The sequence below is a fragment of the Wyeomyia smithii genome, chromosome 3 (assembly GCF_029784165.1).
Source record: "Wyeomyia smithii strain HCP4-BCI-WySm-NY-G18 chromosome 3, ASM2978416v1, whole genome shotgun sequence".
In the NCBI taxonomy this organism is placed as follows: Eukaryota; Metazoa; Arthropoda; class Insecta; order Diptera; family Culicidae; genus Wyeomyia; species Wyeomyia smithii.
Window position 1 is genome coordinate 84549071 of NC_073696.1, and position 67719 is coordinate 84616789.

The 67719-nt window shown below is 40.4% G+C and overlaps 13 protein-coding genes across 14 annotated transcripts; 5 read left to right on the forward strand and 8 right to left on the reverse strand.

Moving 5' to 3' along the window:
- Positions 1-637: 637 nt before the first annotated feature.
- On the forward strand, positions 638-5103 carry LOC129730611 (diphosphoinositol polyphosphate phosphohydrolase 1). Its single transcript, XM_055690075.1, has 4 exons — positions 638-1176; positions 2351-2674; positions 3009-3164; positions 3227-5103. The coding sequence occupies exons 2-4, from the start codon at positions 2576-2578 to the stop codon at positions 3599-3601; spliced, it is 630 nt and encodes a 209-aa protein (XP_055546050.1). The 5' UTR covers positions 638-1176; positions 2351-2575; the 3' UTR covers positions 3602-5103.
- Positions 5101-8412, reverse strand: LOC129730610 (tRNA (adenine(58)-N(1))-methyltransferase non-catalytic subunit TRM6). Of its 2 annotated transcripts, XM_055690073.1 has the most exons (3): positions 8261-8406; positions 8163-8183; positions 5101-6988 (listed from the first exon to the last, which is right to left on the reverse strand). In XM_055690073.1, the coding sequence occupies exon 3, from the start codon at positions 6979-6981 to the stop codon at positions 5674-5676; it is 1308 nt and encodes a 435-aa protein (XP_055546048.1). In that variant the 5' UTR covers positions 6982-6988; positions 8163-8183; positions 8261-8406; the 3' UTR covers positions 5101-5673. The 2 variants fall into 2 exon arrangements, with proteins under 2 accessions (XP_055546048.1, XP_055546047.1); XM_055690072.1 differs by lacking the exon at positions 8163-8183 and having other exon boundaries at positions 8261-8412.
- Positions 8413-10333: 1921 nt separating this feature from the next.
- On the forward strand, positions 10334-12723 carry LOC129731564 (tRNA pseudouridine synthase-like 1). Its single transcript, XM_055691662.1, has 5 exons — positions 10334-10837; positions 10914-11042; positions 11469-11777; positions 11839-12094; positions 12299-12723. The coding sequence occupies exons 1-5, from the start codon at positions 10662-10664 to the stop codon at positions 12536-12538; spliced, it is 1110 nt and encodes a 369-aa protein (XP_055547637.1). The 5' UTR covers positions 10334-10661; the 3' UTR covers positions 12539-12723.
- Positions 12724-13010: 287 nt separating this feature from the next.
- On the reverse strand, positions 13011-15009 carry LOC129731565 (E3 ubiquitin-protein ligase rnf146). The gene is made up of 3 exons (XM_055691663.1): positions 14715-15009; positions 14569-14657; positions 13011-14511 (listed from the first exon to the last, which is right to left on the reverse strand). The coding sequence occupies exons 1-3, from the start codon at positions 14869-14871 to the stop codon at positions 13693-13695; spliced, it is 1065 nt and encodes a 354-aa protein (XP_055547638.1). The 5' UTR covers positions 14872-15009; the 3' UTR covers positions 13011-13692.
- Positions 15010-18734: 3725 nt separating this feature from the next.
- Positions 18735-19512, reverse strand: LOC129731122 (type-1 angiotensin II receptor-associated protein-like). The gene is made up of 3 exons (XM_055690892.1): positions 19324-19512; positions 19116-19262; positions 18735-19054 (listed from the first exon to the last, which is right to left on the reverse strand). Exons 1-3 carry the CDS (start codon positions 19366-19368, stop codon positions 18797-18799), a joined length of 450 nt encoding a protein of 149 aa, XP_055546867.1. The 5' UTR covers positions 19369-19512; the 3' UTR covers positions 18735-18796.
- A 1209-nt stretch (positions 19513-20721) lies between these two features.
- LOC129731123 (PHD finger-like domain-containing protein 5A) lies at positions 20722-21378 on the forward strand. Its single transcript, XM_055690893.1, has 3 exons — positions 20722-20881; positions 20944-21134; positions 21196-21378. The coding sequence occupies exons 1-3, from the start codon at positions 20830-20832 to the stop codon at positions 21283-21285; spliced, it is 333 nt and encodes a 110-aa protein (XP_055546868.1). The 5' UTR covers positions 20722-20829; the 3' UTR covers positions 21286-21378.
- Positions 21379-21582: 204 nt separating this feature from the next.
- On the forward strand, positions 21583-22671 carry LOC129731121 (uncharacterized). Its single transcript, XM_055690891.1, has 4 exons — positions 21583-21744; positions 21810-21874; positions 22176-22395; positions 22458-22671. The coding sequence occupies exons 1-4, from the start codon at positions 21685-21687 to the stop codon at positions 22617-22619; spliced, it is 507 nt and encodes a 168-aa protein (XP_055546866.1). The 5' UTR covers positions 21583-21684; the 3' UTR covers positions 22620-22671.
- On the reverse strand, positions 22622-25954 carry LOC129731120 (leukotriene A-4 hydrolase). The gene is made up of 8 exons (XM_055690890.1): positions 25795-25954; positions 24974-25034; positions 24754-24869; positions 24369-24695; positions 24162-24313; positions 23670-24075; positions 23277-23608; positions 22622-23213 (listed from the first exon to the last, which is right to left on the reverse strand). The coding sequence occupies exons 2-8, from the start codon at positions 25014-25016 to the stop codon at positions 22754-22756; spliced, it is 1836 nt and encodes a 611-aa protein (XP_055546865.1). The 5' UTR covers positions 25017-25034; positions 25795-25954; the 3' UTR covers positions 22622-22753.
- Positions 25955-37354: 11400 nt separating this feature from the next.
- On the reverse strand, positions 37355-43693 carry LOC129728374 (uncharacterized). The gene has a single exon (XM_055686812.1). It carries the CDS (start codon positions 43691-43693, stop codon positions 37355-37357), a length of 6339 nt encoding a protein of 2112 aa, XP_055542787.1.
- A 1873-nt stretch (positions 43694-45566) lies between these two features.
- On the reverse strand, positions 45567-46481 carry LOC129728375 (uncharacterized). The gene has a single exon (XM_055686813.1). It carries the CDS (start codon positions 46479-46481, stop codon positions 45567-45569), a length of 915 nt encoding a protein of 304 aa, XP_055542788.1.
- Positions 46482-51112: 4631 nt separating this feature from the next.
- On the forward strand, positions 51113-52280 carry LOC129731220 (39S ribosomal protein L13, mitochondrial). The gene is made up of 4 exons (XM_055691051.1): positions 51113-51336; positions 51393-51516; positions 51766-51920; positions 52004-52280. Exons 1-4 carry the CDS (start codon positions 51313-51315, stop codon positions 52235-52237), a joined length of 537 nt encoding a protein of 178 aa, XP_055547026.1. The 5' UTR covers positions 51113-51312; the 3' UTR covers positions 52238-52280.
- Positions 51178-53149, reverse strand: LOC129731221 (selenoprotein H-like). Its single transcript, XM_055691052.1, has 2 exons — positions 52966-53149; positions 51178-52810 (listed from the first exon to the last, which is right to left on the reverse strand). The coding sequence occupies exons 1-2, from the start codon at positions 53005-53007 to the stop codon at positions 52475-52477; spliced, it is 378 nt and encodes a 125-aa protein (XP_055547027.1). The 5' UTR covers positions 53008-53149; the 3' UTR covers positions 51178-52474.
- Positions 53150-54143: 994 nt separating this feature from the next.
- LOC129731219 (TBC1 domain family member 20) lies at positions 54144-58497 on the reverse strand. The gene is made up of 7 exons (XM_055691050.1): positions 58042-58497; positions 57868-57987; positions 57048-57292; positions 56795-56988; positions 56515-56731; positions 56349-56458; positions 54144-56288 (listed from the first exon to the last, which is right to left on the reverse strand). The coding sequence occupies exons 1-7, from the start codon at positions 58316-58318 to the stop codon at positions 56072-56074; spliced, it is 1380 nt and encodes a 459-aa protein (XP_055547025.1). The 5' UTR covers positions 58319-58497; the 3' UTR covers positions 54144-56071.
- Between the last annotated feature and the right edge of the window lie 9222 nt (positions 58498-67719).

Here is a 67719-nt window from a genome sequence, read left to right on the forward strand (position 1 = left end):
AGGGGCAAGACACTGTTGATATATTGCGGAATAATTTCAATATTTCATATTACAAAGTATTTATCGTTGCATTTTTGGGCACCCCTTTATTTGTATCATAGCTCATTGACCAATTCTATACACCAGGTTCCCGTTATAACAGTTTAAATTGGTTCCCGAAACCAGTCCGCCATATAGTCTGGCGGAGTGGATTCGGGAACCAATTTAAACTGTTATAACGGGAACCAGTCAATGGAAATTCAATACGACTGGTTCTCGTTATAACAGTTGAAATTGGTTCCCGAATCCACTCCGCCAGACTAGTAAAACGAGTAAAACATACAGTGACAAAATAATAAAATAATAGAAACGGGTACATTTTTAGGACTCAATTTCGAAAAGATATCGAACAGTTTTAATTCATGATTTAAAAACCGAAAACCAACGACATAAAATTTTTGAAAATCACGTTTTTCTCAGAAACCGCAGCTCATTCAGATATTATAAACTGGTACATATAGCTAACAACCTACCCAACTTACCTACAAAGAGTCCTTATTGTACTGTGCGTTGCGAACTCCGACAATAGCACAATAACGGATATAATAATGTTGAAAATAATATTAACAGTGTATTTTCAAGCAGCTGTCAATGTCAACTGACGTCCTGTCGACGGCAAACGGAACGAATAAACGACGGAGAAACGGACGGTGTTTGTCTGCTCGATCATTTTGTGTGTGTGCTTTTCTTCATCGCCGCCGAAATAATTGCTAAATACTCGTTTCACTATTGATAGAAGTAAAAAGCACCTTTCCAGCAACAAATCTAGCTGCTTTGAAGTTGCAATAAGTGAATTTAGAAGCCAGTTTGCTCTCATCATCTGGGTGTTATTATTGGTTCATCTAGCTTCCGGAAGTGCGTTTTCCGGTGAAAGTTAGTGACGCTTAATCAGCACAACTTCCGCCAATTTCGCAATAGCATTCTTCTCAATTCCATTTTGGAGCGAGCCTAAATAATAGGAATCCTGTAGAAACACTCGAGACACGAGCGGAAAGGAGCAGTTCTCGGCCAGAGATAACCTTCAAGATGGATGCTTTGCCGGGACCTGCCTGTATTACTATTAACAAACCGAAAGCGGTCACACGTAGCTAGCTGCGCTGTTTACCTACCAAGTAGACGCAAAGTTTTGTCTAGGTGGTAAGTAAATACGAAACAGGGTGCTTAAAAATCAATTCTTGTTAATACCGGGTCAACAGGTGCAAATCAATGACTGATCGTGTACTGGCATAGCAAAATGTCGCTTTTATTTATCTTTCATTTTGGTGAAGTTAATCGAACGAAAAACAGCATCATTCAGACCTGTTTGTGTAGCAAATAGTGCATGATGTTCGAAGATACATGAACAAAAAAACAGTATCCTCAATAAGCATTACTCGAAATTTGTTGTATGAGGATAAAGCACTTTGTGATATATTTTGTTACAAAAGAGGCTTCACTGACATTCGTTAGAAATACCTATGTTGCATCACAAGCGAGAGGTGTGTTAAGAATAACCTTAAGATAAAGCAGCAAAAAGAAAAACAAGAAGATAGCTTTTACAGTAACGATTTTGCTGAGCTGTGAAAGCAAGGTGCAGAAATCAGCTGACGCTTTCACGTCGTGACGGACGATGCTTTTCAGAACAGCCGTCGATGTTGACTGAAATGATATATGTACTAGCTTACGAAAATAACCGGCAATGATTGTTTGTTTGTAGCCTTTAATCTTTTATCTTCAAAAAAAAAAGATAGTTGTGATGAAAACTATCGAACCGTTGTGCTTATTGTTAAAATTTTAATGTATATTTTGAAATTGCTCAGTTAATTTCAAAATTTCACGCTTTAAATATGCTACAGCAACTTTTAAAAGGTTGGGAAATTCTAATTTTTTTGGAAACATTTTCTATAATCATATATATGATTCAACTTTTTAAAATGCTCAACAACTGAGCAGTGATGCTCCCGAATATAATAGAGCTTAACAATGTCTGTTAGAATTTTAACAAAATCGTATCAGTTATTTTTGTAAAAAAATCTCATTCTTTTTTTCAATTTTGATCTACCAAAAAAAAGTTTGTTACTTTGCGTAAGATTTGTCCAGAAGCAATCTACACTAATCAATCATAAATACGTGTTCGTTATTCGATGAACGTTGTGGAATACAAATTTATGGGCATAACAATCATGCGGTTTGTTTGGTCCAAAACCTACGTACTAAACAAACAAAAATATGCTGAAATGTTATGAGTCAGCCTGATGACTAACTTTCATATTGTAAATATATCACAGAAGTTTAATAACCTTCATCTTGTCTCTACTGTTCTCTTTCGCAGTTTTTAGAGGAAGCCAAATAGTGCAAGTAATATTTTATAGTTTTGTGTTTTCCTATCAACGACAACGTTTTACACCTGTGAGTTAAATCACTGAACTCACCTAGAGATTCCAACCAATCCCAGTGAGGTTTGTGCACATTTCTGAAAGTGTTTAGTGACGGCGGCCACAGAGTAATTGAGCACGAATAATAACACCCCCTGCACTGTATTTTTAACACCGCCAAGATGGTGAAGGAAAAGCCGAATTCAACCAGAATCTACGATAAGGATGGCTATCGGCGCCGAGCTGCCTGCATCTGCGTACGATCTGAAGCGGAAGCTGAAGTAAGTGTCTGTGTCTTCTAAATCAAATATTTAATTTACTTGATGGGATGCATTAGTATTTCTCTTTATCCTAAAACCACCAACCCAATTATGCAACTGCTGCAACAATATAACTTTCATTTTGATTTTTTATCCACGTCGCATTCCATCAAAGATCGTTTGGAAGAAATGTTGAGAGCAAGAACATAAATAAGCTACATTTACATTTTATCAAGAAAAGAGTTCTCTCAACTAAGCCTTGAAAGAATATCAAATTTTGCCTTGAATGCTTTTAAACCTTCTTAATATGTTAGTGAACGATTCGAATAATTATATGAGAGTATCATCTTTGCAGGTTTTATTAGTAACATCGTCTCGCCGTCCTGAGTTGTGGATAGTACCGGGAGGAGGAGTTGAACCAGAGGAAGAATCATCATTGACAGCGACGCGCGAAGTTCTCGAGGAAGCAGGAGTTCTCGGCCAGCTGGGTAGATGTCTAGGAATTTTCGAAGTGAGTGCAATCTTGCGAACAAAACGGACTAATTTTGTAACCATAATCGCGTTGAATTACAGAATACTGAGCACATGCACCGGACCGAGGTCTTCGTCATGGTTGTTACTCAAGAGTTAGAAGAATGGGAAGACTCGAAAACGATCGGTCGTAAACGGCAATGGTTCTCGATTGAGGAAGCTCTCACGCAGCTGGCTCTCCACAAGCCAACCCAGCGCCATTATTTGCAGCAGCTGCGTTACTCGAAAAACAACTCATCATCGACCGAGAACTGCATACACGTGGTAAGTGATGAGGCAGACGACGAGCTTGAAGGAGAATCCACCGGTGTGGCGAAAGGAAATAGAACCCCACCAGCGTCGATCACAACAGAAGAAAGAATGGAAGAAACAGACGGCACGGATCATCCGGAAGTACCAACGGAAGAGAGCTCTTAGGTTGATTTGATAAGATCGCTTTGGATTCTGGTATGGCAATCTGCTATAAGAGAAAAATTTCCGCTTAATGTTGCCTTCACTTCCGCCCTCTTACAATACGGATCAAACGTCCCACACCATTGATAGCCATTTGAGATCACCATAGTTAAGTGCATCGTGTTGCGTTGAAAACCGCGTCCGTAGTCAAATAAAAAATCTTGAACTTTGATCAAGTTCTTTAACCGATTCAACCCTACCCAATAGTTTATCTAGGGATTTTGTTTAGCCACCGACAACCATGAGCTGCAATTCGTCAAGAAAATCTTCATCAACGGCGGACAATGCTAGTTTTGAATTTTGCTTCTACACAAACCTATGAATGGTGGCTCAACATTTCATTGAACATCAGCTTTATCAAAGAATCTGGACCATTAAATTATACAGTTTATTTTATGTCGCAGGAAAGAGGGAAAAGAGCTATTTCGGAAAGCTAAACTATTTTAAGTGAAATGATGTTTTCAAATCCCAGTCCGTACTCAGCCACACGATAAGTCATTTGATCTAATCGATCTGCAAAGTAGTGATGTAGGTATATATAACATTTCGCCGAAAGCCGTTCAATTGCTGGATATATAATGCGCTGCGGTGGCAATTTGATTTTCGATTATTTCCCTAAATTGTTATGTAACGAAAGAAAAAGATTAACAGTAATTGCTTTTCTGATAAGTTAGAATGTATTAATTAATTATCTATGTGGAAAATCTAACACACTGGGTTTCGCGAAATGTCATAAATACAAGCTATTAAACTATCTTGAAAAATACACTTGTATGTATTCAACAACCCACGATGAAGTCATATTACAAATAACCTAGAAAGAATAATAATACGATACTACCTAAAACTAATACGGAGGCAAGAATAAAGTTTAACGCTTTCTAATCAATTATGTGTACATTAGCTAAACCCGTAAGAATCAAACTAGATGAGCAGCTCGGTGGTAACTGACTAAACTGACACAGCGCCAGCCTGCCTGTTATACATATTTTTTCACAGCCAGAACTCAAGTTTTGCTGGATTACGATTAAACAGTAACTCTGTCCATGAATTTATATGCATTCATTCCCTCGTTTGCTGAGATTTTCTATCTTGACAGGACAGATTTTGAACAGCGGAAATGCAATTATTCGCTCCATGAGTTGGTTAATGTTCTACTCATCGCAAGGTTCAGCTTGGAATAGTTATCAAGTGGAAATGTTGAGATCAAAAAGTGATGCTACCAACTACAACGTAGAAAGCGGTCAAAATGTGCTAGAATAAACATATGAGTCGTGCAGGAAACAACGGAAAGTAATGAACATTAGAATTTCTAAATTTTACTTTGAATACTTATACGAATAATACATTATGATAATTTATATGACAGCGATAAGTGTAATTATTGTCAAAAAGGAAACTAGAGAGCAAAAGGAAATTCTTTAAGCAAGAAATGCATGAAATGTATTTGAATTTATTAAGAAAAAGTTTATTTTTTTATTTGTCCGATATAAGCTACCCGATCCGAGTCTAATCGTTGAAAGTTCGAATCTGTTATTAAATTGTCTGTTGGATCATACGCACCTAACAGTTATATCGTATCTATGAAATCTGTCGTTGATATAAGCGAAGCTCCATTGACGTGTAACGGAAGAGACGCAGCTTACGACCAGGTATTTGTCGTATTTGTATACAAGCGCTACGTGATTTTGCTGTATTTTAGTAGACTGATTATAACAAAATTGGGGTAAAATTTGTGTTTGGTTTACGAATAGCCGATTTGTTTCTAAAGCAGGTATTAGACGAAGCAAATATTTGCTATTTTTGGTACGATTTTTATTTGCACAAAATAAAATCTGTATTGAAAAATAGCAAATATTTGCTTCGTCTAATACCTGCTTAAGTCATATTTGTCACTCTGTCTCGTTATCTCATTAACTTTTTAAAAAAGATCAAGTGAAATCAGTGAATATTCGGAAATTGAATTTACTAAAATTTGCTTAGTAAGTTTAAAATCTGTTTCCATGTTTCATAAATTTAAAAAAAGTCTACATCAACTACCGAATAGTATATCCAGTGAGTAAATATCCACTATTTGCAGACATCGTAACATCAGGATGAGTACGATTGGGCAAAATTTGATAGGGTCTCATCCAGTTCGACGTAACTCTCAGATATGTTACGCTGGCACTAGCCTTCAACTCTGTATAACATTCGAGCATTATTTCCTTTACCGTGGAAAAAACAACGATCGGTCGGCTGGGTTTTACGAATGGCATTAACGATTTGATAATATTGTAAGGATGTTCTTTGGCAACAATAACCAGTGAGTCAAACTTTTCCTTCATCAATTCACAACCCGCAGCGTTCTCCAACTCCCACTGTTGTTTTCTAACCTCAGCGAGTTTGAGTTGTTTGGCTTCTGGACCATGATCTTCAGTTGAATCATTTTTTCGCTTTTCACCCGGTTCAGTTAATGAACTGTTTTCGCAATCGTTTTCTACTAATTTTATTTCAGTATTTTCTGTGAAAATACATCCATCATTATCCTTTCTAGTTTCTTGATAATAATGTCTAAGAACCGAATAAATGTTAACAGAAATACATCGGCTTAACTGTTCAGCAGGATATCCCATTGCCAATAAAGCTTGTTTTTGAGCTACGTTCCCTGGATGCAAATGGGCAAGCTTCGCTTCGGTGTTCACCCCAAGTGAGTTCAGAAATGCGGCTGGCAATAAACCATTGGTACCAGATTCGTACAAAAGAAAATTTCCTACACCGCAAATACCGCTGTACGAGATTATCTGCGACAATGTATCAAACCTGACGCCTAATATTTTATCTGCATCCAAACGCCAGTAAATATCTGCAATCAACCTAATAGTCGGTCGCTTAATTTGAACATACTCAAAGTATTTTTTCTCCTTTCGTTTCAAGTATTTCTCTTGGGAGTACTCTGTCTTCGCTGCGAAACTCTTCGAATTTTCCACCAATTTTCCGATTACCTCCGAAGAGGACTCACACTCCTCTCTCAGCTTAAGGATCTCCTCGGTCGTTAGATTTTGCGTGTTTCGATCGTCCACGATGTTTCGATTGTCCGTCCCACTTTCCTTAATGAGTAACTGTTTCAAATTTCGAATCTCCGAAGCCGTGGCGATCGGTTCCAGCACGTAAAAGCGTTTATTACGTCCCTCCTTTGGCAGCAGCTGGAACGTTGAATGGTAAGGATGATTCTCGGCACAGCGAAGTTCGATTTGGTCTTTCCCCAAATGAACAACAGTGTCCAAATTCGAAAACTTTTGTAGTTTAGTGTACTTTTGCCGTTTTATCACTAGATAATCGCCAACCTTAATGGTATCTGCCATGGTTTTCCTGAGAACAAAAAAACAATAACTAAATTTGACCGAGAATTGCAGGTACCAATCTGAAGATTCGGAATATTTTTATAATTTATATTTTTTGAAGTAGAATACTTCTCTCAGGAAGTTCGGCTATATAGGGATGTGAAATGAAAATCTAAAACTGAAAAAAGTGAGAAATACGTCCAATTGCAAATGCTAATAAATCGGTTAGTTTTCAATGGATTTCATTCGTTTTTGCAGCAATCGATTAGAAAATCTTCTAAGTTTCTTACCAAATGCATGAAATTGCAATTTTATTATTCGAACTATTGTACTATTGAAAATTCTTAAGCCTTGTCAAAACACAAAATTCGACCTCCGATTGGTCGTTATACGATTGCTTTCTTAAGCTCGATCGGCAGAGTTATGGACCTAGTAAATTGGGAATGCATCATTTGGCCTATATAAGAGCTTCATCAGATAATAAACAAACATTTCATCGGATATTAAATTGAACAACTGAAATTTGAAGAACACAAATGAATATTTGAAGAGTTAATATTTTCTCGTTTTGCGCTATAATCCAAAGTTAATTATCTTCATCTACATGCATACTCTGACTATTATTACGTGTTTGCGTCGCTTAGTGTTTGGCTACGGTTATGCAGAACGCAAATAACGGCACGATGCGATTCGGCAAGACGAAATGTGTTGAAATGTATAGCTCTACTTCGCCTTAAAAAGAGCTGTACATTTGACCACGGTAAGGCGAATCGCATCGCGTCGTCATTCGCGTTCTGCATAACCGTAGCCTTTGTTCCGTTCCCGTTTAATGATGTCGTATTAAATGTGCATATTACAATTCGGCAACACCTCAACTTCTCATTTGCACAAAATTTATAAATATTCAATGAACTTCATTCAAAATATCAAACAAAAAGAAATTACAATACTGCCATTGAACGGTCAACGTTTATATACTAGAAAAAATGACTGACACGCATGAAGCCGGGTTATCTTTCTTGTAAAAGTATTCTACTTCAACCTTGCGTCGTGGCTTTGCATACAACCTTCCTGTGATTTTTCATATTTGACCGGTCATTTATACATCTAATTTTTTTAGAATTATGAACAAAAAGTTAGATCCAATATTGTGTAGTTGTGAACAGCTATATATTCGGAAATACTACACAAAAACTGGTTACCGGTACAATATATTGCCAGCTCTTTGAGAAGAGATATGAAAGCAAAAAAAGATTTCCGTTCGATTTTTACAAACAATAAAACTACTGGTCCTACTTACTGAATGAGAAATTAGCCTGAAAAGAATACTTGATAATATCAAGCCACTACTACTTATTTCTCGTTATTAAAGGGAAATCGGTTTCCACGTGAAGAAGTAGCCGAATGATGCTGCGGCAACATTTAAGCATAAACATTGTTTTGATTACTTCATGCTTTCATGCTATATATACTCTGACATCAAGTTGACGTTTACCCTGCCAACACTGCTCAGGTAGACCCAATGACCTAACAGACTGGCATAAAACCACGCATACAAGTAGAAGCACTGAAGGGAACATTCGTTTATTACACAACGCGTTCAAGTGCGGATATTGGGTTGTTCAGCTACTGTCTATTTCATTGCTACTTAGACTTTCTACCTGCTATTCATAGACGTCAAAAATATTCACCCACCTATAGTTGTTCTACCACAATCACTTTGAGCTGATAAACAAAATCAAAACAAAACAATGTCCAATGTCCTTTAAACTTTCGCCTTTGAACCAGCAGAAAAATGATTCGTCACGGCTATTTACTGCTTTCCTGCCACTGCTCCTGCTGATGTTGCTGCAATCCAGGGTAGAGAGTAGTGTGAACTGGGTTTGGTGTGACAAAATTATTTTACTGTGAGTCTATTCCGAGGTAAAATGCGCAATATTCACGGATTCCTGATTTTTATATAGGTACAGTCAAGGATGGAAAAACTCGTATCGCATAACAATCATTTGGGTTTCATTTCTGAACGTGCTATTTATAAGCTTTCAATCCTAGCAAACCATCGCTATTGAAAGTTGCACATTCTCAAGCTTGCAAGAGACAACTTAGAGCAAAGAAATATATGGTAGCTTTCTTTGATGATTTTGTTTCAGTATTGCCTGCTTTTGGCGGAGCGAGCAACATATAGCAAGTGTTTCCCGAAAGAATCGTAAACGATTGCACTCAAGCGATCGCAATGATTCTTTCAAATGTTGGTTGCTTGTAGGCGTAATTCGGCTACTGCACGTCGTGCTTTCACCGTGATATACCACGATGATTCTTGGTGATTTCATGTATCAGATACTAATGCACCATGCTACAATTTCCGTAAGCATTGATGATACCTATTTGCTCCGGCAAGCAAACAATTGAACGCAATCTAACGTTCATTTGGATTCATAATTTTGTATCACTGGCGATAATATCTCAAAGCTTCTCGCGATAATGTTGAATGCAAGTGAACTTGAATACAATAAATACTATCGTGTTTGAATCATTCAGTCTCCTTCTATGGTATTCGGAACTCTTAAGCCTGTAGTACACTCACATACATAAGACATACGTAACACTGGCGTTTTTTCTGGTACACGTTGCCCCATAGTACTTCGTACCTCGCCTTGTCAAACTGCTCGATAAATAAAGAACAAAATGAATTTTCTTTTTCTCGGCCATATCGAGCCCCAAAGAAAATCCCATAAGGAACTGTCAAAAAGTTATTCACAAAATCAACGCAGCATTTTTCGAGTAGGAACGAGACAAATGCAGGGCTGCGCAGATACACTGCCTTCAAAAACAACTCAAACAGAGGTTTTTTTACAGAGGTTGTTACTTTCGAGTAGTTCATTTTGTACCAACTTTTTTGGAAGATTTCTTCCTGAGTTTTACGTATGTCTTATGTATGTGGTACACTCTTTGACCAAGCGTCAAATATTTGTCATTTTTCGAAAGATAAAAATTTGGTCAAAGATAATTAGTTGTCACTCTCCAATTTTAACATGGGGCAAACACGGGCAAACAACAACCATGATGTCAAATAAATTTGACCATCATGTCAGAAGGTCAAATATTTGACCATTGGTCAAAGAGTGTAATACAGGCTTTAAGCCTGTATTACAGGCTTTAAGCCTGTATTACACTCTTTGACCAAGCGTCAAATATTTGGCACTTTTTGACAGATAAAAATTTGCTAAAAGATAATTGTTTGTCACTCTCCAATTTTAACATGGGGCAAACACCAACCATATTGCCATATTTACTGCTTTTCTCTTTGCGTATCTCTTTATAACACAGTCTCTAGTTTTATGTTGCATGGTAAACACTTCCTTCTAATTTGTATCCGTTAGAGACTGTGTTATAAAGAGATACGCAAAGAGAAAAGCAGTAAATATGGCAACCCTTTGCTGATATTTTATTTTAAACATTTCTGGCAACCACATTTATTTTCGCATGACTTTTCATACGCACTAGAAAGTGTAATGAAATTTCGAAACTTTGTGAGGATATATTACTGAGTTTCAGTGCTTGTTCATACAATTATAATAATTTCCAATGCATCACTCATAACATGAGCATGACGAACACATTTTTCGTTGGAACCATAATTGCACGTGATTCACAGAATTTGAACTGATCGCAACACACATTCTGTACGAAAAGTAACACGCATGAGTTTGTTTACTTTGCACACTTGGAGCCTCGATTTGACGGTTCACTTTGAGTTTTCGACCTCACTGTTTGCGTATCTGTTCATAACACCGTCTGTAGTATCCGTGTTTCTAAATTTAAAAATACCAATGAATCGCTACCTTATTAATTTGTCTTACATCGGGACACAGTTCAGGTAAGCGAAAAAACGACTCCACTAGGCATACTACATGTTTAAAAGTCATATCCTCATATATTTTTTACATTGGCAGGGGGATTCAAAAAAATCTCGTAAAAGAAAATCCTTCCTTGGACGATCCTCATTCGGTAGAAGGTCTTTTAGAGATTGCACTGAAGAAGTTATGTCCAGTTAACGATTTTAAGATCAAATTATCAAGCAGGTAAGCGCCTAGAATATTAAACCCTATACTTGAACCAAAACCAGCAAAATTAAAAGATTGGTTTGAAATAGGCTGACTATACAAATCGATAATTTTAATACCTGTTCAATAGATGTGAAGTCATTTTAGTCTGTTTTCTTTAGACATATATGATAGTTATTGAGTTCCGTGAACTATTCAAGAAATACGATTCGAAGTCATATAAATATTCGAATTCGGTTTTACGTTCAAGCTAGCAGCCTAGTCTTAATTGACATTGTATGATGGGCTTTAATGTTCCCAGTTATCGTGAAACTGTGTTTTAGATGGATGTTCGTGAATGTTTCTGATCTTTCGATCAATATCCTGGCAAATTCTGTAGTTAGCAAATAACTATACACTTCTAACATGCAACTTTCTACATGCATAATGATTATTACTCTATAGGACAGATGCCGGCGTGCACGCTCTCCACAACACAGTCCATGTTGATCTAGAAAGACGCAACGGAAAACCTTATGAAGAGGATAAAGTCACCCGACGTTTAAACAGAGCATTCGGGTCACAAGAGCTTCCGATCCGAGTAATCAGCACTCAGCTGGTTCCCATGAGCTTTCACGCACGTCTTTGCGCCAAATCACGTACCTACCTCTACCGATTAGCTGTGTTAAGGCGAAAGTATTGCGAAGGTACCTCGATGCATGCCTTAACCCGGTTTATTCCCATTGAGGAACACGATCGGTGCTATTTTGTTGCGTAAATAAAGTAACCGACAGTTATTTGCTATGGTCAATTGAAATAACACCTTGAATTGCAGTAATCCCACATTCAATATCGAAAGGTTTCAACAAGCTGCCAGTTTGTTCGTAGGGTATCACGATTTTCGTACGTTCATGGCAGTATCCCGGGGTAATCCCAGACAACAGGACGCATCGTTCACCTTGAGAAGAATTCATGATATATCAGTTGTAAAGGGTGCACCTATGGTTTCGACATTCAACCGCGATTTGGCGGAACAGTATTACGATTACTGGGACATTCGGATAAAAGGACGTTCATTTTTATACAAACAGGTACATGGAATTAACGAATATCTAAATAGTACAAAGTCGAAAATGTGATTTTACATATAAAATGTTTTTTAGTTGCTTAAGAATTCATGTGAATCATGGTGATTTAATCTCAAGCATAAAAATTCGTCTACAAAAATGCTTTTATTTAAGAAATACAGAAAAGATAAAAAATGACCTACTATACGTAAATTGTTTGTCTTTTAGGTGCGACGTATGATAGGCACTTGGATTGCAGCTGCAGAAGGACGTATAACGGAAAGGGACGTGCAGCAAATGCTTACAGTACCCTCGGCGCATTCCTGGTGTGACCGAGCCGTAGTGGCTCCAGCTTACGGACTCTACCTTTGTCAGGTTGAATACGATTCGGTTGATTTAGCGTTTACCGCGCAGAATGAGTTTCCTCGAGCAGCTGAAGCTAAGCAAACAGGGACTACAACCAACTGAAACTACCGTGACCTACGCGGATGGGTCCCGAAAAATCTTCCGCGGTGAACTGGAACGCTCTGCCCCATCACGACTTGGATTCATTGTTGACAACAGCCCAGATCAGACACCTGCTTGCATTCTCCAGAATTTTCTCTATCTTGGATCACAGGATTGTGTTAGAAAAGAAGTTATCGAAAAATATGCCATAAGCCATATTCTTAGCGTTGGTGTTGAAACGCCTGCTTTGGAAGACCGCAACAAAATCGCTATTAAATATATAGAATGTTTAGATCTGCCTCAAACTAGCCTGCTTGCTGTATTAGAACAAGCAAACGAATTTATAGAAAGCTGTCGCTTAGCTGGTGGAAAAATTTTAGTTCATTGCAACGCGGGTGTTTCACGTTCAACTGCGGTTGTAATAGGATATCTGATAGTCCACCATAACTACAGATTCTTGCAAGCTTTCGGACACATTAAGAACAAACGGCCCTGCGTACAACCAAACGTTGGTTTTATTAAGCAGTTGAAAGAGCTGCAGTGACAAAAAATCGGATTGAAAGAACGAACATAGATTGAAGAGCAGTCGAATTATTGTAAAATTGTTTCTTATATATAAATATATAGCTCTTGAGTAGTAATATTTTTACTCCTCATGATATAGTTAGAGCGAGAAATTGCCCATCACATTTTTGCTATTGCCAAAACTGATGAAAATAGGTTTCTGTAATTCAGAGAATCTTTTTAGGATATTGAGGTATAGGCCCCTATTGCAGAAGACGAAGCGATCAACTCACCTCGCCCGCGAATGAAACTCATCTGGTGACAGCTGAGTGAGAGATGAGTAACTCGCCGCTCGCCTCGTCTCCTGTAATAGACGCCATATGCAGTTGCATTACCTCAAAGATGTAACATCTACTGTCTATTGTACATTATTCATCGTACAGAAAACTATTTCAATGTAATGTTTCCAGAATAATCGCGCTACTGTAATCTGATTTGACGAGCTAATACTAGAAAGAAAAAAATCGTATTGCCATTTCTTAGCAGGGAATTTAGCCTAGAATTCCATTTTAATTACGTGAATATTAATATTCCACTCAAAATAAAGTTTTTGAAACATTTCCGCACAACATGCAGACTACTTTCTAATATACTAGGTATATGCTAATTATTTAGAGTATAACATGATTGTTGTCCTCGTTATCATCATCGCTATCGCTTAACGGAAACAAATCGGTAGCAATGGGTCTCCTTACAGTAATCGGTTCCCGTGAACGATCATTCACTCGCGAATCTCCCAATGTCAACGAATTCAAGTTGTTGATTGCTTCACTCAACTCAACTTCGTGACTGTTGTTATGATCGATGTCACTGGCAATACTCGACACAGCATTTATCATGCCGATGGAATTATTTGTTCTGCTATTCGACTCGCTGCTGGAGCTGCCATCTAAATTAACACGACGAATTTGCTCTTCAGCTTCTTCCTCTACCGTTTCCTCAACTACGATATTTCGGTGCATTTGTAGTAAATTAGTTTCCGCCTGCAAATCGGCCGAACTTAAAGCACCATCCAAGTTTGAACTGGAAACTGCACCAGATGTAAGATCATTGGTTTCAAGTCGCAATCCAGCAACTCCCTTTTTCGGAATAGTCGTCAAATCACGCTTAACTCGTCTTATTCTGGACGGGTCGTTTTGTCTTATTTGACACTTGTGTTCGAAATCCACAATGTACAGAAAACCAGCAACCAAAATCTTGCAGAATCTTTCTTTCTTTTGATACGACTCTTCCAGTTCCTGGCTTGTTCTTTCATCATATTGCCACCAACCGTTGCGACCCTCATAGTACCACTGATATTCGGCGCCATCATCCGCCTTTGCTGCTTTCTCTACCTCTTTCAACCCGTTCACTAAATGCGGATGCTCCAAGTAACTTGGCGGAATATCACGACGGCACATTGCGCAGCGACGATTTTTGAATGCAACTCCCTACAACGAGGCAAAACAGTCTTAAAATATCGTTTCCAGACAAAACTTTACTAATACCTTAACACACAGAAAACAAAATACGTGTCCGCACGGGAGCCTCGCTGGGTGGATGCACGTTTGAAGACATACTGGACATTCTAGCTTAACTGAAAACAAAGGATAAAGTACTCCGTAAGCATAAATTCGATTATTGCTATGCTTACGAATATCCTGTTCTGATTTTTCCCCTTCTGGCAATTGATCTTGTTTATTGTCGTCGCCATTGACTGTGGTTGTTTCACTGACAAAGTGACTGATTTCACTGTTTGCCGATGTGGAAGAAGTGGCAGCAGGTGAATTATTTTGAAGTGACTCCGCCATACTTATTAAATGGTTTAAAAAAATATATTCACGTATCTTCCCAATTTTCACAGTTTTTCTGTAATATAACTGTGCAAATATTGAAACATAAACACTAAACACGAAGCAAGCAGATGGGTTTGACTTTTGTAGACTTTATAACTCTTATGCTTAGAGCATAAGCATAACCCTTTGTAACTCAGTATAACAGCTGTATAACGATTATCGTATACAGTGAATGAATTTTTCACAGAAGAAATGTTAAAATAACGTCGTAGCAAATATATCCAAATATATCAGAGTTTTTCTGTTTCGAAACACTATAATCAGAATTTATAAACCACGCAACATTCTAAGGTAATTGTTCGGAAGAATATATTGTTAGTTTCGGTATAATTATATCATTTTCTTACAGTTACCGCTTTGAGTGATTTCTCGTCGAGGCCTGACTCTTTTCCGCTATCAGCCTTTACGCAAAATTTCAGCTCAATCGGACTTTGGGAACACGTGCCTCAACGCGGTCGAAGTTTCACGAAAAATATCGGTGAAAAAACATGAAACATGAAATTGTCGATATTGAATTTCTTTTTATGCCAAATGTCTAAAGATTTTTCGAGAAATTCAACTTTCTGGAACTGAAAATTTTTGAGCTGGCGCCAATAAAACATATGAGAAAAAATTTACCTTCGAATTTTGCTTGAAAGTAGGGCTGAAAAGTTTCATCTCCTCGAAAAGAGTACCCATTCAAAATTTCAGCTCAATCGGACTTCGGGAACACGGGCCTCGAAGCGGTTAACTTTGATTCTTTCCCCAAATAAGAATGCTAACAATTATCAGTCTAGTTACCTCTATCAGTACGATAGGGTATTACCACAGACTAACAGAAGTAACACTGGAACCTAGCTCCATTGCCACAAAAAACGTTCATTTCAAATTTTCAATCGAATAACAGTCATCGCGCGAAATCGTCGTCTGGGGCGCTGTCATGCAATCTCATACATATTTTGTAGTTCCCCATTTGACACATGCAGTAACGCTGGCGCTGATGTCGAAATACATGACGCAGCGCGAACACGACAGCATATGATGCTAGTGTTACTAACGTAAAATACTGGAATCATCCAAACGATGATTTTCTTGAAAATTTGTTCGACGTGTTATGTCTGTTAGTCTGTGGTATTACATTTAGGTCTTTTTGGAAATAAACTAAAGTCGTTTTTTACGCGGGGTATACGTGCCGCGTAAAAGGAAACCGCGTAAATTCAGGAATCCGTGTAAAAAAAATCTGCGTGCAAAACGCGTAAATTCCGAATTCCGCCTAAAAAAACATGTAATTCCTGGAATCCGCTTATAAAACGCGAAAATTCGTAAAGCGTTAAGAAATTCTGGAATCTGCGGAAGAAAGAAATAAATCCCGAAATCCGCGTAAAAATAGCCGCTTAAAAAAACTGCGTAAGAGGTGACCACAGACTAACAGACATAACACGTCGAACAAATTTTCAATAAAATCATCGTTTGGATGATTCCAGTACTTTACGTTAGTAGCACTAGCACCATCTGCTGTCGTGTTCACGCTGCGTCATGTATTTCGACATCAGCGCCAGCGTTACTGCATGTGTCAAATGGGGAACTACAAAATATGTATGAGATTGCATGACAGTGCCCCAGACGACGTTTTCGCGGGATGACTGTTAGGCTACTGACATACTGAGGCGTCAAATTAAGCGAAGCGTTGAGCGTTTGAGAAGCGGAATAAGCAGAAGCGTTGAGTGAAGCTTTCTATGACATACTGGAGCGAGCGATGCAAATGAGTTGTGTTGTCATATTCCTAGATCCCAGCAGCGGTTTCGTTTAAAGGAAATATGAATTCTTCCATTGAAGATTTGTTTGCTGCTTCAAGCACAGTAAATCACGTTTTTAGTAAACATAGAGATTTTTTTATGAAGTAAAATAATATTTCTTAAGTCAGTTGCGCTACAGACGTAGTAAAAAATATAAGAAATTATTCTAAATTTTAAACCCGCTGACCCCAAGAAACGTTCAACTAGTTTATGATATCTGTTCAGTATGTTAGGCATGCAATATCAATCAAAAATACCAGTGTGATTTTCCTGACGACCTGAGAAATTTTCCCGATATTCTCTATATTTAAGACCAAAATAAAACGAATAAAAAGCACCTGGCGATATCAGGTTTAGTCTGAACATGGTATTACTGCACTAACATTTTTTATACATTTTAACATTTTGTTAACCTAAAATGTATTCTATTTGCTTTTTTTTTTTTCAATTACCAAACCAAAACAAAGCAAATGTGAAGCACCTCGCGATGAAGATTTTGTCTGAACAAGGTATTACCGCGTAAGTATACGCGCGTCAAAACACTACTCGTTCTGTTTCGCCGCCTCTACCGACGCGTCGTTGCCGCTTGAATATGACCGGTTTGAGCGTTTCATATAGACGTTCGAAGAAGTAGCTCGGACGCTTTTGCGACGCTTATTGCTTCGCTTCATTTGACGCCTCAGTATGTCAATAGCCTTATTCGATTGAAAATTTGAAATGAACGTTTTTTGTGGCGATGGAGCTAGGTTCCAGTGTTACGTCTGTTAATCTGTGAGGTGACCTTGCCAAGGTCACCTTAGTGTAGGAATACCATCCGTCCCGATTTAGCAGACATGTCCTAATTTCGAAGTCATATTTGGGCGTCCGCAATTTTTTTTATATTTTAGCATTTGTCCTGATTTTTTTAAGATACCTATTTAATTTTGTTGTGTGGCAATAAACAGAGTTTTTAAAAATTGCTTGCTTAAGTGTTTTCGATTCCAGGTAGCAACGCTCACTGCGATCGAATTTTTATCATTGGTTAAATCTCGGTAGAGTGATAAGAAGAACCTTTCACGCGTTGACCGTCGAAAGTTTAAAGCACTTTAAAGTATCTACTAATGCGCAACAATTCAAAGTGGTTTGACGGAAGTGGATCATCAAAGATACACTCATTTTTTTACTAGGTGTTTTTCTACACGGATTTTCGAATTACGGAGTTTTCACGCGGATTTTTAAATCAAATATTTTTTTAATTACGCGTTTTTATACACCGATTTTTGAATTAACGCGTTTTTCCACGAGGTACGTATCCCAGCGTAAAAAAAACTGAGTGTACGTTAAGTAAATAAAAGAGTATTATATTGTATTTTAAATGGTAAATCACATATTACGTGTTATATTTGCTCATACTTCGAAGAATAGAATGGCTCAGTCAAATTTGTGCCGAGAAGAGGTGTCCTGATTTATAACTTCGACCAAATGGTATCCCTACCTAGTGTATGTCAGAAACAAATAGTTCACCATGTTTTTGATATATAGCGTAAAACGAACAAGTCTCAAAAAGGCGTAAATGAAATATAAAATAAAATAAATTTATGTAATTTATAAACTTAGTTTTTTGTTAAAATATACATATAATTGTTTATAGAACATGTTTTTTATTGGTGCTCACACGTGTCATAATTTTTCTGTAAAACAATGACATGACTTAGTACTTTGCTTTGCAAATAATGCGTAAACGGTATGAAAACAATGCTTTTTCAACTGGTATTTTAACGTTAAAAGTGTCAAATTCTACGTAACGGTTGTACCGGTATACCGTTTTCGCGATTTTTTCGTATAAATTCGATTATATAACGATCGATCGAGTCAGCGGGTAATGGATTATCCGAGCTATTAAAAATTATTTAATCCAACGGAAAACAAATATTACGATTTCAATATGAACTAAAACATAAATATAATCGAGTTTGATAACAATTGGCGGAGTCTACTTAACTTTCGTAAAAGGGCAATTAGCCTTGACGTCACGAGCTGTTTTATTTAAGTAACAAGCATTGGTTTAGTTATTTTCTGGTACATTCTTTTATATTAATAGATTATAACGAGATACAAACTCCATATTATACATTTGGTGAAAACGGCTGATGCGGTCGGTCGATGTCCTCATAACTGGCAGGATTTTCACTAGACCGTCCAGTTGCAAAATTGATAGTGCCACCGCGATCGATGAGTTCTCTGTGCAGTAATAACAAAGAAAATGGCCTTATTGCCATGTTAAAAATGGCAAAAACTACTGAGAAAATTCCCCCATTGCTTGGGAAGTAAGCGATTATTGCAATCAGATCGAATACAAAACTTGTAGCGTTGATAGCCGATGCCTGCAAATGCGCAATGTAGTTTTAAATAGTGCAAAACAAATACCGTATGAATCAGCATTACAATAAACACCGCATCGATTGACTCCCGGCAATGAATTGACCAAAACAGTACAATAATAAAAATTTGGTTGTAGAATAAGTATGCCGATGGCAACCAATGACTTTGCAGGGCAAACGCAATGAGGGTGAAATGAATAAGGGCGATGAGCTGCAAAAGAATATTAATATTGGGTAAAATATATCTGAGTACGAGGAAGAATACAACTTACTTTAACACGTAATTGTGGCGTATTTAACGCATTTTGAATGTCCATTTCGAGATTCAATTGATTAACTCCGTTTAAAGCTATGAAGGCATTTATTTACAATTTGATTCACAGCTGCGACCTGTGATAAAGAAAAAATAAGCCAGAGAAGTTCTGTCGAGAGAACATAAAGAAGACTGACAAACAGAGTTGCCAATACAATTTTCGATTTAACTGGAAAAAGGCGGAAGAAAAAACTGGAAAAAAACTGGATTCCAAAATAAATGAAAAAAAAGCAAATAAGTGATTGTGAGAGTGCTTTTCTGTTATGGTTCAATGATAGTTTTTTATACAGCAACTAAAGAGATAACTCTTCGCAAAAAATACTCATTTTAATCAGAAGTGTTTTGTTTCGGGCTTACATTTTGTTAAAATTATGTACTGAAAAATTTCCTCTAACAGCAGCAAAATTCAAAATACGCAATCAATCTATCTCAAAATCAAAAAATAGAGCAGCATTTTCTTTCGTTACATCAGTGAAGTTGAACTTTTAATTATTTCTGACTTCGCTATCTTTTGGTATCTAATTCTTCTAACAATTTTTTAACTGCTCCGCAACAGAAAATAGATAGAATTTTTTTAAAATCTTTTTGTTTGGTTTCATCTCAACCATGTCGTGCAATCTTTAATTTGACTGTGCTTCGTGCGAGAAGATAGAATACTGAAAATGCTGTTAAGAATTGTTAAAATAATTTATCAATCTACAAAATTTACGTTTTAAAAATATTTCCGAAAATAAAACGGAGCTCAGCGAATAAAAAACTGGATAAAACTGGCAAATATCTGAAAAAACTGGAAGATTTTGGGAATAAACTGTTTGACTGGACCACTTGAAAAAAACTGGAGGAATCCAGTTTAAACTGGAACATTGGCAACTCTGCTGACAAATGCTGAACTAATCAGAGCTGCCAGATTGTTGAAATTCTTAGAGTTCACAGGTGTATCTATATACTACGTAACACAGAAATCTACTGTAATGGGCATGTCAGCTACCATACTTTTTATACAGTTCCTTTAGTCTAAATCGTCTAAATGACTCTGTTGGCGAAAACAACATAATCTCCAGTTTCTACGACAAAACTTTACACTCTCGTACTTCCAAACCATCGAGACAGAACCATCAGATGCGATAGCTCAGATTTTTAGTTCATATGCAGATTTTCATTAAGTTGCAGATTTTCCAAAGTTTTCCGCAGATCTTTGTCTCCCTTTGTGCAGATTTTCGAGTTTTTCTCAAAATGTGTACAGACTTTGCCTGCGTGAGCGAAATTTTTTCGAATCACGAATAGAGTTTTTCCAGATTTCAAGCAGATTTTTCCGGTTGTTTGAGCAGTTGAAGACATTTTTCAAAAACATCTGGCATCTCTGGTTTGACAGAAAATCAGTTTTTTTAGCTGTTGTTGGTTGTCGCTAAGGTTTTACAAGAAGGTCCGAAAAGTTTGCCGAGCTTCTTGCAAATACTAGTAAACAATGGCTAAGCATCATCCGGATTTGATATTTTGTCGTAAACAACCTGGAGTCGGTTAGTGCTCAACTATTAAACACTCGCAGATAAATAAGGCAGTTCTTTTTTATTTTTTACAGCCATCGGTCGATTGTGTGAGAAATGTGATGGAAAGTGCGTTATCTGTGATTCTTATGTGCGTCCCTGCACGCTGGTGCGAATCTGTGACGAATGTAATTACGGCTCTTATCAAGGCCGCTGTGTGATTTGCGGAGGGCCCGGCGTGTCGGATGCTTACTATTGCAAGGAATGCACTATCCAAGAGAAAGATGTATGTTATACATATTTGAATCGCGGATTGTATTGGGAAATGACATTTTTTTTTTCTGCAGAGAGATGGATGTCCAAAGATTGTTAATCTGGGAAGCTCTAAAACTGATCTGTTCTACGAGAGAAAGAAATATGGATTTAAGCAGAGATAAAATGGTTGGACCAACTACTACCTACAAATCGGAGCTCTTTAATTTTTTTTTTTGAAATTAGAATCTTCAAATATAAAGCTATATGAAATTGCAGTTGTTTCTAACATTTGGTATGTTTTAAATTGCACATTCTTTCCCATTAAGCTTCACTTTACTGGACAGCAACTGGTATGTGGCTTGGCGGGTCAACAACTGTTTCTGCAACCAATTACTTTCTTATCTTACGAGATACAACACATGCTATCAGTATATGGAATCACACTTTAAAGTGAAGAAGCGACCGAGTATCGAGTGTGGTGCACAAGAAACCAAACTCCCAGTATGAAGGAAACCATAGTCCTACGTAATACAAGCCATTGCTGAATTTTTCTTCTTTTCGCTTGAAAACGCATTTTAACCATGTTGAGTGGTGCCGGATTCATTCTATCTTCACCCGGAATTTTGAAATTAATTTCTTTGGTTTGACTTGTGTACCATTGTTCTAACAAAACATTCTCCTAATACAGGCCTTTGATGTATTTCAGCTGTGCATGATAATCGGAGGGTTGATTTTTGTTACGGCTGGAGACTGCAGAGAGTCGCAATTTTGGTAAGCTTTATGAACGAATGCTAAATCGGTTAAACGAATTCGAGACCTATGAATTATACGCGTAAAACAAGTGTGATTCAATAAATATTAGATAAAACGTCAATATTTCTACTATGGTTGAGGCTCATTCCTAAATTCGTATCGTAGAATTGATAGAATCAGATTCAATCGAGTCAGTAATATTTTGTTCAAGTATAACTTGTTCACTGTTGAAAGCCATTGAATTTAAGATAAATTAAACCGAAAATGAGTACCAACAGGTTGGTTTCAAGACTAGCTACAAGTTGTCATCTTGTTACAGGGCTGTCACATATATAATTTCTACAACAGTTAGCGCCGTTTTGTCTATGGTATCATACACAATTTATGCGTTGAAATTGATAAAATCACCAAACGCTCTGAAAGCACAGTATATCGCAGAGATAACGTTCGCATATGCCGCTTTTCTACTGCTGTTGATTGTCTCAACTATCATGATGACACAATGTACGAACAAATTTGCCATTGATTACGTACCTGGGGTAAGTTGTATCTTCACCTCAATTGTTACAAAACTAAACTACCGTCTATACTTTGTTAACAGCCACTGACGATTATTGGGGCAATACTGCTAGCAATAGGAGGAACGCAGCTTTTCTTGTATTGGCGCTCAAAGGAGAACATCGATGATATTCAGATGAATATTCCGCGACATTCGCAACCACGCAACAATCCGCATCTTTCGAGAAAATCAATTCTTATTTAACGTATGACGTACTTTTTTATTTAATGAAATAGTAATAAAAATGCAACAAAAACAAAGCAATTGTAATGTTTTCCTGCGGTGAACGGATGAGTGCTTTGAAAACTCATGAATCTCTTTATGATTTCCCGCGAAGGTTAAATATCCAAATCCTTAGATACTCCGTAAGCGCAAACGGACATCATCTGATCCTTAACCTTTTGGAAGTTTTCAACAGCAATAGGTTTGGCTTCCCGCCACCCAGCAAGTTCTTTATAGATTGGACGAACGAACTTCATGCGGAAATTGCTATTCAGGAAGCTTAAGATAGCATTCATTTTTTCCATCATCTTCGCACGAATATATAATCGAACAAGCCGAAATCGTATTTCTGCGTTTTTTGTTCCCTGAATACTGTAGGTTTTTTCTAAAAGGTCGATTTTCTCTGCATTCAGGTCCTTGATAGTTTTCTTGGCCAATAACTGAGCCAAAAATTCTATGATTTGTACAGTAGACAGCGACTCGGATAGTAATGTAGATGCTCGGATAACATCAAGTTCTTGTTCAGCCCACAAAAGGCAATGATTTTGGCAAGAAACTAGCAGGGTGCGATTGAAGCTAAAGTGTAAATGATAAAAACAGGAGTTAACTTAATAAACAAACATGTATTTTTAGACTTACTTCGGAATTACCGGAGGCATTCCTTCGCCGAAAAGCCACCGATCCCAATCAATCCGTCCCAGAAGCACATCGTTATTAGGATTCTCACGGAACCATTCATATAAGGCTTTCTTGAAGTCGTCGGTTAGTACAGACTGGAATTTAAATTTTTCCAAATAAGCACGGAAAAATGGCTCAAACTTTTCTGGTCCACCAAAAAGATCCTCCAGATAGCGTAGGAAAGTCGATCCTTTCATGTAAGGTACTGTGGAAAAAGCGTCATCCGGACTACATTCACTTAAATCGACCACCAGCTTGGTTAACTCCGGTGTATCGGCAAGTTGCGTTTTTATCTGTTACAAAAAAAAATATTTCAAGCAAGAACCTGTGTAATAATATTATAACATTATTTACGCAATCAGTTAGTTCACTCAGCCCATGTAACGCGTGAAAATCTCGCGCTGCATCTCCGAACAACCGTCCGACTATTTTCCCCTCAACAAACACAGTAAAACCTTCATTCAACCAGAAATGCTCAAAGTTTCTGTTGGTAACTAAATTGCCCGTCCAGCTATGAGCTATTTCATGCGCCACAACCGTGGCTAAAGATTTATCCCCGGCAAGCAAAGTTGGCGTCACAAACGTCAGACAAGGATTCTCCATTCCACCGAATGGAAAGCTTGGCGGCATCACCAACAAATCGTATCGACCCCACACGTAAGGACCGCATATTTCCTCCGCTTTAGCGATAAAATCAGCAGTCTGAGAGAACTCCTCAGCTGATTCATCAATTTGTTCCTGTTCCGCCCACACACTGGAGCTGGAAAATAATAATTTGAATCGATACATTATACAACCCAGAAATCTACATCCTCCATGACTAGGCTTGAGCAACTTCAAACTTACATAGGGCCGATTGGCTTTTCCACTAATGCCCCAACCACAATGGCTAAGAGATAGCTTGGAATGGCAATTTTTTGCTCAAATTTCGACAATCCAGGTTCAGATGATTTCCTAACAGCACTCATCAGACCAGTTACGTAAGACGGATGACGAAGCTGCAATTAAACGCTAAGTTAAGGAATGCTTCAATGTATAGATAAACTAGACTACCGTTGCATTGTATGTAAATTTCACAGCCGGTGTATCTTGACAAGGCACAATGGATCGAGCATGGATGGCTTGACACTGACTGAACAAATAAGGATATTGTTTGCCACAGGTTTGTTGAGCTGTAAGCCACTGTAGGGCGGATGCCTTCGGATCAGTTTCATACTTAACTGATATTGTTAGCTCACCGGTTGTCTTCGTGGGTAGATAAATGGTAAGTTTTGAACCAATATTTTCTATGTGCGCTCCAACATCCCAGTTCAGTTGAATCTCTCCAGCGGAGGATAAAGCAGCAACTGAGGTTATTTTAAGTTCGCTAGTGTCTAAAAACTAATCACACCACTCGTTATTATATTGAAAGTTGTTCAATAATACGAATATTCCGTACAATTTCTTCTACATTATTTCTCACGGTCCTGAAATGCAGTGTTGCGCTTCCCGACAGAGTTGATTTTTCAAAATTGACCGCCCAGTCAAGGTCCACATGATAAACAATGAGTTCATCTGTAACATTGGTAATTCATTAGTTAGTCATTTGCAAAACATTTATTTTAGAGTTTTGCATTTTTACGACCTAGTAACAAGAGATTTTTGAAAACAAAACTTACGTGAATTCGAATACGAGCTGGGATCCTGAGGGCTTAAACGCATCTTGGCTTACGTGGTTATCTGGAACAATTGAAGAAAAAACGACAACCACAAGTGATTTAAATAACATCATGGGGATACCGCATACCTAGATAACATACACTTAAATAATTTAACGGTCATTACAAGTGATAAGAAATGTGAGAACAATCAATTGGTTGCGGTGACACTAATTCCAGAGTGTCACCGATTTAGGGAATCATATGTATATTTGCAGAGCGTTATATAAAACAACACTCAGTATAAATATATTACAGACACAAAAATTGGTCTTTTTTTTGCTATATAAACAAGTGGCTAATAATCTCAGCTTAAATGTGATTTATGCTAATTCGTCCTATTAGTGATAAGTAACTCATCAATCATCGTATTCATTATAAAGAGAAAGCGTACCAATGCACTCATGTGACTAATAAGATGTACCTACATAAAACATTTTCATTGGATTTCATGTTTTAACACCTGCGTTATTTTTAATCAAGTTAGGCTTGTAACACAGACTTGTAACATAATAGGGGTCTTCACATCGAGCTCGTATACGAATACCCAGCCGTAAACTGTGCATCTTCCATTACTCGTCAATGGAGGTGAGTATTTTTACGGCTGAGTATTTGTTTACGAGCTCGACATGAATACCCATAATATAAACCTACAGAACTATGAATGACATCATTGAAAACCGTAGGCGTTCTGTTGACTCAGAATTCCAATCATGGGGTTAATCTATCCAACCCAAGTATTAAACACTATTTCGTACATAGAAACATTTGTCCGTTCCTACCTGATTATTCTTAAACGATAATCACTATCAAACAGCAAATTCTAACTAAGTTTTGCAAACAATGCAAAAATATTTAGCAACAGGTATTATAGTATATAGTATCTGCAGTAATCGCTGCAATGCAAACCCAACCGACGACGACGATCTAACCTAGTGATGGGAAACTTATCGATACTTATCGATAATATCGATAAATGCTTGACATCGATATTATCGTTAATTTTTTGACGTTAACGATAATTATCGATATTATAAGGGTGAGCACAGGGGGGATCTATCTGTCAAACATCGTGTAACCAACATATTCGGCAACATGGCGTTTGTTTTGGTTTTCGTTCTTTTTGTTAATGAAATTGATCGATGTGAAAAATTATAAAACCGGAACGTTTTTAAATCAAAACTCGTAAAACCGCGAAAAACTTTCATGAATGTGTTATGTAGTGATTTTTCCCCCATTATTGTTCATAGTTACAAACGTCATGGACCAACAAACGTCATGGACCAGAGTTGATCTGCGATAACGCACACATATATGAAATTTGACAGCAGTGAATCCCCTCTGGGTGAGCACAAGTCAGTGCGGCTGGTTACTGGAGGAGACCCAAAAGAAGGAGACCTCACTTACCCTTCCCCAGGAGTTGCTTTTGCCGCTGGGTATTTGTTGCTATTCGACAAGATTTAGCATTGTTGGGGGTGGTGTAAAGGTTCCCCCCGGATGTCACTGAGTTTCTGAGAAATAATGGTAACTAAAAAGGTATTTATAGTTTTTAGTTTCCTATGAACAGATGAATTCGACAACTCAGTACTGGAGAACTTTAAAAAAATATCCAAACTTTTCGCACCATCTCATAAAAAGCAATGACACGAAATTGTAATAAAATGCATTTTCTTTGGCTTGCCAACTCTTATAATATGATGGACATGCATAGCGGCAGTCTATTGGTAATTCTCTGATAATTGTTTAGTTTAACTTGTAACTGTTTAAGTTTAAAGTATCTGTTACCCAACAAACAATTTTTAGTTCAACTAAAAATCCAAATCAACGAAATTGTTGCGCCAAAAAAAGTATGCTGATTTATACAGGGGGTGGAAAAAATAATTGAGATAAAAAAAATTCTCTCGAATTTTAAATGGCCAGAACTTTACGAAAAATGAATCAATTTTGATAACCAGTTTCATTCCACTGGCAAACAGTATTATATTAGTATTACTTGGGAACTTGGTGTGACCATCCTACACCGAAAATGTTTCGGATTTCAAGAGTGTGTGTCAAAGTGTACATTTTTGCAACGCATAGAACGTTTTAGGCAACTAAATTGTCTATCTAAAATACTTCATTCAAAAAAATCTGAGATCACCGATATTTTCTAAAATCATTTTTTGTTTTTAAAATTATATTTTTTTCAGAGTAGGATCTTAAACTCATTTTTTTATATTTTTGAAGTAGGCTGACCAGATTTTCTCGGGATAAAAACGGGACAAACGGGTTCAAAAAACGGTACACATGTTAACATTTATTCTTGAAATTTTTTTCCAACCAAAGCATGCAAACAATTGGGACTGCTTCGATGAACTTACCCAACCTGAAGAGTGCAATTTTCAGCAATGAGTTCCTGAAATTTGTCACATGATGATCGAAATTTTGACTAACAATTATCATGGTCTCAACTTTCAATCTGACCTTTTTAAATGTTAATCCAGATAAATTTTCAAACGCAAGTTTGCAAAGTTGCTTGGTTTAATAAGACCTACACACCCACAATGTTCGATTGAATTCTGCTAGAGTGCTGCAAGCTCAAAGAAAATTAGTACCCAACAGGGAAAAAACCGCCAAAATCAACACCCATACTTAATAAATTCATACCTTGATGATTCCTTGGCGAATTTTCAATCTTTGGCTACCAATGAACCTGAAATAAATTCTGATTTATTGACAACATATAAACCTATGTGAAACAGAATGTCAGAAAAAGTTCTACGCGTTGCAAAAATTTACACTTTGGCACACACTCCGGAAATCTGAAACATTTCCAGTGACCCTTGGTCACGTCCAGTTCTCAAGTTATACTAGGAATCTAGGACAGTTTTCCAGTAAAATGAAACCTGTTTTGTCTGAATTGATTCATTTTTCGTGAAGTTTTGGCCATTTAAAAATTGATAGAATTTTGCCTGCTTCAATTATTTCTCTTATTACACAACCTTCAAAATGAACTTCGGCTTGAAACTACTCCGTAGAAAGCACTCCCGGCGTAAAACTCAAAGACTTTCCAAAACAAACTGTTTAACTCGTCCGGTAGTTTGAATTATCATTCGCAGTATCGTAAGATTTGTCATTCAAGGCCTTAACACAATGGATACGTTGCGGCTGCGTTTGCGGCAATTTGACAGTTAGCCCATACATTTACTGTCAAATTGACGCCAACGCAACGCAAACGTATCCATTCTGTTTGGGCCATTACTATAACCGCAATAACGTTTGCGGTAAAAAAATGGACAAAAAATTCCCGATTTCATGGGTTTCAAAATGGCGTCAAAAACAGACATCGTGCGGCACTTTGTGGACGCCGGGTATGCCGGTTCTGGCATCTACAACATTTTGACACTATTGGACAATGATCAGAGCATCGAAAGAAAACCCGGTTCTGGTCGGCCAACGACCCTGAGTGACAAGAAGCTTGCTGATAACCAAAAGGATGCTGAAGAGGAAGACCGAGGGAAAAGTGGCTAAATCGCTGCGTGCACTTGGCCGAGAGGTTGGTGCATGCTCTAAAACAGTGAAAAAGTATCTGGAGAACATGGACATGCATACAAGAAGCTGCAGTCCCGACCACTGGTCTCGGAGCTGCAGGCAATGACGCAGCGACAGCGGTTGAATAAGATGGTCAAGTCGATTTTCCCGGCGAATCGCTACGTGGCAGTGGTGATGAACGACTAGACCTGTCTCACCCTGGATGGCAACGACTAGCAGGGTTCTTCGTATTTTACCTCCCCCACGAAGGAAGTGAGCACCGAGGTAAAGTTTATTTCACAGACCAAGTTCCCCAAGAAGGTGCGGCTGTGGCTGACAATCAGCGAGAAAGGGATGTCAAAGTTACTCTTCTTTCGCTCCGGGCTGGCCGTGAACGGGGAAATTTATAGTACGAAGTGCCTGACAGACGTTGCGTCGTTCATCAAGAAATACCATAAGCGCGAAGAGACGGTGTTCTGGCCAGATTTGACGTCGGCCAACTACTCGAAGCGATCGTAGGAGGAGATGGAGCGGCTGAATATCGATGTGGTACCGAAGTCGGTGAATCCGCCCAATGTCCCCCACATGCTTCCCATCGAGAATTTCTGGGCAAACTTGAAGCGCAAGATCTATTCCAACAATTTTGTCGCGAAAACGGAGGAGGAATTAATAAAAAAAACGAAGAAAGAGCTTAAAAACATGGCTTCACGCATGTTTTCGTCCGCCATGGCAAATGTTACGGTTAACTGCCGGAAGGCCGCACGCAAGGACGTAATATTTTTTTGTGAGGAAGCTAACATGATAACCTTGCATGGGAAATTCATCCAACTCAATTATCTGTCATAGTTTCTTTTTCATCACCATCTGAAATAGTTTTTTTTTCATCATCTGAAAAAAAATTTTTTTACCGCAAACGTTAGCTGTCAAATTATCGATACTTATCGATAATATCGATAAAACCCCCGGAATTATCGATTGTTATCGATGTACGTTTTGGGCGATATTTCCCATCACTAATCTAACCATCTAACACAACATAATCTGACACACATGCACATTACACTGAAAAAACTGCGCACGCTCCATCCAAGTGTTTCATCAATTGGATATGAAAATAACTCCGTATTGTTCTTCGAAGAATTTTTTTTATCGAATTCAATCATTTTTCACTTTCGTTTCAAGTTGTCGCACACATCAACTTACATCCATGAGCCGCACTTCATTTACGTATGATTCCAACATCCCTTTCAAGTGAATTGCACTTGAATCTGCCCCACTGTTTCATCACAGTGACTATCATGTGCGAAACACTTTCGGTTGATTTGTTTTGTTTTTATGTGTCAAATGAAGTGCCGTTTGTGATGAAAAGTAGAAAAATGGCGACAGATGAAAAGTCAGCGAGTGTCATACGGCTTAGAAGCTCGACGATTTTCCGGACTAAATTTGTAAATGTTTGCAAGGTAAGTTATTTATGTCACGTAAAAGAATCCAATTCTAATCTTATTTCGTTCTTCTAGCACAAGATCACAGAGATTCTGATGAAAGCATCTTTACGCTAGAGGCAAGTATTTGTTTACTTAAACATTGATTAATACAATTAAATTAATTAAATTTTTTTGTTTGCTTTACAGGCTTCTTCAACAGAGAAGTAAATAAGATTTATTGATAAAAGAATTCACTTTTTATCAAAAAATCTTATTTGTACGAGTAGATTAAGCTTGTATTCATTGAAAAACGTGAAATTGTGGCTTGTTTACATATGGCACATGGGCCCTTTTCACATGTTTAGCGAGATATGTCATAACACGAGAATTGAAAGTGTTTTCCTTTTGGAAATGAGGTGTTGCACGATAAATAATTCTAAAGTGTTTCGCATATGAATTCTATATGTTTTGACCAGTAGGGCGAAATCAAGTGCAAAACACTTTATAATGTCGTGTCGATTTCTTTGAGTGTACGCTGACATCACTATAGACAGTGTTAAACACAGACGGGCGGATAAAAATGCGATGAAACACTCAAAATGTTTTTCACATTATTGTTACGTGAAATTTCCTGTACTTATTCATTTTCTGTTATTTTGCATGATTTATGTGACAGTGAAAAATATTCACATAAGGAACCATTCAAATATTACATAACGCGGAATTTGGCAATTTACAATACCCATCCGGTTGGCAATGGCTGGACACGTGTAACTTGAGACCCTAATGTAGCCATTCACCTCTGTCCAGCAACTCCTATCCCAACCTCCACGTGGTGCCGACCGGAATACGAGTAACCTTAGCGGAGATCGGGTAACCAACCCCGGTGGAAACTATGGTTGTATGCTGACTGGGAAGGGGGTCGTACGCGGCTGTATCCCCATAGGGGCGGCGTACAACAGCGTCTGACCCGGAGCGGGCGGCTGAATTATGGAATGCTGTATCCCGCCAGCTACACCTAAGATGGCAGCCCCATCAGCAGGATGTAGGTATCGCGACCCTGGTAAGGTAGCATACCGAAACCTTTCATCAACCACGAACAACGATTTTAGAAATACGGAACGGATCAATCGGCAAAGACCTAGGCTACGAACACGGAAATAGATTAAGGTAAACGATTGGAAATTGGGTACTTGGAACGTCCGATCTCTCAATGAACCGGCGCGGGCTGGCTTGCTTGCTCGAGAACTACAGCGGCAGGGAGTCGAAATCGCAGCGATTCAGGAGGTTCGGTGGCCAAATTCCGGAGAAAGGGAATTCCGTGCAGTAGACCCTATTGCACGCACTTCTTTCAAGTACCACATCTACTACAGTGGCGGCAAAGCAGCGGAACGGGGCGTCGGTTTCGTAGTGCTGGGAAATCAGAAAACAAGAGTCATCCGGTGGAGGCCCGTAGATGACCGTATATGCGTGTTGAGGATTAAGGGCAAATTCTTCAACTACAGTTTAATCAACACCTACGCACCGACAAACGACAAATCCGATGAAGTCAAAGATGAGTTCTATGACAAGCTTGAGCGAATCTATGACGAGTGCCCAAAACACGACGTAAAAGTCGTCATCGGAGACGCAAACGCACAGGTTGGGAGGGAGGAATTCTTCCGTCCGGTCATTGGAAGGCATAGCCTCCACTCGTCAACCAATGAAAACGGCCTGAGGCTGATATACTTTGCCGCGGCCAGAGGAATGGCCATATGTAGCTCCTATTTTCCACGTTTGAATATTCGGAAACACACCTGGAGGCATCCAAATGGAGAAGCCTGCTCCCAGATCGATCACGTACTGATTGACGGTCGGCACTTTTCGGATGTTACTGATGTTAGGTCTTTTCGGGGACCAAACATTGACTCTGACCATTATCTCGTCGTTTGTAAGATCCGCGTACGGTTGTCGAACGTGCTGAAATCTCGCACAGAGAGGACGACGCGTTTCAACATTCAGCGGTTGAAAGCTGATGGCGTGGCAGCAGAATACGCCAGAGAGCTTGATCAACGGATTGCAGAACAGCAGGAGGAAGTAGTGGAAGACATAAATGGGCTGTGGAGCAGTATTCATGGCGCCATCGAAACGACTGCGAGAGAGGTGGTAGGTACAACGCGTGGAAGGCAGCCTAACGGCTGGTTCGATGCCGAGTGCCAGAGAGCGACAGATGAGAAGAACCGTGCCAGGAGCCGCATGCTCACTGCGGCTACGCGTCAGAACAGAGAGAGGTACAGGGTGGCAAGAGCTGCTGAAAATAGAACCCACCGTCGGAAGAAGCGCGAGTACGAGGAGCAGGTGCTCGCCAGCGCAGAGGACAGCTATGCTCAAAACGACGTGCGGAGATTCTATAGAACTGTCAACAGAGTCAGAAGCAGGAATTTTCCGGTGCCGGTCACGTGTAATGACAAGGACGGCAACCTGCTTACTAATAAACCGACGGTTGCAGCCAGGTGGAAGGAGCATTTTCAGGCGCTATTGAACGGTGAGGTACCGGATGAGCAGAGCAGGAACAGGATGACGATTATGAGTGACGAACAAGCTGTGGAGCCACCAACACAGGAGGAGGTGAAAAAGGCGATTAATGAGCTGAAAAACGGCAAGGCCGCTGGTAAGGACGGTATCCCGGCCGAACTTCTAAAAGCGGGAAGCGAGCGGCTGTACTATGCGGTCCACCAGATAATACTAAGAATCTGGGCGGACGAACAAATGCCGAACGACTGGTTGGAAGGCCTCATATGCCCTATCTATAAGAAGGGCCATCGATTGGATTGTGGCAACTATCGAGGGATAACGTTGCTCAACTCCGCATATAAAGTGCTCTCCCGTATCCTGTTCTTCAGATTGAGACCGCTAGCGGAATCTTTTGTTGGCGAATACCAGGCTGGTTTCCGACAACGGCGTTCCACGACGGATCAAATTTTCACCCTGCGACAGATCCTCGATAAGTTCCGGGAGTACAACTTATCGACTCACCATCTTTTTGTGGACTTCAGGGCGGCATACGACTCAGTGAAAAGAAACGAGCTGTGGCAGATCATGCTGGAACACGGTTTCCCTGCGAAACTAATAAAGCTGAGTCGTATGACACTGGAGGGATTAAAATCGTGTGTGCGGATAGCTGGCGAGACATCAGCCGCGTTCGTAACGTTGGATGGACTGAAGCAGGGGGATGCGCTCTCCAACCTACTGTTTAACATCGCTCTTGAGGGTGCAGTACGAAGAGCAAACGTCGAAAGAAACGGTACGATCATCACAAAATCTCACATGCTTCTTGGCTTTGCGGACGACGTCGATATCATCGGTATCAACCGTAAGGCCGTGGAGGAGGCCTTCGTACCTTTTAAGAGAGAAGCAGCGAGATTGGGACTTGTCATTAACTCTGCCAAAACGAAGTACATGGTAGCTGGCAGAAAGCGTGGGAGTCCCCGTGGTGTTGGTGCTGAGGTGGAGATAGATGGGGAACGATTTGAAGTGGTTGACGAATTCGTTTATCTTGGTACGCTTGTGACATGTGACAACGATATGAGCCGTGAAGTGAAACAACGAGTTGCAGCTGCGAACAGGGCTTTCTACGGACTGCGTAACCAGCTAAGGTCCCGTAGTTTGCAAACTCGCACAAAACTAGCGCTGTATAGGACGCTGATACTCCCGGTGGCCCTTTACGGACATGAAGCATGGACGCTGAAGGAAGCTGATCGACGAGTGCTCGGAGTTTTTGAGCGTAAAATTCTGCGATCGATACTTGGCGGTAAACTGGAAGACGGAGTGTGGCGCAGACGCATGAATCACGAGTTGTACCAGGTATACAAACATGCTGATATAGTGAAGGTAATACAGCGGGGCAGGCTGCAGTGGGCTGGACATGTAGCCAGGATGCCTGACGAGAGAGCCGCCAAAACTATCTTCAGTAGAGAACCAGGAAGAGGCCGTCGACTCCGTGGTAGGCCTCGCACGCGGTGGATGTGCGCGGTGGAAGAAGATGCACGATCTGCTGGTGTACGGGGAGACTGGAGAACGGCTGCTCAAGACAGAAGAAGATGGACATCTCTAATTCGTTCGGCCCTGGACCGGTGAACGGTCCGTTAGCCAAAAAAGTAAGTAAAGTAAGTAATACACATCCACCCCCATGTAATGCAATTTTACATGTTTGACACACGCAAAGTAACGTTCCGCTGAACGTTTATCGAGATTTTTTTCAATGAAAAGCTAGTAAAAACAGCCCCCCTGAAAATTTTCTTAGTTGCGCCTATATGAAAATTATATGACTGTAGAGTACCTCTCCTACAAAAAAAAATTCAGACAATATCAGTAGAAGAAAAACTTTACAGATAGTTAATGATATTTGTTGTTACTGATAACTATCAGTACTTACTGATAGTTTTCGCATCCCTTTGTTTATTTGTTTATTTGTAAAAATTACATCAACAGGCCTTGTGGCCCAAATGATTGTACCTAAAAATTACGTGCTAAAGTCAGAAAGCGGGTCTTCAGCATCTCGCGGCTGGTGTCGAAATCGAAGCTTGTAGCGAAACGATTAAAATGGCGCTGGAGACCGGTTATCGTGCTGAAGCTACTGTAGTTCGTTCCCCTATTCTGAACGTGAAAGAATAGGCTATTTCGCAACATGCGTGGTCTTACGTAAACATTTAGTTGCTCGAGAATTGCCGGACAATCTATTCGTGAGGTAAGCACGTCCGCGACGAATATTGCCCTGGATATGTCCCGACGGATTTGCAGTGTATCCAAGTCGATGAGTCTGCATCGCTGTTCGTAGCTAGGTAGTCGAAAAGGGTCGTTCCACGGAAGTCTTCTGAGCGCAAAGCGAACAAATCTTCGTTGCACTGACTCGATTCTGTTTACTCCATTCAGGTAGTAGGGATTCCACACTGAAGCGCAGTATTCCAAGTTGGAGCGCACCAAAGCGCAATACAGTGCCTTCAGGCAATAGATGTCGTTGAAGTTTTTGGCGATACGCATAATAAATCCCAAGTTTCTGCTAGCCTTGTCAATGATGAATGTCATATGTTGTTTGAAGCTTAGCTTTGAGTCAAGCAATACTCCCAAATCTTTCACACAGTTTGTGCGTCGCAGAGGTGTATTTGACAAATTGTAGTTGAAATTCAGTGGACTACGCTTTCTGGAGAATGTTATTATCTCGCATTTGTCAACGTTCAATTGCATGCGGTTGTCCGCGCACCATTCTGCAAAAACCCTTAACTGGTTCTGGAGCGCTGCGGCAACTGACGGAGTTTTTACCTTGGCAAACAGTTTAAGGTCGTCAGCGAATGACAGCCGAGGGCCTTGGAGTCGAAAATTGACGTCGTTTAAGTAAATCAGGAATATAAAAGGCCCGAGATGACTGCCTTGTGGAATGCCTGAGTGAGCGGAAAAAGATGTCGAAAAAACTCCATTAATGTTCACAACTAAACGCCGGTCAGACAAATACGACTGAAACCAGTGAAGCAGTGGGCCTCCGATGCCAAGCTTTGCCAGTTTAGCCACGGCGATTCGGTGGTTCAGTTTATCGAAAGCGGCGGATAGGTCCGTGTAGATGACGTCCGTCTGAGAGTGGTCGTCAAAGCTGTCCATTACGTAGGATGTGAGCGTCAGGAGATTTGTGGCCGTTGATCGCTTAGGCATGAACCCGTGTTGTTCGTCGACGATGTACTGCTTGAAGAACGAGAAAGTAGGTTCAAACACAACGAGCTCGAAGAGTTTCGATATGGAGCAAAGTGCGGAGATTCCACGGTAGTTGTCGATGTTACTTTCATGGCCTTTCTTGTGCACTGGAAACATGTACGCCGATTTCCAGACCGAGGGAAAGACGCCAGTGCGAATTGATTGAGCGAATAGACGACTCATCGGGGAAGCCAGACTACCAATGCATTTTTTAAGGAAAACGGATGGAATGCCGTCTGGTCCAGCGGACAAGGAAGACTTGAGTTTCGAGGCGGCCAATGTTACCGCGCTATCGTCAATGGAAAGGTTAGTCAGTGCACCGCCAAGAAAGGAGACACGTTCTGTACAGGTCCTAATTTCATCCGTCGTAACCCGTTCGTTCACAAATACTCTAGAAAATTTTCGCGAAAACAAATGGCAGATTTGCTCGACAGAGTTCGCAGTGACACCGTCTAAGTGCATACTCGAAGGAAGGCCATCATCTTTACGCTGTTCGCTAACATATTTGCAAAACGATTTGGGGTTGCGTTTGAGCCTACGCTCGACATTACGAAGGAAGCTTCGAAAACAGTAGCGACTTAATTGTTTGTAGCGGGTATTAATCGATAAGTAGTGGTTCCGTAGAGGTAGTGTTCTGTATCTAGAGAACCTTCTCAGGGCTGCTTTTCTCTCCGATTTAAGGCGTCGTAATGTGGGGTTCAACCAGGGCAATTTCTGTTGGACGGAGATGGTCCTTTTTGGGACGTGTCGATCTATGGCGTAATTTAAAATGTGGGAGAGAGTTGAGGCGGCAGTATCTACGTCGTTCGTGTCCAAGACAACATCCCAATCGATTTCAGCTAGTGATGCGTTAATACTATCAAAATCGGCGCGGACAAAATCGTAATAAACGGTTGTCGGTGCCGAAATCGTGTTGTGAGAGACTCTCTGATGGACTGCCATAAGCAGGGCCGGGTGATGAGGAACGTGTTTAACGAGTGGACAAGGAGCCAGCGTCACTTCTGGGGCTTGGCAGCGTACAGTAGCGAAACAGAGATCCAAAAAACGTCCGTTTTCATTGGTTATTTTATTGCACTGTTGGAGAGTGGCAGTGCTGTAGCAATCTAGCAGTTCGCTGGTGGTTGGTGGCAACGTAGACGAGCCAGGATCGACGTACATGAAGCCATTACCTCTTTCTCGCTGTTCCCGACGTCGAAACAAACACCGTCTTTTTAGTTGCTTACTTAGCAGCTACAAAGCTGTAATATATTTTAAATTCTAACGAAGTGTTAACTATATTTATAATGTTTCTTACTTATTCAGTGTTTCTTGGTTTTTATATCCGAAATCTTTTTATTAATCCCTTCTACCTTTCAGGAAAACCTATTTCTTCTCTTTTCAGGTCCACCAGCGATGAACAACGATTAGCGGTAAGTATTTCCTGTGTGTTTTAGGTTAAGTTACAAATAAGTATAATTTATAACTATTTTCAACAACGTACCTTTGCCTTATAACCTGCTTTATATATATACCACTTACTACGTGGTGAGCCGTAATGAATTTATGCTGTTAATTTTTGTTCCGGACTGTGGAACGACTATTTGTTTAAATATACAAAGTTTGATTAACTCGCGACTGATATGCGGTTTCACTTGCTATCGGAACTGATAAAAAATGATGACGTTTACGGATGTTTACATCCTGATTGTCATTTTGTTCGCTCGGCCCTTTTCGCTCGATATGAAACGGTTTGTTGTTCACACCCCTTTTCGCCGCAACGGGGGGTTTCGGCGACATTCCCCGACCCGTGAACCACTTCCGTTTCCGGAGTCACTACATCCGTATCCGCTTTGCCGGTGACGTCCAGTACCGCCAGCTTTACCGCGGGTCGAGCAAGCACTCCTCTAGCTGTCTGCACTGTGGCACGTCTAACTTGCCCGGGTTTGTCTGGAAACGTCTCCAGTACACGCCCTCGTTCCCATCGGTTTCTCGCCTGTTCGTCGACGATCACGACTAGATCACCTGGTTTCAACGGTTTCACTGCTTCGAACCACTTCGTTCGCCTCGTCAACATCGGGAGATATTCCCGCACCCATCTGCGCCAGAAATCGTCGATGATATGCTGCGCTAGTTTCCAGCTGTCTCGCAGAATGTTTCCCTGAACAGGTTCCGTTATCGGTTGCTTCAACCCAGTCCGTCCGTATAGAAGGAAGTGGTTTGGGGTGAGCGCTTCGTCGTCTTCTGCCTCCAAAGAAACATAAGTCAGCGGTCGTGAGTTGACAATTGCCTCGGCCTCCAGCATGATGGTCTCCAACACCTCGTCGCTAGGGTGACGTGTGCTATCCGACACAGCTTTCATCGCTACCTTCACCGACTTCACCATGCGTTCCCATGGTCCTCCCATATGCGGAGCCGCAGGAACGTTAAAATGCCACTGAGTATTTGCATTGGTAAATGTGGCGGCGCAGTCTTGAACAATGTCCCGAATTTTCTGCTTCTCCTCTGACAACTGGCGATTGGCTCCCACAAAATTTGTTCCGTTGTCCGAAAATACCTCCTGTGGAGCTCCCCGCCTGGCTACAAATCTTCTGAATGCCATCACGCAAGATGCAGACGAAAGACTGTGGACCAGCTCCAGATGGACTGCTCGCACCGTGAGGCATGTAAACAAACAAATCCACCGTTTTGCGACGCAGCGTCCAACTCTTACTTCGAGGGGTCCCATGTAATCTACACCGACGAACGTGAATGGCCGAATGAATGGGGTTAGGCGTACTTTCGGCAGAGGTCCCATCAATGGTGGCCTGGGAGCTGATTTCTTCACCTTGCAGTACTGACAACTTCGACTTACTTTTTTCACGAACACCCGAAGCTTCGGGATGTAAAACTCTTGCCGCAGCTCGTTAGAAACAGTTTCTCCGTTAGCATGCAAGAACCGGCGATGAACCGACTGTACCAGTAGGAAGGTAATGCGATGATCTCTCGGCAGCACTACGGGATACTTTGTTGCGTAGGGAATGTGCGGTGCGCTTCCAATCCGACTTCCGACGCGTACGACTCCGTGCTCGTCAATAAACGGAACTAGGGGGTACAGTGGGCTACTTCTGCCTACGCTGCGACCTTGGTTTAGCGCGTGAACCTCCTCCACATAAGCCTGACTCTGTGCTTGGCGCCAAAGTGTTTCCATCGCCTTCACGATATCTTCCTGATCCAGGATATGCCGTCGACTTTTTCTCCCTAGAGTTCGCTTCCAGATCCTGACTGCCCGGTGAACATAAGCCATCGCTCTAAGCAAACGATCCCAATTGGAAAAGCGCTCGACACGAATTACTTCCTCGGCCGCTTGATGTACGCCTACTAAACGTAGTTCTTCGCATGCTACGTCCGCTTCATCCTCCACTACTGACTGCCCAGGCCACTGCTCTTTTGGGTTTCGTAGAAACGGTGGTCCCTGGTACCAACGGTTTTCTGGGTCAAATGAGGGTCCCGAGTTCCACTTTGTGGCGTCGTCCGCAACATTGAGCTTCGATGGTACATAGCGCCATTCGTCCACGCTTGTGAGTGAAAGAATTTCTCCAACCCGGAAAGAAACGAATTGGTGATATCGACGACTGTCTGAGCGGAGCCATGCGAGCACTGTAGCTGAATCCGTCCACAGAAAGTGTCTTCGAATGTTGAGGGTAAGTGCCGTACGAATTTTCTGCAACAAGCGTGATCCCATCATGGCAGCCTCAAGCTCCAAGCGGGGGATTGAGAGCGCCCGAAGTGGCGCAACTTTTGTCTTTGCTGCAACCAGCGAACACCAGCCGCCTCCGCTATACGACATCCTCAGATAGGCCACACAAGCACAGGACGATACGCTCGCGTCCGTAAACACATGTAGTTCGATTTCGTCGATTTCCTCCGGCAAAAGATGACCAAGAAAGCATCGGGGAACCCTCACCTCGCTGATCGTCAGGTACACCTCGATCCACCTACTCCACATGTTGTGCAAAGACTCTGATATGGGCTCGTCCCAGTTAGTACCCGTTCGCCAGATTTCTTGCATCAATATTTTTCCTTGCACTACAAAGTGCGCTACGAATCCCAGCGGATCATATAATTTCATAACTGTGCGCAAAACTTGGCGCTTCGTTGGAATCATTCCGCCTTCTAAAATTCCTTCGAGCCCCGTTCGGTCGAAAGTGAAGTGATCCGCCCTGGGAACCCATACCACGCCCAGGACTCGCGCGTAGACCCGTTCCTTCTCTAAATTGAGTGACTTGCTGTCAGGCGTACCAGTCTCCCCGAGTAGATCGAGCACCTCCTGTGAGCTGGATAGAATTTTTCCGAACTCGAACCCCCCGGCTGCGTGTATTAGCTGCACTTGCCGGACGAGCTGTACGGCTTCCTCCACAGAATTGACACTGCTGAGAAAGTCATCGACGTAGTGGTTCCTAATAATCGCATCTACCGCTTTGGGATAAAGTTCTGCGTAATCAAGTGCGTTTTTGTTCTTTACGAACTGTGCTGTGCAGGGAGAACTAGTTGCCCCAAACATGGCGACGTTAATAACAAAGATTTGCACTTCATCTTCCGGACTGGCGCGCCATAGAAAACATTGGGACCACTTATCCTCCTCACGAATCAGAATCCTCAAGAACATTTCTGGGATATCTGAGCACACTGCAATCTTGCCTTCCCTAAACCGCAGCAACACCTCCACAAGCGAAACCAGTAGATCCGGACCCTTTAGCAACATGTCGTTGAATGAGACACCATTAGCCTTGGCAGCAGCATCCCACACCATCCGAATTTTGTTTGGCTTCCTGGGATTCGTTACCACTCCTAACGGCAAGTACCACACACGCTCGGGGTTCACTTGTTTAAGTTCCTCCGGTGACACCTTACGGACGTACTGCTTCTTCTCGTAGCTCTCTATCTGCTCATTCACTTTCCTGCGAAGCTCAGGATCTTTAGCCAACCGTTTTTCCAGGCCTTTCAACCTGCTTACCGCCATCGGAAAACTATCCGGAAATTTTACGTTATCTATACGCCATAATAATCCCGCTTCCATACGGGCTTCTTTCCGCACCGTGGTTGCTTCCAGAATACTGCGTGCCCGCTTGTCTTCCTCGGCTTCAAGCTGTTTTGTCACTACGGCATCTTCAACAGCGAAAAACTTTCGCATCGAGTCATGCAAGTCGCTATTGCTCATACTAACTCGAGCATGCAGGTGAAGCTGTTCCATGGACCCTCTGTCCCCGGAATTTCTCCCATACACGCACCACCCCAACCTAGTTTTAGTGGCCACCGGTTCGCTGCAGCTGCCCTCGCGAATTTTTAAACTAGTGAGCAGCTTCACGTGCTCAAGACCGATAATCATGCCTGGTTTAGCATTGTTATAACTAGCAACGGGAAGTCCCTGCAGATGCGAAAAGGTACTCGACAGTTCTTTGTAATTCAGCGTTTGACTGGGAAGCCCCAGCTCCCGTACGGTCCGTACGTTGCCCAGCTGGAATAGTTTCTGCTTACCAAACCCGGATATCTTCACGCTCAACCGCTTGGAGGTCTTCTCTTGTCTGCTGATCTTCCCAGTCCAACTCAACCATAAGTTGTCAGGTTCACCTTCGATACCCAACTGTGTCGCGATCTCTTCTTCAAGCAACGTTGATGACGATCCATCATCTAGAAATGCGAAAGTTTCGACTTGCTTCCCGTCTCCATACAGCGTAACTGGGAGATACCGGAACAACGAATATGATTTTGTGTGGTGATGATTATGGTGAACGGTCTCAGCGGATCTTGCGCCATCTACGGCTTCATTCCGACTACTGTGCAACAACATATTATGACGAACTCGGCATCCATCTACTCCACATTCCTTCTTCGAACGGCATGGCCATTTTCTATGCGGTATTAGACACAACCGGCATAAATTCTTTTGTCGTATTGCCTTCCAACGACCACCAATGTCCAACGATTTGAAACTGACGCAGTTCAGAATCTGATGACTATTCTTCTCGCAAAACGAACAAGGCTTAGATGAGATCTCCCCAACTGTGTTTTCCTTCGTTGATGTGGGAAGCTCGTTCGCGTGAGTGAACAACTTCTCCTTTGGCTTAAACTTTTCCGCCTTATGCTGCTTGCTGTAATTTTGCGCAGACTCTACTCCGACACTCAGCTCCGACGCCAAATTTACTAAGCCCGACATAAAGGTATTAAACGTCGCAAGGTTAACGTGCAGGTGTGCCTGCTTGAACGCTTCCCACTGCAATTTCAGCGAGGCAGGTAATTTATCGATCAGCTCCTGGAGCAGCATCGGGTTCGACAAGTGCGCCTGTTGATCAGTCAATATAATATGATCGACGAGGTTTTGAATCACCAATCCGTAAGCCACAATAGTGCTTAAGTTATCCGCCTTTGGTGGAGGAACGCTTCTCACTTTGGTTAGTAGAGAACTGATTAATATCTCTGGCCTTCCGTACAATTTTTGTAAAGTTTCCATTACGTATGGCACAGACGCGGGTAGCAATAGGCGACTTCTAACTGCCTCCAAGGCGGAACCTCCTAAGCTAAGCTGCAGTCTGGCCAGATTCTCTGCTTCCGTATATCCACAGACTTCAGCCGTGTTCTTGAAGGAACTATAAAAAATAGGCCATTGTTCGGGCTCTCCGACGAACTTCGGTAAGTCTCGGGGCATTACTTGCCGAGCTGCCAGTTGCGCATTGGTCGGTCCTGACAATGCGACTGAAGGGTTAACTCTATTTCCTTCGATTGGTCCCGGATGGGTTTGAATTCCCGGAAAAACATTAGCCGACGTTGGTCCCAACGGACCAACTAAATGGTTAATCCCAGCCCCATCGACCACCATAGATGTCGGTACTACAGATGGTCCAGTATACGGAAATAATACTGGATAACCGGGGAAGGCGTTTGGGTAGCTTTGAATTCCCGGAAACAGACTTGCAGAGATAGTGGTTGAAGGCAACTGTGGAGGACCATTAGAAGCTATTGAATACTGCATTGGGTTAATCGGTGGTAAGACAGGGCAATTTCCGTGCGCCGCCGGTGCTGGGTTAGAAGTAATCAAACCGGTTATACTTGAGCCTATTGCGTTCGCTCCTGAATTTGAATAAAACGGCACCGGATGTTGAATTCCCGTCACCGTTTGTCTAGGAACTGACTGCACGGTTGGCACCATCGAAACTATCAACGAAGACATGATTGGAGCTGTAGTAACAGAAGTGACTAAAATTCCACCCGCACTCGTCATTACTGTCACTGGAATCGTTGAATTAGCCGATGCTTTGTTTGATGTACTTGTGGACATCGTTGGTACTACCAACGACTCGTAAGATTTCGCTAGAGCTGTAACACCACCTCCGGGAATTTGAATCGTTGGATCTAGCAAAACCATACCCTGGTTGAGTGGAACCATATTGTTCGAAGTCACTGCACCGATGGCAGAAACTGGCAAGGTACCCTTTAATCCAGACGCAGATGGCTTCGACTGTCCTACTGCATGCTTTTGGGTCTCCGTTGCGAGCCATTGTTCCATCATCTCGCGTCTAATCTTTACACTAACTTCGCTTTTTCTACTGCACGATTCCTTTTCCTCTCCTATTTGCATCAGCAAAGCGTACTTTTGCCTCAAGTATTCTTGTTCGTCGTCAATCTGTTTCATTCTTATTTCTTCTTCCAGCCTGCGTATGCGTCGCTCTTCTTCCATACGCTTTTTCTTTAACTTCTGTTGCTCCTCGAGAAGTTGTAAACTTAGCTGCAGTTTCTGTGACACCCTACTGCTCTTGCTGACCGACGATTCATTGAACGATACAGCAGACTTTGATGCTGCATCCCAGTTTGCCATGCAATCACTGCACTTCCAACTCCTATCCGGTTCGGCGATAGATTCACTCACACCCGCGCACTGGAAGTGTACCCAAGAATCACAAACGTCGCAACACACCATACCTTCTTGCACGTCGATACGATCGCACTTTTTGCAATATTTTGCGTTGGTAACGGAAGCCGCATCCCCGGGTAAATTATCGTTAAAGTCTGACATTTCGAGAGCGGGCCTATTCTCCTAACAGCTAACTATGTTTATTTACTATCCTTATATTCAGCAGCTCGCGACCGACGATGATGACAGAATAAAATAGTGTACTGACTTTATTTACTGTACTTCGACTTCGTACTCGATGCTGCACTCCAACCTGTCAGTAGTAAATCGTTGAAAAAATCCTCTTCCAAGTGGTATCCGAAACGGCAACCTCCGACGGGTAACGAATCATCCAACTCAGGATGAATAACTTTGTAGAATGTTCCCGACGTCGAAACAAACACCGTCTTTTTAGTTGCTTACTTAGCAGCTACAAAGCTGTAATATATTTTAAATTCTAACGAAGTGTTAACTATATTTATAATGTTTCTTACTTATTCAGTGTTTCTTGGTTTTTATATCCGAAATCTTTTTATTAATCCCTTCTACCTTTCAGGAAACCTATTTCTTCTCTTTTCAGGTCCACCAGCGATGAACAACGATTAGCGGTAAGTATTTCCTGTGTGTTTTAGGTTAAGTTACAAATAAGTATAATTTATAACTATTTTCAACAACGTACCTTTGCCTTATAACCTGCTTTATATATATATACCACTTACTACGTGGTGAGCCGTAATGAATTTATGCTGCTAATTTTTGTTCCGGACTGTGGAACGACTATTTGTTTAAATATACAAAGTTTGATTAACTCGCGACTGATATGCGGTTTCACTTGCTATCGAAACTGATAAAAAATGATGACGTTTACGGATGTTTAGATCCTGATTGTCATTTTGTTCGCTCGGCCCTTTTCGCTCGATATGAAACGGTTTGTTGTTCACACCCCTTTTCGCCGCAACGGGGGGTTTCGGCGACACTCGCCAAATAATGCCGGGCAAATTGAAATCACCCAAAACAACCACATCATCGACAGCGTACGTCATCGAAATAATGGTATTAATCGAAGACATGTGTACGCGAATCAGATCTAAATCACGAGTCCGATCGGGAGGAATGTAGATGGCACACAAGTATAATGTGCGATCCGAGAGTTTGATTGTCACCCACACCTGCTCAGCAGTCGACCACTCGTCGCGCTCGAGGATAGAGGCACTAAGTTGGCGGTGAACTGCGATCAAAACTCCACCACCTGAAGTTTTACGGCTATTTCTTGAGCTCCGGTCACAACGGAAGACTTCATAGTTGGGCCCGAAGATTTGCCGCGAAAGTGAACGATTGTCGAGCCAGGATTCGGTCAGTACAATGATATCGTATGGACTGTCAGCACAAGCCAGTAGGTAGTCGGAGACACTGGCGTTGATACCACTCGCGTTTTGGTAGTAAAGGAGGATATTTGTCATCGGATTGGTCGACGGACTGAAAGCGGGTAGCGGATCAATGGGAGGTCTGGAATTAGCGTTTTCGCACTTGCCTGTTCTGGGGTTTTGGATGCCTCGTCCCTCGCATCCGCACGCAGGACCGGGACGGCTGGTGATCGCTGGCTGGATTGGCTCGACTGCGGCGGGGAGGTTAGAGGCATCCATAATGCCAACATCGATGCGTCCGGTGTAATGTTACGTGATATGTCAGTTGGAGAAGGTCTCGGTCTTGTCCTAATAAGTACTGTCATGCTGGTGGGAGTCGGAAAATTGGTCGTCTCGAAGCAGTGGGTCGGCAGTCGGTCGGCTAGAAGCACGGAGCGCATCAGCATTCGAATGATTGTGGACAGATTTATACTTGCCGCAGAAAGCAGTCTGGAAGTTCCGTTCCCCTAGCCCGCACGCAGGACCAGGACGACTGATGAACGCTGGCGGGAAATGCTCAACTGCGGCGGTGGGGTCAGGAACTTCCATGATGCTGTTAACGTTTCGTCCCGGTGATGATGGAGCGTGATTGATCAAAGATCCACTGTTGCGGGAGTTTCCGATAAACCAGCATCTGACGCAGTTGCACCAAAAGGGGCGGGTGCAGCTTGTGCTACTGAGGTAGCAGATGCGGTTCCAGTAGCAATGTTGTCGTTAGGAACAGTCACCGGAGTGGCTAGAAAAACGGAAGCGGTGGGAGGTGACCAAACAGTAGAATTGGCTCGCGTGTCGGAGAATTCTCTAAAAACAATCCCCAGTGGCCATGTACCGGGTCTCAAAGCAGTGGCTTTATGTTCCGGAGGGACGCCGACCTTGAACGAGACAAAGTTAAGAGACTGAAGGTCGGTACCTTTTTTCACCCGAGGGACGACTTTAGTTGCGTCTTGTGTCTCTAAACCATCTCTGACCAGTTTTTCAACGACATCAATTGTCACGGTGGGATGAAAACGTGAAAGGTACACCCAAAACAAATTAGGTGGAGTTTTAGCTACAAGCCTCTCTTGATTTTCGACGTGTCTGGTACCAACCGCAGGTTCGTTTGGAGACTCTGGCTCGCCACGACGACGCTTAGCAGGACGGTCTCGATTTGGTATTCGCACCGGGGTAGCTGAGTTTACCTTATCGGCAAGTTTAGCTACATGTTGGTTGTTCTTAGCGATTTCATCTTTAAGCTCCGAGAAACTCTGCAATTGATCGCCGAGGACTGAGGCAACCACACTCCCGAAGGAAGAAACAACATTTTTAAATCGGGTGTATTTCATCAATTTTACACACTCATCGCACATCCAAAACAGGTTGTGTTTTTCACGGACGACCTTAATGAACGGCCCGTTAAGACCAGCACAGCGGATGTGGCAGATTTGATCGCAAAAACCCATGCATTTCAACAGTTCATCTTCCTTCTTTACAGATTTGGCACAACGGTCACAGGCAGCCAAATCAGTCATAATGACCCGATAAATGAGTAAAGATAGATTGGCGTGTAAATGATGAAACAAACTGGAACTCGTGTGATGATGCCCTTAATCCGGATAAACAAATACAAAGGCGAGTGGCTTAAGAATAGAGCCGAATAGGTAAACAAACTATTTGAGCGGGAAAACCTTGCAAGTTAAATGACTAAAATCACTACACTGCGGAGCGGTAAATGAGTTCACTGATATTGGGTGGTATAAAAGATGTTCAAGCCAGACCGATGTCATGGCAACAGTTTCCTGAAGCTGCCGCCGATGATGATGGCGCTACTGTTGGAAATATGGTCATAAGCTCTGTTCATTGTGCCGCATGTGTTACAGTACGGATTTTTCGCGTGCTTCTAACTATATTGAATGTAGGGCTATCCGGATCGTGTTGAAACATGTTTGAACGTGACCATTTATCTTCTGCACAAAATCCATAAAACGTTCAAAACAAAACAATCGTTTTTCGCTTCCTGCATTTCTTCACACCACTTGCAGCAACAGTTGATCTGGCATGGACGGTGCTTAATCGGCTGTTTCGCAAGCACTGACAGCTTTTTGACGTATAATCGAGCCAGAGAAAAACGGCTTCAAGCGAAATGAATGGGGATGACGTTCGTGACAGGGATGTGGTTCAAGCGCTTAGCACGGATAACGGTAACAGAAAAAAAACACAAACAACGTAAAAAATATGAAAAAACTTCACAAGCTATTAAAACACGTCATGCACCATTGAATACACGGAACGAAAAACCCGACTTGATAAATCTCACGGGCATGCATAATCGTCAATTCGTAAATGAATTAAACGACATAAAAACTGATAAATATTACGACATTTGGCGACGACATTCACTGTTAGCTGCAACTGTTTATGTTCAGGTAACTCCTATGTGTTGTGTGAAATTCGTAAGCTCAAGACTCGATATCAAATTCTTCTGGTTTTTCAATAGCTCACTTATTGGCAAGCCATCGGGAAGTTAGATTTCATGTTCAGAGACTGAATCAGACAACATCTTCGCCATTTTGATTTCTGTATGTTTTCGAACAGAGAGTTCACGCGGTACTTTTTCTAATGACATCTAATGACACGTAGATGCTACGTGATAAAACATAGTATGCATGTGATTTTCACATAGATGTTATGTATGCCACATAAATCATGCTAAATAACAGAAAATGAATAAGTACAGGAAATTTCACGTGACAATAATGTAAAAAATATTTTGAGTGTAGAGTTGCGGTTCATAGTAGCAATACAGAGGAAGAGATAAGCGAAGAGAATCTTGTGAGCCACAAGTTTTTTCAAACGTTGTTCATGTTTTCTTGCCAAACAATCAATTTAGAATGCTCCAAAATTGGTTTATCACAGTGATTTTTAACTGGTGGTTCACAAACCTTTTGTATGATCTACAAAATAATGATCAATTATGGTGAAAGTATATAAAATTAAATATAAACATAAAATTTAACACCTTCAAGGTTTTTGTGATGCACCTTTTTATTGCCCTAGTACTTACTTCCACCGTCACCATCAGTTATAGACCTATTTACGTACGAATGTGTTAGTGCCATTATAGGTGAGGAAAATGTTTACAAATAGCTGTTTTGTCTGCAATGCTATGTTTTTAGCAGCTGGACAAATATTCAGTTGAACACTAATTATGCGTTTTAAACTTGTTTCTGAATAAATGTTTTCATTCGTGATTAGAAATTGGAAGAAGCTGCTGAACACAATCGACCAAAAATGGTAAAAAGTGATAAAAGTCGATGCAACGAGATGCGATGATTTGCACTTTGGAGGAAACATAAGCAACTTTACACGGATTTACACGTTTACTAGTGTGCGTAGGTGAAAAGTCACTCATCTCTACACGAGTCGAATGAAAAATTTAAAGCGAATTTCTTTATTCCACCAGATCACCTCGTTTTGACCTGGAAGCGTACTAACTGCTGTCAAAACCCTTTTTTATCCGCTCGATTTTGACCCAGTTTTGGCCTGGCGTGCTGCCCGAAGCGCACTGTAAAATTTGTCAGCTTCAACCCACCACCGCACGTGCTAAGTTCGTAAACAATTATCTGGCATCTCTTTCTTACTTGCATCTTGAATAGCAATGAAGTTTCATTATTCCTCGGCAGTTTTGCCCGCACACCGTGGAATAAAGAAATTTGCTATTAGTCAACATTGCGTCTTGAGAAAAGATCTGGCACCTCTGACATGTGAAACCTAGTTGCCAAAATGGCGGTTTTTTCATCGCTTATCTCTCTCTCTCTCTCTCTCTCTCTGAGTATTCTCTAGTTCAAAGCGGCGAATTAAGTTTCAGTGAAACTCACAATCAGTGCTGATAAAAGTCATTTTCCCCAGCAAAATTTTTCGAAAATTACAGCCAATCATTTTCAATTTTTACTTCCAACGATCGCAGCACTCTTTCAGATACACTAGATTTTCGTCCTAGTAACGTGCTGTTATACTCAGATGAAATAGATCGCGCGCATCTTTCACGGTTACGGAATAAAATTTGACGACAAATCCAACCAAATGATCTTCACTTCAAAGCGAAAAAGAAAAACATACAGTCCACTCAACCAAAATGAACCTCACCGAAACACTTTTTCACTGACACTGACCGATGCCTTGACGATCTTCGTTAACTGATAAACTGATTTTGTTGTCTTGCTTCCATCCCTTGAAATATAATGAGGTGTTTTGACAGTTCACTTCCATGCAAAAAGCGGGGAGGGAGAACTCTGAAAGGATTGTAAAAAAATAACGTATATGGATGCTTTTTTTCACATTCTTTTTCACATTCTTTCAAGAGTGTCAACGAATATCAACCCTGCTCACAATACATAATTCATGAGATATGCGAAGAGAATGTTGTAAGTCAAACGAACATGTCAAAATCCGAGCCAAACGAACAAGGAAAGGTAACACATTGAGAGGTATTGATATCAGGTACAATAAAGAATATTTTTGTTTTCACACGATTTTCATGTTCTTTTACTAAACAATGAAATTGAGAATGCTCCAAAGTTGCTTTATCACAGTGATTTTTAACTGGTGGTTCACAAACCTTTTGTATGGTCAACAAAATAATGATCAATTATGATCAAAGTATATAACATTTAACCTAAATATAAAATTTAACACTTTCAAGGCTTTTGTGATGCACTTCATTATTCCCCAGGACTTTCACCGTCAAAATTAGCTATACGTGTCAGGGGAGTATAAACGTCAAAATTTTGCCTACCAATCATGAATTCATCATGGTGTCGAAATTACATTTAAAATGCTTACACAAAATATCTTATTCATCGAAAGTGCACATTGTATTGAAAACAATCGTTGAGTCTTGATTTTTCACATCTATAAAGGAATTTTTTCGAGAATAAGTCAATGAACAGTTATGGGACGTTAACTCTATTTCAACTGTTTTAGGGCAAACCAACCAAAAAGCGGGTACCAGAATCGCTGGTACCAGAATCAATCAGTGGTAGATAAAAAATGTATGGAGTTTGACAGCCACAAGAGCCCCCTGCTACGAGTCGAATGAAAAAGTTAGTCAACATTGCGCTTTGAGAAGAGATCTGGCACCCCTGACATGTGAGACCTAGTTGCCAAATTGGCAGCTTTTTTCATCGCTTATCTCTCTCTCTGAGTATCTCTAGTTTTAATTTTTTTTTCAAGAGTGCACTGAAAAAACTGCGCACGCTCCATCCAAGTGTTTCATCAATTGGATATGAAAATAACTCCGTATTGTTCTTCGAAGAATTTTTTTTATCGAATTCAATCATTTTTCACTTTCGTTTCAAGTTGTCGCACACATCAACTTACATCCATGAGCCGCACTTCATTTACGTATGATTCCAACATCCCTTTCAAGTGAATTGCACTTGAATCTGCCCCACTGTTTCATCACAGTGACTATCATGTGCGAAACACTTTCAGTTGATTTGTTTTGTTTTTATGTGTCAAATGAAGTGCCGTTTGTGATGAAAAGTAGAAAAATGGCGACAGATGAAAAGTCAGCGAGTGTCATACGGCTTAGAAGCTCGACGATTTTCCGGACTAAATTTGTAAATGTTTGCAAGGTAAGTTATTTATGTCACGTAAAAGAATCCAATTCTAATCTTATTTCGTTCTTCTAGCACAAGATCACAGAGATTCTGATGAAAGCATCTTTACGCTAGAGGCAAGTATTTGTTTACTTAAACATTGATTAATACAATTAAATTAATTAAATTTTTTTGTTTGCTTTACAGGCTTCTTCAACAGAGAAGTAAATAAGATTTATTGCTAAAAGAATTCACTTTTTATCAAAAAATCTTATTTGTACGAGTAGATTAAGCTTGTATTCATTGAAAAACGTGAAATTGTGGCTTGTTTACATATGGCACATGGGCCCTTTTCACATGTTTAGCGAGATATGTCATAACACGAGAATTGAAAGTGTTTTCCTTTTGGAAATGAGGTGTTGCACGATAAATAATTCTAAAGTGTTTCGCATATGAATTCTATATGTTTTGACCAGTAGGGCGAAATCAAGTGCAAAACACTTTATAATGTCGTGTCGATTTCTTTGAGTGTGGAGAAATTTTTTTTACTCTGTTTAGATTAAAACCACGTAAACGTGCAGATTGTCAATTTTTGTTATCCTTATTGTTTTGTAAGGTTTTGTATAGATTTTAGCAGTAGATCTTCCTTTCACGTGCGTTTACATTATTGTTTTTAAGTTAATACATGATGTTTGGTTGTTAGATTATCCAATATAGAGGGTAATAAGAAACATACAGCTGGTAAAAAGTCACTTTTTCCTAAATGTCGGCAATAAAAAGGGTTCAAGTAAGTTAGTTCAAACAGTTGTTTTTAGTTATCGATTACATAAATTTTATTTCCAGCAATGGGCAACGTTTGCTCGTGTCTGGCATATCTACGATTGCACCTGGCAAAACCCGTTTGAATCTGCAAGTTTGATTCGAAAACATTTGATGGGACTGCATAAACCAATATATCATCCTATGAGTAAGTTACATATACACTTATATTGCTGACGACCGTATCAAATTCGTGCGAGGGAAAACATTCATTCCAAATTCGAACACTTCTTAATTTAGCTTATTCGAAAATATAACACTTTTTTCACTAAATCCGGATACATAAAAATAAAATTTGCTAATATGCTGTTGACATGCAATGGAAGATATAGAGTTTACTATTGGGTATTTGGAAACAAACGCTACATAAACAACACGTAATTAATCTCATCCATAGATGATTGTGGTGATCATGTAGTAGTAATCAACACTGCGGACATTGCATTGCCGGGCGACGAGTGGAAAAAACGTGTCTATTTTCATCATACTGGATATGCTGGCGGAGCTTCCTGGACGTTGGCTTGGGAACTGCATGAGAAAGATCCTACTATTGTAAGAAATTAACATTTATAATCAGTATAACCTCGCAATATCGAAATTTTGACAATGCTCAAATCCTCGTTCTCTTTTTACAGATAATGAAAAAAGCTATTTACCGAGCGATGCACGGAAATCTTCAGCGAAGGCATACAATGCAGAGACTGCACCTTTTTAAGGATGCTAACGTTTCGAAGGAAATTTTAGAGAATGTTACCAATCAAATACGTCAACCAAGGCGAGTGCCGGAACGATTGGACTTGATTGACCAGGAGCAGGTCAAAAACTTCCCCAAAATTATGGATTACCCTGAAGATTACGTTCTACGATAAGTTTCTTTTGCTCAGTATAGAAGAAAAAAGCTAGGTGAAACAAGTCTTTTATTTTAGTATCTGTACTGTGCTCATCATTCCCGAAACTTCTTTAATGTTGTACTAAAACTTGCAAACTTCACACGCAAATTTCCATTTCAGGTTTAAATTTGCATCGTCATACGGCAAATTCTAGATAACTATCGGAAGAATTAAAGAATTGCTGAAATATCCAGCTGCTTAATTGTACAATATAAACTAATTCACGACTTTAAGCACATCGGAAAGTATCTGTTTCGCCTCTGGAAATTTATCCTTCCTAGGAGGTCCTTTCTTCAAACCGGACCACACCAGAACTTTTTCCGCATCTTTTGTTTTGGCCACGGAAATCTCAAATGCACCTCGACGCGGTTTCTCACCTTCATTCAGCACTAATCCGGACAATTGTCCCGGCGCAAGCTCGCACAACTCTTCGTATACTTGTGCAGCCTTGCGCTTGAACACTTGTCATGATTTGCAGTGTTCGATGAAAATGGTTGCACCGTTCTCTGCTGGCGGTTCTTTTGAAGCACGTTTTTTTACTGGAACAGGTTCCTGCAAAACATGTTTTTTGTATTGATAATTTGAATTGTATGCTGAACCTTTGGATTATCCTAATCTTTTCTGAATTTTGTATTTGATACTCAAAGCGTATTTCAAATCAAACTTTTTGTATTATTAACGGCTATGAAATATTTGACTGCACTCACCACAGTAGACTTTGCAGCACCTCTCTTGGCACGAGATGCCATGTTTAAATATATAATTTGTAGGGAAGAAACAGCAAATTGAATTCCTTTAATACGCACTACACTAAAATGCGCGCCATTATCCTTGTAAGCTTGTAACACATCGATATTCAAAGTTATCGATATCTAAAACAAGACGCGACCTAAGGCTACTGACATACTGAGGCGTCAAATTAAGCGAAGCGTTGAGCGTTTGAGAAGCGGAATAAGCAGAAGCGTTGAGTGAAGCTTTCTATGACATACTGGAGCGAGCGATGCAAATGAGTTGTGTTGTCATATTCCTAGATCCCAGCAGCGGTTTCGTTTAAAGGAAATATGAATTCTTCCATTGAAGATTTGTTTGCTGCTTCAAGCACAGTAAATCACGTTTTTAGTAAACATAGAGATTTTTTTATGAAGTAAAATAATATTTCTTAAGTCAGTTGCGCTACAGACGTAGTAAAAAATATAAGAAATTATTCTAAATTTTAAACCCGCTGACCCCAAGAAACGTTCAACTAGTTTATGATATCTGTTCAGTATGTTAGGCATGCAATATCAATCAAAAATACCAGTGTGATTTTCCTGACGACCTGAGAAATTTTCCCGATATTTTCTATATTTAATACCAAAATAAAACGAATAAAAAGCACCTGGCGATATCAGGTTTAGTCTGAACATGGTATTACTGCACTAACATTTTTTATACATTTTAACATTTTGTTAACCTAAAATGTATTCTATTTGCTTTTTTTTTTTCAATTACCAAACCAAAACAAAGCAAATGTGAAGCACCTCGCGATGAAGATTTTGTCTGAACAAGGTATTACCGCGTAAGTATACGCGCGTCAAAACACTACTCGTTCTGTTTCGCCGCCTCTACCGACGCGTCGTTGCCGCTTGAATATGACCGGTTTGAGCGTTTCATATAGACGTTCGAAGAAGTAGCTCGGACGCTTTTGCGACGCTTATTGCTTCGCTTCATTTGACGCCTCAGTATGTCAATAGCCTAAGACAAGACGCGACAGCTGGCTTCTTATTTTTCTTTTCATGACGGCCGTCATCCCCGTCGAAATTTTTTTGAGCGTTCCATACTGTTGATGCCAGAATGATTATTTTTAACAACTTCTGCAGGTCAATGAAAATAAAACAAATTAAAATTGCAATATATAGGCGAGTAATACTAAATTTTTATTTATTATTTCATGTTCAATAAAGCATACTTCTGCTAACAAATTTTTTCTTCCTAAGTTTCTTGGTACCCAAATTTTTTCTTTCTAAGTTTCTTGAACTTCAACCAAAATAGTAAAAAACGATTAATCAATGCATTTTTAAAGTTATAACAGTGAAATACATTACTCGGTAATATCATGTACCTTGCATACTTTTGCATCATTATTTATGAACAATTATAATAGCTAAATTATGACTCTCCAGCATCACTGGTTTACAGTGAAAAGTAACCTCGTTGTATTTTCTACGTAGCGATTGCGTTATCGGATTCAGCCAATCAGCAGCCGGTTCAAATTGGTTGCATGTAACGGTGACCAGCGTCTTGTCTTAGGTCATACATATTTTGTGGTTGCCCATTTGACACATGCAGTAACGCTAGCGCTGATGTCAAAATACATGACGCAGCGCGAAACCCACAGCAGATGGTGTTAGTGTTACTAACGTAAAGTACTGGAACTGTCCGAACGATGATTTGATTGAAAATTTGTTCGAAGAGTTATGTCTGTTAGTCTGTGATATGTCGGTTCAAACGACCATTGAAGTGTGGCGCACTTCGATGGTCGAGTAAAGTGAACATTGTAAGGAGAACGCTGCAGTACTAATGTAGTACTACTCAAATACTGAATATGCGAATTAGAGCTTAATGAGACGAATTTAAGCAAAAAATCACACACATGCGTAGAAAATCGTCGATAGGTGAAAAAACGAACTTAGAAATGAGAGTAGACTGATGTTAAAAAAAATGGAAATTGTAACATGAGACAACTATGCGCGTAAGGTAAAATAGGCGTTACAGAGGATCATTTTTGTAGTGGTTGAACCACAGACTAACAGACATAACACGTCGAATAATTTTTCAATAAAATCATCGTTTGGATGATTCCAGTACTTTACGTTAGTAACACTAGCACCATCTACTGTCGTGTTCGCGCTGCATCATGTATTTCGACATCAGCGCCAGCGTTACTGCATGTGTCAAATGGGGAACTACAAAATATGTATGAGATTGCATGACAGCGCCTCAGACGACATTTTCGCGCGACAACTGTTATTCGATTGAAAATTTGAAATGAACGTTTTTTTGTGGCGATGGAGCTAGGTTCCAGTGTTACGTCTGTTAGTCCGTGGTTGAACTATGTCGAAAAAAAAGGGTAATCATTTGACTGAGGCAATTTTCCTGACTTTTATTGCAACCGCAATTCACTATTACAAAGGGTTTTAAAGAAAGGGAAAAAATGGAATTGGAAAAGCAATGCGAAATCTGACCAATGCGTGTGGAGTATTTAAATCATATCCATTTAAATTCGTCGCAACTTATCCTGAAGATGTATCAATGATCATTCAAAAACCAATATTTGATTGTTGAATAATGATCAATTGTGTTACAATTGTTCTTTTATTTCCTTTATATGACTTATATTGAATAGTAATAAAATAATATACATTTTCAATGATTTAATTTGATAACAGTGCTTTGACTTAATCCTAAAGGATATCCCATCAATCAAATCTACAACTAATCATCATCTCTAAATACAAACCATTTGCCCTCGAAATCTCATAGCAGTGCGACGCATAACATATTGATGAACACTCACTATTTACAAAATGAACGAATGAAATAGATGATGTTACGTTTGAATTTATGATCGCTATGAGCAGAAATAATCACATTGTATATATAAAAGTACAATCGGTTTTCGGTAATCGAAAGATCAAGCAATTCAAATTTGGCCACACTTTATGTTTTCGAATGGAACGCTATCTACTGTACCCGCTGGCTGCTCCAATCTAATGCATTCAACGGACCAGCAATGACGGTAAAAGACGACGGAATCCGTCGGAAAAATTCACCTCATCTAACTGCTGCGGACAGGGGCATCAAGTGGGCTCGATAGTAATACGCGCAGAATCCAACTAGGATGGAAAATGCAGTGGTCATAAACACGGATCGACGGGTCACCTGCAAATGCGGCAGCAATCGACCGATGAACGAATGATGACTAGGCTTGGCAACTCCATAAGCCTTCCGTCGTTGACGCTCTCGCTCTTCTTTTAGCCGTAACACTTTTCTACAATAAATATAACATGTTTTGTAAAAAATATTTCACCTAGAACGGTCATGAACATACTCGTTAGCAATCATATTTTCGACGTCCTTCTCGACTCGTTTAGGTGGATACTTCCTATACAACTCTTCAGCATTTTGCAGAAGATATTCAAAGGGTAAATCTTCTGGTAGCTAGAAAAAAGAATTAGTTCCGATTATATGCTAATTTGCTAAGAAGAAATACTCACTTGAGATAGTAAGCAGTGTAAAGATGCCATATCGCAATCCTCTTGAAATATCTCGTTTTGCCTATACAATACAATAGCCGAAGTAACATATATAGGCAAAAGAAAATCCGATGCAAGGAAGTAGTCATATAACCGAACTACAGATCTGTAGGAATTTAGGCTGTGTCCAAACCACGTTAGGTACCACGGCAGTGCAAACAATGTCCCAACAGTTGATCTGTAATAAAAAAAAAAACATATATATAATACAGCCCCGGAATTATGTGAACATTTGTCGCACCGCTCAAGGAAATCGCACAGAACGGGATTCTCTTTTCTAATCAAGGGATAAATAAACATCAGTCGTTTTTGGGTTGGTTCCATTGTTTCTTGCATGCATTCAACAAGGTGGTTTGTCGACAGAATCTCCATGACATGAAAAGCAACTTCTTCACCAACAACCAACAGGAACGTAATTGCTACATCATGATAACCCTTGAAAAATATATTTGCTGAGTTTAAAACATCCCTACAAAAATCATTCAAAAACATACTTGATAATACTTCAGATGAGGATACTTGATGATCACCCGAAGAATCAATACCGTTAGTTGGTCCTGCAGAGCGACACGCTGTTCGTATGGTATACCAGGAGGAAAGCGCTTTAGAGAACGGTTTACATCAAGAACCACCTGGTTATACTCGGGATGGTTGTTTAGTTCTGCAAGCGATGGAGCAGGGTCGACTTGGTTCGGATTAACACCGATAAGTAGCGGCCATACCTTGCGCCGTAAATCGTCTGAAATAAAGAATTAGCTGACATGCATCAACAAAATAGTAATTTTCATTGACAGTACAATAATTTCATTTTAATAGCGCGACAGAACTAAACTGTCAAATATTTGTTTCAATAGTTTTAGTCATATTACATTTGATCCTCGTATACTCTAATAATAATTGTATTTGCAATTTTCAGGGTTAGTATTAACGAAATTCGTCTTATTTTCATGATTTTTTGGATTTAGCTTAAATTGAAACTTATTTAGTTAGTTAGATATTTTACTTCACGTTAATTAAAAATTTTCGAAGGCACAGCATCGATAAAATTCATTCACCATCGTAGCGCAAGACGAGGTGCAATCAAAAAGTGATTGTGCAACACGCAGCTCTCGTCGCCGTCACGCTTCGATAGCTAGAAAAGGTTCAAAAAAGACCCCAAGCAGTAGCACAGCAATTTTGCTTTCGCTGCTCTTCACAACAAGCAGGTGCATGTATACAAACAGCAAATATTAAACCAAAATATTCACTTTCACATATCTTGTTTTAAGAGGTTGCTACTAAGATTGCCTAAGGCAAGCTAGTGACTGTACTAACCATTAATGAGGCCATATTCAGATTTGGCGAACTTCCGCCAATCATTCTGAGTGGTAGCTGGATCATCCAAAGCGTTTTCGATTTTAATGCGTTTCAATTTTTCTTCGTGATTCTCGGGAACTGCAAATTAATATTGTTTGATATTAAGTTAAACATAAATAATTTTCAACCTACATTTCTCAAAGCTGAGCTCCGTTGGTTCATCGGATCTTCGATGGTTGTTTGGCTGTACGAAAGCAATACTTTTCCCTGCAGGTATCGGATCCACCATGCTTCCATTTTCTCCGGCATGACCCTTGATGTCGACCAAACGGGTGTTTTCATCGCAATATTCTTCGAAGCTGCGATCTGCTTCGAAAGAAATTAGTGATTTGTTGACCTCATCGGGCTCTATCGCCGTCGAGCTGCTACTGTCGCTGGAACCATTTAGTTCGATTACTTTTTCCATCATAGAGCATTACCAAAGCAGAGATATGGAATATAGAAATATGCCACTAATATCCAAATATTGTCTGGTAGAAAAAACTACACAACACTGATAGCGTATCGATTTTTCTTATAACACCAGAGTGATGCAAACTTTATTTCTGCTGCTGTAGTAATGTTTTGCAAATTCGATTTCAAAACAAAGATATTTATCCTTAACAGCGATGCCAGAAATTAAGAAACATTCAAAAAGTTACTAATTTTTTTTTTCAAACAGCTTAAAATATAAAAAATACCTTAAGCAGGCATGAGAACTGTATTAAATTGAAAACCTATTCATTTTTTGTGCAGAGAGTTTGAAAAGTAATGTAAGTATGCATTTCTCGCATTTCTCACACTTGATTCACACAGTTCAAAACTCTACAGTTGTAAAGTGCAGACGAAACTACACATCTGGCATGCCTGAACTATGAACTAGACGGCTCGCTGTTATGTTCAGCAGCGTGTACACGGTGTTTACACACTTAAAACTGGATCTCGAGCTCGACTGATAAATATCCAAATTTCCTCGGTAACGTGCCGGTTGCCGAAAGTCGTTAGATTATTTTGCCGAGACTTTACCGAAAAAAACTAAGCTTGATGAATCTCGTCTGAAAATTTTGTCGAATTTATCGTTAAATACTGTTGATGCCGAGGTCAACAAAAATATGACTGACATCTCGGCATAAATTTTCCTCGTTGCCGAGTTTCGATAACACAGCTATCATCCTCATGACCGATTTGGCCGGCATTTTTCTTCGTACAAATTTATGCAAACGTGTTACGTGCGAGCACATAAGCGGATAAAATTTTGCCAGAATTTGTGCAATATTACGTAAACATTCAATAATCAAAATGAATACAGTTCGGTCTTATCGTTCTCTGCGATCGGTTCGGTCTCTTGTTTGCTCCGCAAATTCACATCGTCTAGCAGTAAGCGTTATCAGAGAATTCTATTGTCTCTAGTGCCTGTTGTGTCCGGGTGGCGTAGCACTCGAACAAGAAGTCAACGATTTGTGTTTCGCCAGCATTATTGCTGAGGAGAACATCAATTACAAGAAAGTTGTTACTTTGGGTATTTGCTACCTGCAGCATCAGGTATTACGAATTGCTGCCTTCTAACAGTTGGTATATTGCGAAGGCGTGTACGAGAGCGGTCCGTTGAGCTTGCTCCGGACCGCCAGTTTTGAACAAGTGAAACTTCCGTAGTGTTATACCGCATGTAGTGTCTTGTCCATCCATTTTCTGGATTTTTGCCAACCATGATCAAAACGTCCTTCTCACTAAATGTTAATCATACGACTGACTTTTATTTCTTTTGTTGCTTTTTCTACGCTCTCTCGTTTGTAGTCTATCTTTCTTTCTCTCACACTCGCTCTCTCTCTCTCTCTCTCTCTCTCTCTCTCTCTCTCTCTCTCTTTCTTGCTTTTCTATCCTTGTTCCCTACATCCTCCCTTACGCCTACTCTTCATTGAGAATTAGAAAACAAAATTTTTGTAATTTCCGTACTTACACAATAGTTCTTTGTAAACAGCTTCTCATTTTGATTGTAGATCTCCGCTATCTACACATTATTCATCATATCTTGTAGTTAACTGCGAGTTTGTGGTTTAGTGCGTAAACTTTCCCAACATCTGCCACTGTCCCAACATTTTTTCAATGCTGTAGCTACACAATTTTGTTCCTGGTGGCAAACACTGCTCGCACATATCCAAAATTTGATTCGGTCGCACTTTAGTTCATTGATCTATAATTTCCTGGTGCTATATTTCCAAAAGCAATACATGACACTAGAATCTATCAACGTCTAGTTTTTTGAATAATTCTCACATCTGTTTTCAACCTGAATTACCTTTCCTTATGTCCCTTTCCACTTAATTTAATTTAAGTTCAATCGAAAATCAATCGAAATATTTTTGACAGTCAAATGAGAGCAACTGATATACCATTTTTATCTGCTGTTTTAAAACTCACTTGACAATTTTTTTTGCGTGTATACATTCTTTCATTTGCAACGCTTCGTACAAATGTGTATGTTTCGTGCTAAAAAAGAGACGAAAAGCAAGACGTCCTTAGTTGACTGACAACTGCAGTGCTGGCAGGCGAGCGTATGTTAGAGTCGGACGTGTTAGATGTACGGTGATTTAACTCCAATAATGAATTTCTTAATTTTTTTTATATCTGGCATTTCTGGTCTGAACTGCTTGTGTACTGTAGTTACCTTAAGCCTTTACGAACACCAACACGTAGGTACACTATTTTGCGCTCTCGAGAAAAAAGATTAGAGCATCATTTATCAAGAACGAATGCACTCGCACCATACTTTCTTTCAGTTTTATCTGTATAAGCTCTCTCGTTTGTAGTCTATCTAATCTATAAATATAAAGCTCCTCACGGGGAGATCAAAACAATATACTACGTTTCCTCGTAGGAAAACTACTGATACCCTCTCAGGGGAATTGCAGCTCCTCACAGGGAACAAATTGAACTCCTCACAGGGAGACCGTATACCCTCTCAAGGGTTATCGTTTCCTCACAGGGAAACTTCTTATACCCTCTCAGGGGAATAAAAGTTCCTAACAAGGAACCTAATTTTTCTCCTCACAGGGAGTTAAACTTGCAAACTCTCTCAAGGGACCTGGTTCCAACTTACCGGACTGCGCCATTGTAGTGTCTTGTCCATCCATTTTCTGGATTTTTGCCAACCATGATCAAAACGTCCTTCTCACTAAATGTTAATCATACGACTGACTTTTATTTCTTTTGTTGCTTTTTCTACGCTCTCTCGTTTGTAGTCTATCTTTCTTTCTCTCACACTCGCTCTCACTCTCTCTTTCTTGCTTTTCTATCCTTGTTCCCTACACCGCATAGTTAAGCTTAGCAATTAAAAGAGATAATAAGACCAAAAGCTGTATGCAGCTTACTTTGTATAAAAACCGGTGGAAAAAGTTTCGGTAAACAACGTGGACGTTAGAGCAGCCATTTTTCAGGCCATCATTGGTTACTCATATCTGGTTTAAAGTGGTAGACACGATTTTGTATTGTGTGTGGTGGTGAGTGCCACCAACAATTTCGTGAGTGATTGTAGATCCCTTCTTTTTTGAAGTAGAATACTTCTCTCAGGAAGTTCGGCTACATAGGGATGTGAAATGAAAATCTAAAACCGAAAAAAGTGAAAAATATGTCCAATTTCAAATGCTAATAAACCGATTAGTATTCGATGGATTTCCTTCGTTCTTGCAGCAATAGATTGGAAAATCTTCTAAGATTCTTCCCAAAATAAGATAATTGTAATTTTATTATTCACACTATTGTACTATTGAAAATAGTCAAGCCTTGTCAAAACGAAAATTTCGACCCCTGATTGGTCGTTATATGCTTGCTTCCCAAGCACGGTCGACAGAATCATATACCTTGCAATTGAAAACATGCTATTTGGCCTATATAAGAGCCTGTTTCAGCCGGAGCCGCTCATAATAGTTCTGAACAGCGACGACAGCAGTCCTCCCTTAGCAGCAGTGGGTACCATCGATAGCGGAAGCGGCCACAACTGTGGCTTGGCTGTGGATAGGCCAGCGTATAGCGGCCACAACTGTGGCATAGCGTAGCATCAGACAGCGACAACAGCAGTCGTCCTTCCTCAGCAGCAGCACTAGCCCTGTGGTTGGTCACCACGTCTCAGGAGCAGCGCGGTTTTTCTCAGCGTGTGTCGCCAGACAGCCATTATTCCCCCCGTGTTGGGGCAGCATAATGATTGCCATCAGGAAATCCAGTTTCGGAAATCAAAATGCCTTTTTGAAGGCAAATAAACAAGTCATTGAAAGTTAATAATTTTTGTCAACGCAAGCAAGCATTCTGTGTTGCATCCTAGCAATTTAAATTTGTCGCACCCGTTTAATTTACTGAATGTGAAATAGCTTCCACAGTGCATGTTGTCCGTGTATCTTATTTCCCCCAATGTTAGGGCAGCTCAAAGGTTGTAATTAGCAACCGATTTTGAACCACACCATGCTTTTTTCAAGGCAAATAAAAAATAATTGAAGGTTAATAATTTTCTGGCATCAACACAAGCAGACATTCTGTGCGGGATGCAATCAAATTCTGTTGTAGTTGTCTAATTTTTACTTTCACTTTATTTAGTAAACCCCCCACTGTAGGGGCAGCGCAAAGGCTGCGATCAGCATAACCGACATTGAATAATAAATTTCCCTGTTAGTACGCCTTCACAAAAGCAGTTAGTCCGACTATGCAGAGCTAATATGAAGTCGATTCAATCAATCAGCATAAACAGAATTTCGTCATCTCCCAGCTGCCAAGTTGCAACATGATGCAACACGCAACAGCGAGCAAACGAAATCGCTTGATGTTACAAACCGCAATAAGATACGGGTTAAAACCGTTGCGTGTGTGAGAGCACCATCGGTGTTTATTCGCTGGATACACTATCTACTGTCTACTGAACGCAATAATCTGCTTACATGCGACATGGGGACGGGAACATTTTCTTCAACCAAGCTGCACAACACGACACAAAACATGTTATTTTGTTGCTTCAATGAGAGTGCTATCGGTCCGGCTCGACAAGAAATCATTTTTGTGCATCCGTGCTACGAAACTGAGGAAAAACTTTAGAAACTGAAAAAAGAGGTGGAGCTTATCAAATGATCGCTATATCATTCCACCACGTACGTGAAATAATTCATTCCTATTTTCATCCCTATATAAGAGCCTGTTTTAGTCCAAGCCGCTCATAACAGTTCTGAACAGCGACGACAGCAGTCCTCCCTTAGCAGCAGTGGGTACCATCGATAGCGGAAGCGGCCACAACTGTGGCTTGGCTGTGGATAGGCCAGCGTATAGCGGCCACAACTGTGGCATAGCGTAGCATCAGACAGCGACAACAGCAGTCGTCCTTCCTCAGCAGCAGCACTAGCCCTGTGGTTAGTGATGTCCGAATTTTCCAAATAATCGAATATTGAGTAATCGAATAATTTTCAGCTGCTGGGTAATCGATACGATTAATCGCTCATACCTATTCGATTAATTGACCATTTACGATTAATCGACAGAATTTCCAACTTCAAAATCTCTTCAAGCCCTTGAGACTTCGCAGATCTTTTCATGCGGGGTAAGCCCGCCCACCAGCGGGGTAAGATCGCCGACCATCTGTTAAGAATAACAAATATTTTTAGGACCAAAATGGTTGATTTTATCGCTATAGTGTCTTTGACAAATTTGTAGATGGTATATTTTTCTTTTTCTTTTTTGAATACACTGTGAAAAATCTGAAAATAATTTTTGACTTGTACCGTACAGATTACAGATTTAAAGAAAAAGTACAGATAAGTACAGATTTTTTTGGCTGGTTAGAAAGGATTAGACAAAACTTTTTGGCCGACTCTGCAACGATACAATGAATGCGATCTTGCAATCCACGCACTTAGAATTTACTACCAAATCTCGGTAATTTGCTGCAGAGAATTACGCAACTCGGTTAAAAAACGGCAGTTGTTACATTTTTTCGTAAATCTCGATTTAACCAAACTAAAATGTTGGAACAAAATATCCGAAATATCGGTAGTGTTGCTGAACTATGGGTTTCATAGTTTTTTTGGCTGAATTTTCAGGAGATTGAACCGCAATGGCTCGGTAATATGCATATTTGTGCAAAAGTTTCATTGACAATCGAGTTAGTAGTTTGCAATTATAATTAACTGAGTCAACGCAGTCCCAGTTTTCTCTGAACAATTTAAGCTGTTTAAATATAAAAATAAAAACTTTGGGCCAGTGGTACAGGTTTTGGTACAGATTTTTCCCGGAAATAGTACAGATGAAAAAGATGTTTGTAGCTCCCAGTACAGATGAAAATGTGGCAACACTGGTGTTAGTAATCGACGCAGGTAATCGAATAATTCGACTATTCAGTGGGAGATAATCGATGACAAAATATTCGATTATTACACGCTCTAATCGATTAATCGATTAACCGAGCGATTACCGGACATCACTACCTGTGGTTGGTCACCACGTCTCAGGAGCAGCGCGGTTTTTCTCAGCGTGTGTCGCCAGACAGCCATTATTCCCCCCGTGTTGGGGCAGCATGATGATTGCCATCAGGAAATCCAGTTTCGGAAATCAAAATGCCTTTTTGAAGGCAAATAAACAAGTCATTGAAAGTTAATAATTTTTGTCAACGCAAGCAAGCATTCTGTGTTGCATCCTAGCAATTTAAATTTGTCGCACCCGTTTAATTTACTGAATGTGAAATAGCTTCCACAGTGCATGTTGTCCGTGTATCTTAATTCCCCCAATGTTAGGGCAGCTCAAAGGTTGTAATTAGCAACCGATTTTGAACCTCACCATGCTTTTGAAGTTGAATACTTCTCTCAGGAAGTTCGGCTACATAGGGATGTGAAATGAAAATCTAAAACCGAAAAAAGTGAAAAATATGTCCAATTTCAAATGCTAATAAATCGGTTGGTATCCGATGGATTTCCTTCGTTCTTGCAGCAATAGATTGGAAATTCTTCTAAGATTCTTCCCAAAATAAGATAATTGTAATTTTATTATTCACACTATTGTACTATTTAAAATAGTCAAGCCTTGTCAAAACGAAAAATTCGACCTCTGATTGGTCGTTATATAATTGCTTCCCAAGCACGGTCGACAGAATCATATACCTTGCAATTGAAAACATGCTATTTGGCCTATATAAGAGCCTGTTTCAGCCGAAGCCGTTCATAATAGTTCTAGACAGCGACAACAGCAGTCGTCCTTCCTTAGCAGCTAGCCCTGTGGTTGGTCACCACGTCTCAGGAGCAGCGCGGTTCTTCTCAACTTGGGGCAGCATGAAGATTGCCATCAGGAAATTCAATTTTGAAAATCAAAATGCCTTTTTCAAGGCAAATAAACAAGTCATTGAAAGTTATTAATTTTTGACAACGCTAGCAAACATTCTGTGTTGGAGCCTAGCAATTTAAATCTGTCGCACCCGTTTACTGAATGTGAAATAGCTTCCACAGTGCATGTTGTCCGTGTATCTTAATTTCCCCACTGTTAGGGCAGCTCAAAAGTTGTGATCAGCAACCGATTTTGAACCGCAAAATGCCTTTTTCAAGGCAAATAAACAAATAATTGAAGGTTAATAATTTTCTGGCATCAACACAAGCAGACATTCTGTGCGGAATGCAATCAAATTCTTTTGTAGTTGTATTTTTTTTTTTTACTTTATTTAGTAAACCCCCCACTGTAGGGGCAGCGCAAAGGCTGCGATCAGCATAACCGACTTTGAATAACAAACTACCCTGTTATACCGCATTCACAAAGACAGTTAGGCCTCTGCGAACGCGAGCGATGGGGCAAGAAACTTGCCGTAGGTGAATAAAAGGTTTCTTTACGGCTGTTCGGCATTCTGGATTTTGGCAATCAAAACTTCTGCTGGGTGTCTGATTTTCAGTGTGAAAACAGCCTTCAACTTTGTTGTCAGAGTGCCTGACTACGATTTGGTAATATTGTTTGAGTCAAATGTTTACAAAATTTTGCAATATTCCTCTTTCTCCCATTTAATAAAACAGGTAATACGATGCCTTCGTCATACGCAAGTTCACCATAACTCCCGCTATCGGCGTAACACAGAGATGCAATCAGCGTCATATCCGATTTTAAATTCAACAACAAACTGTCCTTTTAGGACAACCAAACAAATGAATTGATGATTTAATATTTTCTCGTTCTAAGCTTTAACCAAAAGTTATATATCTTAATTTGAATTCACATGTACATGTACTCTGACTGTTGAAACTTGTTTGTGCCGCAAAGAGTTTGTTCTTTTCCTGTTCAGTGAGGTCGTATTTATATGTGCAAACTGAAATTGAGTAGTACTTCAAATTTATTTGCACAGAATTTTCAATACTGCCATTGAGCGGTCAACATTTATTTGCTAGGAAAAAATACCGACATGCAAACAAGCCGGGTTATCTTTCTTGTAAAAGTATTCTACTTCAACCTTGCGGTCGTGGCTTTGCACACAACCCTCCTGTGATTTTTATTCATCAAGAACCAGACAAACCGATTATACTGATTGGTACACGATATCAGTATCTCTTTCTCGAGCCTGTTCGGTCACAGAGACGAACATGGCTTCGGGATTAACCCCTCTCCACGAACCAAGTGGAAACATGATCGACAATTCTTTTACGGGTCGAACCATTCCTAGCTGGATGGATCCCAAAAATTTGAGCGGCGACCTTACCATTCTCAGTTTAGAGTCCGAAAATGGGACACTTCCGAAGAATCCCTTTTTAATAAGGGCATCAGTAAAGCAGGCCATACGTGGTAAAATAGATGGTGCTTTTGTCATGAATCGGGGGGCATCTTATGCACTCAAAGTGCGAAACGCCACTCAAATCGAAACCCTCCTCAAACTTACAACCCTGTCGGACGGTACAAAAATTAAGATTAGCCATCATCCTATCCTTAATAAAACAAGATGCATTGTTACGTGCCGTGAGGTCGCAGATTTCTCCGAGAATGAGTTATCTGAGTATCTCAAGCCTAATGGAGTGCTGGAAGTTAAACGAATTACCAGAAGAAACGGAAACACAGTTGAAAACACTAACACACTCATACTGACCATCGCGAATACAACTGCTCCCGAGTATGTTGAGTTTGGCTGGGTCAGATGCAAAACTAGACCATATTATCCATCTCCCATGGTTTGTTATCCATGTTGGAACTTTGGTCACACGCGGCTGCGTTGTCAACAAGATAAACCCACCTGTGGTAACTGCGCCTAAAAACATCCAATCATTGCGAATACTAAATGCTGCCTGCCCGCGTTCTGCTCTCGATGTGATTCCTCAGAACACCCCCTGTCGAGCAAGAAATGTCCCGTTTATGTAAAGGAAAATGATATACAACATATACGTGTCGACTCAGGCATTTCTTACCCGGCAGCTAAAAGTTTATACGAAAACAGAAACGGAACTCGATCGTTCGCTAGCATCGTAAGCGTAGGAAAAGACGAACAAATTAACAAGTTAGTCGTCGAGGTGGAAAAACTGAAGCGAGAGATGGCAGGTAAAGACCGCCGCATCAATCAACTTGAGTCCATGTCTAACCCAACAAGTAGAATTGAAACGGTGCAGACGTATGGAACAATTGAAGATCTCGTTTTAAAGGTAAAATTATTGGAAGAAGTATCTCAGAGAAAAGATAGGGAAATCGAAATCTTGCGCAAAATATTATCTCAAAGTAATGGAGTCAAGGAGGTAGAAGAGCAGGAACCTAGCTGCTCTAGTATTAATCTAACTCAGATGGCTCCCCCAGAACAGCAGCGTAAACAAAAAAAGACCGTTGACCCGATACCTAACACTCATAACACCCGCA

Excerpts from the sequence above, each read along its gene's own strand:
- LOC129731123 (XM_055690893.1), top strand. The coding sequence starts at position 20,830 with ATGGCTAAGCATCATCCGGATTTGATATTTTGTCGTAAACAACCTGGA. Across the intron at positions 20,882-20,943 it reads TCGTAAACAACCTGGAGTCG|CCATCGGTCGATTGTGTGAG; the intron begins GTTAGTGCTCAA and ends TATTTTTTACAG. Across the intron at positions 21,135-21,195 it reads GCACTATCCAAGAGAAAGAT|AGAGATGGATGTCCAAAGAT; the intron begins GTATGTTATACA and ends TTTTTTCTGCAG.
- LOC129728375 (XM_055686813.1), bottom strand. The coding sequence starts at position 46,481 with ATGACTGATTTGGCTGCCTGTGACCGTTGTGCCAAATCTGTAAAGAAG.
- LOC129731120 (XM_055690890.1), bottom strand. The coding sequence starts at position 25,016 with ATGCGTTTAAGCCCTCAGGATCCCAGCTCGTATTCGAATTCAC. Across the intron at positions 24,870-24,973 it reads CAGCTCGTATTCGAATTCAC|ATGAACTCATTGTTTATCAT; the intron begins GTAAGTTTTGTT and ends CCAATGTTACAG. Across the intron at positions 23,214-23,276 it reads ATGCCTCCGGTAATTCCGAA|CTTCAATCGCACCCTGCTAG; the intron begins GTAAGTCTAAAA and ends TTTACACTTTAG.
- LOC129731564 (XM_055691662.1), top strand. The coding sequence starts at position 10,662 with ATGAGTTTGTTTACTTTGCACACTTGGAGCCTCGATTTGACGGTTCAC. Across the intron at positions 11,043-11,468 it reads AAGATCAAATTATCAAGCAG|GACAGATGCCGGCGTGCACG; the intron begins GTAAGCGCCTAG and ends ATTACTCTATAG. Across the intron at positions 11,778-11,838 it reads GATCGGTGCTATTTTGTTGC|TAATCCCACATTCAATATCG; the intron begins GTAAATAAAGTA and ends CTTGAATTGCAG.
- LOC129730610 (XM_055690072.1), bottom strand. The coding sequence starts at position 6,981 with ATGGCAGATACCATTAAGGTTGGCGATTATCTAGTGATAAAACGGCAA.
- LOC129728374 (XM_055686812.1), bottom strand. The coding sequence starts at position 43,693 with ATGTCAGACTTTAACGATAATTTACCCGGGGATGCGGCTTCCGTTACC.
- LOC129731121 (XM_055690891.1), top strand. The coding sequence starts at position 21,685 with ATGTTGAGTGGTGCCGGATTCATTCTATCTTCACCCGGAATTTTGAAA. Across the intron at positions 21,745-21,809 it reads TTTTGAAATTAATTTCTTTG|CTGTGCATGATAATCGGAGG; the intron begins GTTTGACTTGTG and ends GATGTATTTCAG. Across the intron at positions 21,875-22,175 it reads TGCAGAGAGTCGCAATTTTG|GGCTGTCACATATATAATTT; the intron begins GTAAGCTTTATG and ends ATCTTGTTACAG.
- LOC129731122 (XM_055690892.1), bottom strand. The coding sequence starts at position 19,368 with ATGGACATTCAAAATGCGTTAAATACGCCACAATTACGTGTTAAA. Across the intron at positions 19,263-19,323 it reads CGCCACAATTACGTGTTAAA|CTCATCGCCCTTATTCATTT; the intron begins GTAAGTTGTATT and ends ATTCTTTTGCAG. Across the intron at positions 19,055-19,115 it reads CAATCGATGCGGTGTTTATT|GCATCGGCTATCAACGCTAC; the intron begins GTAATGCTGATT and ends GCGCATTTGCAG.
- LOC129731219 (XM_055691050.1), bottom strand. The coding sequence starts at position 58,318 with ATGATGGAAAAAGTAATCGAACTAAATGGTTCCAGCGACAGTAGCAGC. Across the intron at positions 56,732-56,794 it reads CTGTGCGATTTCCTTGAGCG|ATCAACTGTTGGGACATTGT; the intron begins GTGCGACAAATG and ends TTTTTATTACAG. Across the intron at positions 56,289-56,348 it reads GAAAATATGATTGCTAACGA|AAAAGTGTTACGGCTAAAAG; the intron begins GTATGTTCATGA and ends TATTTATTGTAG.
- LOC129731220 (XM_055691051.1), top strand. The coding sequence starts at position 51,313 with ATGTCGGCAATAAAAAGGGTTCAA. Across the intron at positions 51,517-51,765 it reads ACCAATATATCATCCTATGA|ATGATTGTGGTGATCATGTA; the intron begins GTAAGTTACATA and ends TCTCATCCATAG. Across the intron at positions 51,921-52,003 it reads ATGAGAAAGATCCTACTATT|ATAATGAAAAAAGCTATTTA; the intron begins GTAAGAAATTAA and ends CTCTTTTTACAG.
- LOC129730611 (XM_055690075.1), top strand. The coding sequence starts at position 2,576 with ATGGTGAAGGAAAAGCCGAATTCAACCAGAATCTACGATAAGGATGGC. Across the intron at positions 2,675-3,008 it reads GATCTGAAGCGGAAGCTGAA|GTTTTATTAGTAACATCGTC; the intron begins GTAAGTGTCTGT and ends TCATCTTTGCAG. Across the intron at positions 3,165-3,226 it reads GATGTCTAGGAATTTTCGAA|AATACTGAGCACATGCACCG; the intron begins GTGAGTGCAATC and ends GTTGAATTACAG.
- LOC129731565 (XM_055691663.1), bottom strand. The coding sequence starts at position 14,871 with ATGGCGGAGTCACTTCAAAATAATTCACCTGCTGCCACTTCTTCCACA. Across the intron at positions 14,658-14,714 it reads AAAATCAGAACAGGATATTC|TTAAGCTAGAATGTCCAGTA; the intron begins GTAAGCATAGCA and ends CTTTGTTTTCAG. Across the intron at positions 14,512-14,568 it reads TTTGTTTTCTGTGTGTTAAG|GGAGTTGCATTCAAAAATCG; the intron begins GTATTAGTAAAG and ends GCCTCGTTGTAG.